This window comes from Saccopteryx bilineata, chromosome 1, assembly GCF_036850765.1.
Source record: "Saccopteryx bilineata isolate mSacBil1 chromosome 1, mSacBil1_pri_phased_curated, whole genome shotgun sequence".
Classification (NCBI taxonomy): domain Eukaryota; kingdom Metazoa; phylum Chordata; class Mammalia; order Chiroptera; family Emballonuridae; genus Saccopteryx; species Saccopteryx bilineata.
In genome coordinates this window covers 149,065,479-149,125,297 of record NC_089490.1, presented here as the reverse complement: position 1 = coordinate 149,125,297, position 59,819 = coordinate 149,065,479, and the positions used below count along the sequence as shown (strand labels likewise).

Below are 59,819 nucleotides of genomic sequence, written 5' to 3'. Positions count from 1 at the left end.
ATATATATGTGCCTTGACCAGGCAAGCCCAGGGTTTCGAACCGGCGACCTCAGTGTTCCAGGTCAACGCTTTATCCCACTGCGCCACCACAGGTCAGGCTATTCCTTCTTTTAATAGTCATTCCTGTGCATACTTACAGATATGTTTATCAGCATATACAAGCAAATATGTTTGTTTGTTTGTTTGTTGTTGCATACGCCTAAGGCCAGTCGCAGATGCAAGTCCCACACCTCAGGGATACGCACTGCTCTCAAGGACCGGCTCCTTCTCTCCCTGTATCAAGAGGTGCCCCAGAAACAACGTGGCTGTCAGAGCCCAACTCTGCACTCTTTTCGAGGTGGCAATGGACACCCCCGGATAAGCCCCAGGCCGACCACTGTCCTCTGGTGGGACACTGGGTCTGGGCGAGCATCACCGCAGGTTCCCTGGAGGAGTGACAGACTTTTTTTATTCTTTTTCCTGTAAACTGGATGGCAGAGGGCAGTAGGCCAAGGAGTTGCAGCCCTCTGAAAGCCAGTGAGAAAAACAGCGGGCGGGGAGCCTCAAGCTCACTGCCGAGGCCCACTGGGTTATGGTGACATAAAAGCAGGCCATTACCCCCGCCCTGGCCAGCCCTAGGCAACCCCCAACTATGTATTTTTTGTTCTTGCTGCTTTGTTGTCAACTGCCTCATTTAGATATAGTAATGGTGTGGGTTTGATTTTGTTTTTCATTTTCTAGAAGCTTTAATACTTTCATACTTTATTTTTTTTAATACTTTCATACTTTTTATAAACTTCTGGAGTTTTTTAATTGTCATTTTCCACTAGTCATGGATCATTGACTCATGGAATTGTAAACAACATTGCAAAACCTTGTGACTTACTCCAATATAAGTTTCATAATAGTTTTTTAAAAATTCAATGGCACAAAAAGGAGGTATGGGAGAAACTACAGGTTGTCCCCAACATCTATTACACTAACGAAATTGTATGATACCACACCTCGTCTCTGTTAATTTCTTCTGCAAATCAGTGTACAATTTTGTTTTGGTATAAATATACTAAAGTGTACTTACTCATTCTCCAGTCAGGGGACTTGTGGGCTTGGTTTTGCTTTTTTTTTTTTTTTTTTTTTTTTTTTTTTTTTTTTTTTTTGTATTTTTCTGAAGCTGGAAACGGGGAGAGACAGTCAGACAAACTCCCGCATGCGCCCAACCGGGTTCCACCCGGCATGCCCACCAGGGGCGATGCTCTGCCCACCAGGGGGTGATGCTCAGCCCCTCCGGGGCATTGCTCTGCCGCGACCAGAGCCACTCTAGCGCCTGGGGCAGAGGCCAAGGAGCCATCCCCAGCGCCCGGGTCATCTTTGCTCCAATGGAGCCTCGGCTGCGGGAGGAGAAGAGAGAGACAGAGAGGAAGGAGAGGGGGAGGGGTGGAGAAGCAGATGGGCACTTCTCCTGTGTGCCCTGGCTGGGAATCGAACCCGGGACTTCTGCACACCAGGCCGACACTCTACCGCTGAGCCAACCGGTCAGGGTGCTTTGTTTGTTTTTACCATTATAAATAGTGCTGCTCTGTGCATTTGTGGAAACTTCTCCTTGTACACTACTGCAAGAATCCTAGGAACGGAACTGCAGGGCCCTACACTGGATGGAGAGACTTTACAAGGCAAGACCAACTATTTTCCAGGGAGTTACACTAGACGCTCATAAAAGCAGCATAGGGAAGCTCCCTTGTATCACATCCTCTCAGACTCTTATACTTTCAGAACTCAATTTTTTTATTATTATTATTATTTTTTTCTGAAGCTGGAAACGGAGAGAGACAGTCAGACAGACTCCCGCATGCGCCCGACTGGGATCCACCCGGCACGCCCACCAGGGGCGAAGCTCTGCCCACCAGGGGGCGATGCTCTGCCCCTCTGGGGCGTCGCTCTGCCGACCAGAGCCACTCTAGCGCCTGGGGCAGAGGCCAAGGAGCCATCCCCAGCGCCTGGGCCATCTTTGCTCCAATGGAGCCTTGGCTGCGGGAGGGGAAGAGAGAGACAGAGAGGAAGGAGGGGGGGATGGAGAAGCAAATGGGCGCTTCTCCTATGTGCCCTGGCTGGGAATCGAACCCTAGTCCCCCGCACGCCAGGCCGACGCTCTACCGCTGAGCCAACCAGCCAGGGCCTCAGAACTCAAATTTTTGCCAATCACGTTTGTGTGAAATGGAATCTCATTGGGGTTGTGATTTGCATTTCCATGATTTCTACTGAAATTGAACATCTTTCAGATGTTGGAAACTTTTACCAATATCTTTCATTACTTAGTTTAGGTGATTTGCAGCTGAAGTCAACACGGCCAAGCTGCTGAGTACTTTTTTTTTTAATTTAGTGTTTTGTGTATATACACACACACACACACACATATTTTTATCTTTTCCACGTGAAACTAGAATACAAAATGGTGGGCTTTGGAGGTTGTAACTATATGCATCTTCATTGAACTGTGCTTTAATATTTTAGTCATTTTTCTTTCTGTGTGATATTTTCAAAGTTTAATATGCATAAAAAATTCAGAAAATGTAAAAGGCAAACAAAATCATTCCCTACGAACCAACGTTCCTAGTAACATTTTTTGTTAGATTCTTTTTTTTTTTTTTGTCTGAAGTTGGAAACGGGGAGGCAGTCAGACAGACTCCTGCATGCGCCTGACCGGGATTCACCTGGCACACCCACCAGGGGGCGATGCTCTGCCCATCTGGGGTGTTGCTCTGTTGCAACCAGAGCCATTCCAGTGCCTGAGGCAGAGGCCATACAGCCATCCTCAGCGCCCAGGCCAACTTTGCTCCAATGGAGCCTTGGCTGCGGGAGGGGAAGAGAGAGACAGAGAGGAAGGAAAGAGGGAGGGGTGGAGAAGCAGATGGGTGCTTCTCCTGTGTGCCCTGGCTGGGAATCGAACCCGGGATTCCTGCACGCCAGGCCTACGCTCTACCACTGAGCCAACTGGCCAGGGCCTTTTGTTAGATTCTTCTGTCTTTCCAGCATGTCTTCATGCAAACAGAAGCAAATACAAAGCTAAATATTTATATTTATCACCCCCCTTATTTTTGTGACAGAGACAGAGAGAGGGACAGACCAACAGGAAGGGAGAGAGATTAGAAACATCAATTTTTCATTGTGGCACCTTAGCTTCTCATGAATTGCTTTCTCATATGTGCCTTGACAGGGGGGGCTACAGCAGACAAAGTGACCCTTTGCTCACACCAGTGACCACGGGCTCAAGCTGGTGAGCCTTTCTCAAACCATATGAGCCTGTGCTCAAGCTGGCAACCTCGGGATTTAGAACCAGGGTCCTCTGCGCTCCAGTCCGACACCCTATCCCAATGGTAGTCAACCTGGTCCCTACCGCCCACTAGTGGGCATTCCAGCTTTCATGGTGGGCAGTAGCAAAGCAACCAAAGTATAAATAAAAATATAGATTTAAGTATAGTAAGTTGTTTTATAAAGATTTATTCTGCCAACAGCAAAAATCCAACATAAACTACTTGGTAAGTAATTATTATTATATGCTTTAACTTGCTATAACTCTGCTTTATAAGTTTTATGAAGTAACTTCCCTACTTTATAAATCACCATTACTGTGGAACCGGTGGGCGGTTAGAAAATTTTGCTACTAACAGAGATACAAAAGTGGGCAGTAGGTATAAAAAGGTTAAATACCTCTGCTGCGCCACCGCCTGGTCAGGCAATACTTATCCCTTTTGTACACAAAAGGTTTACACTGATAGAATGCACTTTGCGCCCTGGCCGGTTGGCTCAGTGGTAGAGCGTCGGCCTGGCGTGCAGAAGTCCCGGGTTCGATTCCTGGCCAGGGCACACAGGAGAAGTACCATCTGCTTCTCCACCCCTCCCCCTCTCCTTCCTCTCTGTCTTTCTCTTCCCCTCCCGCAGCTGAGGCTCCACTGGAGCAAAGGTGGCCCGGGCGGTGGGGATGGCTCCTCGGCCTCTGCCCCAGGCGCTAGAGTGGCTCTGGTTGCAACAAAGCGATGCCCCGGAGGGGCAGAGCATCGCTCCCTGGTGGGCAGAGCGTCACCCCTGGTGGGCATGCCGGGTGGATCCCGGTCGGGCGAATGCGGGAGTCTGTCTGTCTCTCCCCTTTTCCGGCTTCAGAAAAATACAGAAAAAAACAAAAGAATGCACTTTGCTTTTTTGTCTCTAATTTGGAGACCATTTTGTCAGTACATAGTCTCCTTGCTCTTAACAGGTGGCTCATATCCCAAAGTATGGATAGATCATCACTTGCTTAAATGATCTCCTGTTGATTCTTACTTGAATTATGAGTAATCTTTTGCTTCTAAAAACAAAGCTGTAATCAATAATCTTTTTTTAAAAGGATTTTATTTATTCATTCTAGAGATGGGGGAGAGAGGGAGAGAGAGAGAGAAAGAGAGAGAGAAGGGGGGAGGAGCAGGAATCAACTTCCATATGTGCCCTGACCAGGCAAGCCCAGGGTTTTGAACCAGCAACCTCAGTTTTTCAGCTTGATGCTTTATCCACTGCTCCACCAGAGGTCAGGCTGTAATCAATAATCTTGTATTTAATTTTACATGGCAACAAGTATATTTTTAAGAAAAATTTCCAGCAGCTGGATAACTGGGTCAAAGAGTATAATATTATAAGATCCTACACATGCTATCAGTTCTGATATTTGCATTTGCACCAGCTAGCAGTAGATGGAAATGCCTATTTCCCCACAGCCTCTCCAACACAATTTCACCTGCTTGCTTGGGAGAATAACTGTGACAACTCCTTGTCATTTTAAATGCGCATTTCTCTTATTCCCAGTGAGATTTCACACCTATTCTTCATTCCCACCTTCTTTTTTTCCCCATTGATTTTGAGAGAGAAGGGCACTCAAAGACAATGCTCTACCAGCCAGGGCTTCACTCCCACCTTCTTGAAATCTTGTCTTCCTATAGCTTTTCTGCCTTCATTCTCCTAATTTTGTAAGTTGTTTTTTGTACACACAATAATAATAATAATATGATGATGATTAACATTAACAGCCAACACTAATGGAGCAGGTGCCAGTGTGTGCCAGGTGTCTGGTAAGCTCTACACTGTCTTTGCATCATTTGACCCTCGCAATACAGTGAGGTAGGTATTATTTTCATCCCCATTTTATGAATGAAGAAAATGGGGCAGAGCGTTTTCCTGGCTTGCTATGGTCACATGCTAATAATCAAGAAACAGAATTGAAATCTACATTGGTGTGAGCCCTGTGAAGTCACCCTCTTTTTTCTTTTTTTCCTTTTTACAGAGACAGAGAGTCAGAGAGAGGGATAGATAGGGACAGACAGGAACGGAGAGAGATGAGAAGCCTCAATCATTAGTTTTTCGTTGCGACACCTTAGTTGTTCATTGATTGCTTTCTCATATGTGCCTTGACTGCAGGTCTTCAGCAGACCGAGTAACCCCTTGCTCGAGCCAGCGACCTTGGGTCCAAGCTAGTGAGCTTTTGCTCAAACCAGATGAGCCCATGCTCAAGCTGGTGACTTCCGGGTCTTGAACCTGGGTCTTCCACTTCCCAGTTCGATGCTCTATCCACTGCGCCAATGCCTGGTCAGGCTGAAGTCACTCTCTTATAAAACATATTTTCCTGAAGAAGGCAGTATTAGAGATTGCAGCACAGAGAATGGGTGGAAAGGTTACAGCCAGAAGAACCTGAGAGGGAGGACTCAGGCTCTGACAATCAGAAGCCAGGGGACTTCAGCTGAAGAATAAAGAGAGCAAGGAAAGATAGGAATTGGAAGGTGACTATAAAATAAATTTTATTTATTGATTTTTGTGAGAGTATCCACCTGGCAACCTGTGTATTACAGGACTATGCTCTAACCAACCCAGCTATCCAGAAGGTGAGTCAGAGAGAGGGATAGATAGGGACAGGCAAACAGGAACAAAGAGATGAGAAGCATCAATCATTAGTTTTTCATTGTGGCACCTTAGTTGTTCATTGATTGCTTTCTCATATGTGCCTTGACCCGCGGGGGCTACAGCAGACCGAGTAACCCCTTGCTCAAGCCAGCAACCTTGGGTCCAAGCTGGTGAGCCTTGCTCAAACCAGATAAGCCCGCGCTCAAGCTGGCGACCTCAGAGTCTCGAACCTGGGTCCTCGGCATCCCATCCAACGCTGTATCCAGTGCGCCACCGCCTGGTGAGGCCAGAAGGTGACTATTTTAAGTAGGGTGTTTAGGATCAGACTCACGAGGAGGTGACATTTCAGTTAAGGCCTAAACTGAGAGGATCTTACAATGAGAAAAAAGGCCCTGAGTGTTTGTGAGGAGGTCAGTGTGGCTGGAGGGAATGAGAGAAGGAGCTGAAAATGAGATGCGGTTAAATAGAGAGGTCCTGCAAATCCTCTAGTTTGTGATCAGTACTGGCTTTCTTCTGAGCTAGAGGAAAGGGTGGGGTGGTGGTGGAGCGAAGCGATGAAGTAGGGGGTGTAAGTGGTATACAGCCGAGGTTTTGGCGCCGCTCCATAGGGAGAGCTGGGGGGTGCCATAATGTCTCTAATTGAAGCGGCCTGGGAATGAGGTTTCAGCACTCAGGACAGCGCTCCGCGCGTTGCCTGGAGACTAGGGAAGCTGCAGTTCTGGGGGTGGAGCCTGCGAAGGCGTCCTATTAGAAGCGGCGCGCGTGGCCCTTATCGAAGCTGCAACTGCTTCTACAGAACAGCTGTGGTCAAAAGCAGCTCAGAATTACAATTTTCCTTGACGGTCGCCGTTATGTTTGCTGTAATTTATCTGCAACATTTCAGGAAGTTAAAAGAAAAAGCGGCGCGCTCTGCGCACCCTATGGGAACGTTGCGTGGGCGTGGCCTGCAAAAGGGTCCTATAAGTGTTTGCAATGGCACGATAATTCTGAGGGCGAAATCACTAGGCGATGCCTATGACGTGCTTGTATTAGGAGCGGGGCCTGTTGATTGGGCATGGAAGAGGCAGGCAACGTGCACCCAGCGGGTCTAGGAGCCTACTGGGAGGCTGTTTGCAAGTCGGCCTGGGTGGGTGGGTGGGTTTCCGCTCATCATCCCAGGTGCATAACCGGGCTCGGGGAGTTCCCCAAACTGGGTACTAGGTGGTTGTCTTTAGAACTAGTATTTGATATTCCTGGACCCAGGACAGGAGATGGACTTCTGTGTACAGACTGGGAAGTCCAGGAAACTCTGAAGGAGAGGAGGGCGATTTAAGCATCTCTAACGTTGACATAGGGGTACCGAGAGCTTGGAAGGTTTCTTTGGTTTTTCCATCTGGGGGTGAGGGGCACTCTTGTGATATTTTGACCTACTCTTTCCCTAGCCCAGCTGCCAAGAGACTAAGCTTAGGTATCAGCTTCTTGGGAGACATTGGTAAGGCCAGACAGAACTTGTGACCTCTGGGTAATGACCTTCGTGGCCAATCCCTATTAATTCCTGCTTATCTCCCCACAGCAGAGAGGAGGACCTGTTCACCTAGCGCCTCAACTTCCTGTATCTTAAGGCAAGGCAATGCCCATTGCTGGGCTAGTCTACTGGTCTGGTTGTGAGCTGTTCCATTACCAAATCCAGTGGGTTCTGCTGCCCAAATCCCCCTAAACAGCACATCTTGGACATTCCAGGACTCAAGCCTCTTTGCTGGTCTGTTGCCCTCACTCTCCCCTCTCCCATACACCTATTTTCTGCCCCACAGCCAAAAGGACTGTTCCTAAGTACAACTAGGCCTGGGTCTTCTTAGTTTAGAATCCTTCCATAGCTCCCAATTACCCTCAGGATCAAGGTTAGAATTCTTCTGGTTGGTTGTCAAGGCAATGGAGAGGGTGCCCCTCACTGACACAGAAAGGCTTCTCCCTTTTTGCAACCAAAAAGCTTTGTCCACCTGAGTTCAGCTCATTTAAGTCTAGCTGAATTCTGTGCTTGCTGTTCTCTGCATGGCGTACCCTTATCTCACCCTCCCCAACACACCCCTGGGCTTAGTTCAAGCATTCTCACTTGAAACACAGCCTTCTCTGACACTTCCTGCCCAGATGGGACAAGGCCCTCTTGGTGCCTGTAAGCTCCATGAAGGCAGGGATCAAAGTTCAAGTACCAAGTACAGAAGTGAGACATAAGTAACACCCAGTAAATACATGTTGAGTGAATGAGACAAGGAACACAGAAGTTTCCATTTATTATGGAATGAATCAGAAGGAGCATTGGGCCAAGAAGGCTTTCTGCAAAGGGCACAAATTGAGCATTGGGGCTCACACCTGGAGACTGAATCCTCTGGCTGACAGCCCAGCTGTAGAGGGACAGGCTGCACAAAAGTGGTCAATGGTCCAAAGGGGAGGATATACACTGCCAGGGTAGTTGGGCAGCTAGGTGGGAACTGCCATGTCAATTAGACCCCAGCCCAAAGGACACTAGAGCCCCAGTGACCGCCAAATCTATAGATGTGGAAATTCTGGATTTGTGTCCCATTACTGCTTAGAGGCCCAATTTGGTCCTAAATTGCCAACCCCCAACACTCCCATATCAGTCTAAATTCTGTCCCTTTCTCAGATGCCATCTTGACCCACCATGCCTGCATCCAGCTGCCCAGTCAGTGATTTATCTCCTTTCCTTCATTCCCTCCAAAGGCATTCTGAGCCCTCTGGGGTGTTGTGTCCAGTTCCAGGTCACTGACCCCCTGGCCTACCCACAAAACACCCTTAAAAAAAATTCACCCCCCCCCCCCGAGACAAAGTGAGAGTCAAAGAGAGGGATAGATAGGGAAAGACTAAAACGCAGAGAGATGAGAAGCATCAATCATCAGTTTTTCGTTGTGGCACTTAATTGTTCATTGATTGCTTTCTCATATGTGCCTTGACTGTGGGGCTACAGCAGACCGAGTAACCCCTTGCTCAAGCCAGCGACCTTGGGTACTAGCTGGTGAGCTTTTGCTCAAACCAGATGAGCTGGTGCTCAAGCTGGTGACCTAGGGGTCTCAAACCTGGGTCCTCCACATGCCAGTCTGACGCTCTATCCACTGTGCAACCGCCTAGTCAGGCCAAACACCCTATATCTTGACCAACTGCTGAGTAAACATGTGGACCTTCCTTCCTGCTCATGCTCTTGGTGATCTCAGCTGGTGACTACAAGATCCATGACACTGTCCTCCAGTAACATGGGCTAGAGCATCTGTGTTATAGGTGAGCTGTTGCCCTCTATGGCCCCAGCCAAGGTGGAGAAACAGCTCAGCAAGGTCTTTCTTCGGGCTGGCTTCCTGGGCTTGGAGGGGAATAGGCCTGGGAAGGCTTTGGTCAGCTTCAAATGGGTGATGCATCAGCAAGGCCTTTTCCATGGTCAAGGTGACAGCCACCTTTTCCTGAACATTTTTCTGGAGTAGGTTAAGAGTTGGGATACTGCAACCAGCCAGCTGCATCACCAGGCCACCAGCACCACTGAAGTCCAAGCAGCATTTGGGTGCCAAGGGACCTGTGCTCATGAGCTGTTCCCTCAGGACTGGTACTCACTGTGCTGCAAAGATGCTGCTAGCTCTGTGCTGTCCAGACCTCATCATGGTGATCCTGGCTGTGGCCAACAAACTCCCAGGGCCGTGCCAGCTGCCCAGTTGGTGAAACCTTCACCCAATCCAGTAGTGGGCTGAACAATATCTCCAAAAAGGTGTGTCCACATCCTAACTGCTGATGCCTATGAATATGATTGTATTTACCAAAAGGGTCTCTTTAGATATAATTAAGGATCTTGAAATGAGCTCATCTTGGATTAAGGTGGGCCCTAACTCCAATGATTCATTATCTTTTTAAGAAAAAAGAAAACTTGAGACATGGGTTTACATTCAGGAATTTGAATGTGGTTGTGGTCGTCGCTGTTTGGGAAACTGAAGGTGAGGAGACCTGTGTTGGTAAGGCAGGTCGAGTTTGAAGGCAAGTGGCAGTCAGAGCCACGGGGCTCCTCCCTGTGGATTTCTGAGTGACACAGACTCTGTCCACAGCCTGTATCCTGTTACCACAAAAACAAGGGTCCCACTGATCTCACATGGGTCTCTGTGTCCCAGACCCTGCCCATGTCTAGAAAAGGAACTGGGGTGAACACCCATTCCTCAGGTCTGTGTCCTCTCCACTCATGCACATACTTGAGGGATTCCAAGGCACTTCAGGCTGACCCTAATGTTCATACTGTGGGCCACCTGTCGGACAGACTTCACAGGGTCCCTCTCCCCAGGTTGGATCACTTGGTATCTGGGACTTCCTCTGCTGCAGCACAAAACAAAAAATTTCCAATGTTTTCATTTTTAGTGGAGAACACCTTTCTTTCACCTTTCCAAGAGAGCAAGTCTTGATCCTTTGAAGGCACACTAGAGTTTCTGCCTTGTATGAGCGATCCTGCATCAAGAATGGTTTGCACTTCTCCCAGTGGTTAACCAAGCATGGGAGGCCGAAGGGCCACCTGGGGCTTTGGCCATAAACAGTGTCTGGCCGGAGTGTAAAGAGGCAGTAAGTCAACTGCCTGCAGAGGGGCAATTCAGGCCTTGACTACCTGCAGGGTTCTTCCCAGACAGGCCACTCCCTGGAGCAGGGCCAGAGTTGAGAAGAGCTGCATGGGTGTTTCTCCACCAGACTGCTGATGCTTACGTGTAGAACGTTCTGCAGAATCCTTGGCTTCTACCCACTATGTGACAAATATTTCCCAAGCACTACAAAATTGTTTGGGATTGAAAAAGTACTCTAGAGCAATCTGCTGGAACAGGGCTGGGCCACTGTCAAGAACTCCACTAGTGCACTCTGTGGAATTCTGGGTAGAGGCAGCACCAGGAAAGCAGGCTGTGGCTGCAGCTGCCAGGGTGCCATGCCAACATAGATGGTTCCATGGCTGGAGTTTCTCACATCTTGGCATGCCTCAACCAGATTTCAATCTGATTTTTTAAAATTAGGTTCTATATACCAAACTTAATCCGTGGCAACTTCAAATTACACTTACACTACACCTAAAATTCATGGAGAATACATAGCATGCTGAATTGTGGGGGCAAACACAAACAACAGCATGGGCCACTAGGCAGCTATGCAAACACTAGGGCGGTGGAGTTCAATGGAACATGGACCACAAGGTTCCAGGAAACTGGTTGCTGGCCCTGGTCAACTCAGAATAAAAAAGTCTATAAGCCTGGAGCTGGGCCTTGGATCCTCTCTGGTGAACAGGGACCATCCTGCCACCTGTGCCCCACTTTCTGGTGCTGGAAATAGAGTAAGGAACCTGCCCACTGGACTGCTACAGGGTCAGACACCCAGGCCTACGGCGCAGTTTTCTTTCTTTTTCTTTATTTGTCTACATTCAGCTGAATTCAGATGTACTGCCTGAATGATCCAGACATACCAAAAAAAAAAAACCAAAAAACAAAAAAAACAACCCAACAAAAAAAATACCCTCCCCCCAAAAACGCCCACTCTTTCCCACTGGTTTTTAAAATAAAATCTTCACTTATAAAACTGAAACACTAAAGCATTATTAAAATACAGAAAGCTCGTTTAACTCACTTCACAAAAGCATTAACAGATGAGGTATCCCCTCTGTAACTATTTCAAGACAAATTTGAGTTAACACTAACACCAATTGTAAATAGACAGAGGGATACTGAACTGTAAGAACTCAGAAAACTCTACTCGGACAAAGTTGTAATGGCAACTAACAAACCACTGAAGACGTGGAGTCCCAAACACGGCTAAATATGGGTCACAGAACGGGTCACAAAGTGACCACCTGCACCTCACAACACAGCAACGTGGACGGGGTAGGGCAAGAGGACCCAGAGGGGCCGCAGACATGTTAACTGTGATGCATAAAACTGAATCTTACAACAAGGAGGGATAAGTGCAGAAGGTATAAATCTTCACCCTCAGGGCTTTATCTGTACTGGTAGTTCATGCTGTGATCTGCATTCCTGCCGTAGCCTCCCTGTGATGACTGGTAGGAGCTGGGAGGGCCGCTGTAATTCTGGCCAGAACCTGGGGAGTTGTAGTTCGACTGTGACGAGTAGCCTCCTGAGAGAAAGAGGGGGTGGGGATCAGCCCAGTCACAGAGGCAGCAGCAGAGGGAATTCTAATTAGAGCTGTCTAAGCACTACACTGTTTGCCTGGGTAGTGTCAGCATTTCTTCACAGAGGTGCCAACATTTAGAGTAAGGCAATTTCTGGATCTCTGGTTTCTAAAAAGCCGAGCTTGGAGATATGCCTAAGACACTGCTCGCACAAGGTACCACGTGCCCGTGTCTCCTGCTTTCTGTTCTTGCCCCACAGAAGCCAAGAGCCAGCTAACAACCACTGTGGCCCTGCCCAAGCTGCTATCTACCCATGCCAGACCATGTCCCCTCCTCAAAGCCTGTGTGGCTCTGCCCCCACCCCATTGCTGTGTCACCTGCTGCTACAGGCCCACCTTGTTTGCCTTGGTAGGAGGAGCCGCCCCCAGAACCTCCTCCGTAGCCCCCATGTGACCCGGGGTTGTAGGATGACCCGCCTGAACCGTAGCTGTTCCCGCCGCCGCTTCGGCCTCCGCTACCACTGTAGTCTGGGGGAAGAGAAGACAGTGTGGTTAAGGGGCCTTGTGCTACAGCTCTGGATGTGGGAGGCCTTTGGCCAGTGGACCTTACAAATTCCCCTGCCCAGACTGCTTAAATTTGGCACATCAGTCCCATCACAAAATGCCAAGGACTGGCTGGAGCCCTGCAAGATCACCCGCCCTGGGCTGGCCTGATCACCACATTCTGAAGCCAAGTTCCATCTGACCTCCCCATCTGCTCCTCCAACCTAAGCTTCCCATTTCAGAAGCTAGTGTTAGCCCAATTTCCAACTCCTGCTGCTGACTGTCCCATCACAGCCAATCACAGTCCTACTCTTTCCCAGTTGAGTCATTAGTACAATGCAGCCTACCAGTTCTATCAATGAGGTAGAGGGGAGGTAAAGTGGGGAGTAACTGAGGCTCTTTTAGGGGCTGAACGCAACCTAGTCTCCATTGGTCACCTTGCAGTAGCTGGCCCAGACTCAGACTCCACCCTTGTGTCTCAGCCTCAACCCATAGGAAGCCTTAGCCTGGGGCCTCTGCTTCCAGGTTTGTCCCAATGCCCACCCTGCAGGTAACACCTCCAACCTCCTTCCAGTCCCCTTTTCAGCCAGAGATGGGACAGTGCTGAACTTCTGGGGAAATGGATGCCAACTCACTGAATTTGCTCTCGTAGCTGTAGTCGGAGCTGCCCCCGCCCCCGGGAGAGCTGTAGGAGTTAGAGTAGGAGGAGTAGTTGCCTTGGCCATGACTATAGCCTTTCTGCTTGCCCTGCGGGGGGCCATAGTTGCTGTACTGGCTCTGGTTGTAGGACTGCTGCTGGCCTGGGTGGGACTGGTAGCCTGAGCCGTAGGAGGGCTTCTGCTGGCCCCCATGTGGCTGCTTCTTCCCGGCATGTTTCGGGGGCACTGGGGAGTTGTAGTTGTCACCTTGGTAGTAGGAGCCGTAGCCGGAGGAGCCACCACCGCCCCCGCCGCCGCCACTGCCAGCATTCCCAGAATGCCCTCCATTGCTGTAGAACTGACCTAAACAGGAAGGCATCTGGTCAGGTGGAGGCTCAGGGAAATGGGAGTGGGGGGAAGGGGTGGGAGGGAAGGTCGAAGTTGTGGGTCCTGAAGGCTGACCCACAAGCCCGCTCGCTGCCCAGGCAGGGGCAGAGTGAGAGGTTGAAGAGCAAGGAGCAGCGGCTCCAGTTCCTAAAGCAGTCTGGTCTGGCCAGACCCAGCCTTCAGCTCCACTCACCCATTAGCTGATGACAACAATGGATCTTTGCCAAGCAGCAGCACGGCAGCACGCCAAGAGCAGCTTTTGCAGAGGATGTCAATGTTACAATGAGATGGACTCCGAGTGCAGGATGACATTCACAACTAGCTGACTGCTACCCATATGTCCCCAACGATGACAGGAAAAGCAAAGCCCCAGAGAAGCAGCCAGCCCTCCCCCTGCTGTGCTGGGAAGAGGCTTGACAGTCACAGGCTTGTATGACCCTAGGAAATGATCTTTAACCAGGCCCGACACTGGTGTCATTCCTGGAAGACCAACTGGCCTGATCTTGTTCTTGGGAGAACCAGAAATGGAAGCTTAAGCCAAATAACCCGGGGCTCCTCCCTGATAGGATTTATGCAAACACATGACTTCAGGAGCAATTCCATGGCCTCCTGGGGAAAGAAGGCTAAGGCTGGGATCAGAAAATCCAGGTAGGCCCCAGAGGTCCCGTCCTTGTTCCCAGCACAGCTGCTGGGCTCAGGCAGGACCGAGCAGCAGGACTGACAAGCGTGTAGCAAGGCCGCCACATTCTCAGGCCCTAGAGTCGAGAATGTCACGGAGAGCCCCCACTTCTGGTCATTAGGTAAGGACCCCAGAACACTGGTTTCTCAAGATATTGCTCCCATCCCAAACTCAGGTGGACCCGTGGGAAATGTGTCAGCTAAGGTGAGGGGGTCAGCGGAGGACGGGTCCTATGGGTGCCTATCCATCCTAGCTGGGCAGTCTCAGGGCTCTTATAGGGCAGTGGAGCTCCTGGACTCCCAGAGCAGGTCGGTCTGTGCATGCCTTTGCTTGTTGGCTCTGCCTCTGTCCAGTTATGGGTAGGAGGGGGAAGGGAAGCTTCCATAGAGCCTGCCCCTTCCTTCCATATTTAGCATTGAGAGTCCCTCACCTTTTAGGTGAATTTAGTCCTCCTGAGCCTTCTACCCACTGAAGATGTATGCCCCATAGTGGTGTACCTTCAGTTGTTTGAACAGTAATTTGGATAAACTTATCACTAACATGGGTTTATTTTCTTCAAGTAGCAGCCTCCACCCCACCCTACACCAACCCCTCATCACAAAGCCAAGGACAAGGATGTGTCCCACAATGCAAAAGAACAAACACATGAGGAGGCCAGGACAAGAAGTCCTCCTCAGGATCCCTCTGAGTACTCTGCCACATCGGTGGATCCTCTGCCTGAATGAGCACCTGACTCCTTAGCCCTCCACAAACACAGGAATGAATGAAGACGCCAAGTAATTAGGGCTTGTTACTTTAACATGTATTGATTAAAAAATAATAATAAATGGGAAGGGTAGTTTTCAACGTCATTCAGGATAACTATTTCCTGGTATAAAAAGACATTATTCTCAAACAATAACTTTCTAAAAAAAGAAAAAATACACCATGCAATCAAAGTTTTAAAAAGTTTCACTGAATGTTTCAAACCTCTGGGAACAAATTATGCAGTAACCATTTTGACCAGTTTTTGCCTGAATAAATGCAAAATCTTGCAAGTCAACGCAGAGGCAGGATTTGCTGCAAAAGGAACTGCTGATCAGAGCCAACAAGACATGTTTCCAAGGAGTCCCACCAGGAAACAGGGGCCTGAGTGAAGAGCACAGTCACCTCTGTGCACCTCTGAAACAGAGAGGCACAACCTCAAGTGTGCCGCCGAAGGTGAGAAGGCAGAAGGTCCCAGGGCTTCTGAGATCCACCGCAGCTGCACTCAGCAGCGCGGCCCTGGTGAGACAAGCTCCTCACTGGAGAACTGAGTTGTATATTAAGCTCTTTCTGCTTATTTTTAAAGCCCCATTTAAAATATTTCTAGGATCCTATGCATTTGCAACTGCAATTAAGACTTGCAAAATTCTGCATTATCGCTCCCTTAAGCCTGTCTACTTCTTGCACTAAACGATGGAAGCACAGTTTTGATACCTTTGAGAGTTCACCTCTAGCTAAACCAGCCACAGAATGTTGCATCCCCGAACACAAACCCACCAGAGCATTTACAAGAGGCAGGAGAGGTTAACTTATTAGCACAATATACAATTTCCCAATGTTCCCAACATTTTACATGCTTGAAAAAAAAAATCGGTTGCTCTGGATTCGGATGTAGTAAAATGGTTTTCATCACTGTCAAAGGCATCAACCAGATTTGAGAATTTGTTAAAAGGTTAAAAATTCATACAAAACCTGCTGTAAATTAAGACAAAGGTAGATTAAAATGCATCATTATCTGTCTCTTAAATAAAGTAATGCTTTCCATAAAAAGCAAAGGTGGGCTTTTGCCTTGATGCTGACCAACGCTGGCTCTAGAATTCTGTGCAATTCTGCACAAAAAAATGCATTCTCTGAAAATTGTTTTCCACTTATTGTGAACTTCAACATGACCAAGTTCAAAGGCAAATCACGATAAAAACTGCCATTGTCTTAAATTCTGCAGGCTAAGATTCAGACAAGCTGCGGTGACAAGCCACGGTTGAGAAACCCAGTGAAGCACAGGGCACAGCACGGACACTTTAGGTTTGGAGTTCGAGAAAATTGGAGTAAAAAGTTGATTTTTTGTGCAATACTTTTAGATGCTCTAGGAAGACCCAAAATCATGATAGCCGTAGCAGTCTGTGAAAAAGTCACCTACAAAAGGGGGAGACAGAGCAGAGAAAAAAAATTAGAATTCTTTTGAAAAATGGCACAGAGCGCCACATATGAAATTCATGTTTTAGATTTCTCTGCTCCTGTAACCCCCCAATGAAGGCTCCTTCTCAAGACAAGAGCTGTGCACTGTCAGGAAAAGCATTTTCACAGGATTGGTGCTTCGGTTCACATGGCTTAAAGCAGAGAAATTTAAAATTTTGACTTTTAAAGAACTTTCAAGTCACACTAGTGTGGGTGTTAGCATTTACAGAGTAAATCACACTTTTGCAGGATGGGGAGGGTGGGGCATGATCTAATGACCAAGAATAGGTGTGGGCAACTCAAGTCTCAGGGAGGCTGCTGGCAGGCCACCCTGCTAACTCAGGCACAGGAGCTATACTGTAGCTTCCTCCCAAACTCAGACCAAGAGAAATAACACACTTACTGTAGCCGGCTGTCGCTGAGTTGCCACCGTACCCATAGCTGCCATATCCAGTACCTGGAAGGGAACGACAGTTACTGGAGCTGGAGCCAGGTATCCCATGAACCAACCTTGCCCAGCATCTCATTTCAACCCCAGGGAGCAAGACAGGCCCAAAGATTCTCACCAGCATTCATGTAACCTCCATGGTTGGCACCACCAAATCCTCTCCCTCTCCCTCGACCACGGATGTTCCCTCCTCTTCCCCGCCCTCGAAGGTTTGGGGGCGGAGGCACTTCGTTGTGCATGGGGCCCCCCATGCCAAAGCCAGGGTTATGTGGCTAGACAGGAAAGAACAAATTTACATTCGTCTCATGCTCAGATCACAGAAGAATTTGTGCCAAACTCAAGAGATCTCAGGGGCAGCCAGTTACCTTAGCAGCAAATTTCGGTCCCCCTCTGACAGGCACAGGCACTCTCTTTTTCTTGTTGGCTTCAAGTGCAAGGGGAGCATCAGGGAACAGCTTCTCCAGCGCAGCGAGGGCAGCATAGGCTTTTGCTACCTTTTTGTTTGAACCAGCACCTTGAAACTTTTGTCCATCTACCTCGACCTGGCAAGAATAAACATGCATATGGAATGATTCAAAGCCTCCCAATAGGTCAGGGGGACTTTCCAAACGTGCCAGGTCTCCACAGAAACAGCTCCAGGACCACTCACCTCCATGACAAAGCGCTTGTCATGGCTTCCACCAGTCTCTGAAATGAGCTCATACTTGAGGCCACGCCTCTTCTCATTAAGCTCCATGACAGGATTCTTGCCATGCTTGGTCAGGATCGGCCCCTGCTGTTTTACGTTCTCAGGGAAAACAGAAAAGAAAACCAATACACTCAGCTAGGGGCTGTTCAGCATGTGGAGGACAGCCACTCCTGTATCACGGCCCTCTGCTCTATGCAACCTGCTGTCCCACATCACCCTCACCTCTGAAGGTCATCTGTGAGCCTCTGGGCAATACGATGACCCCCACTGCATCCTCCTCCTCTGGGAAATAGCCTGTCCCGACAGAGGGCCCTCCCAGTGCAGCCCTAAGGACTGTGTCAACACCAGCAAAGCCTTCTCAGTAATGGCTCAAAGGTACATATCCAGCTCCCCCTACTGGGTCCCAGACTGGAAGGTGACTCCTTTGGAGGGAAATGACAAGGACCAGCAACTGGCCCAGCTCATAGGGCATAAGGATGCCTGTTCCATCCTGTTGGACACTCCAGTGTTCACCATGGGCTCACCTCAGCAGTGGGATCTGAGGTGAAGGTAGCACTGGGGGTCGAAGCAGCTTCTACCACAGGTGGAGGGGCCACCACGGCTGGTTTAGCCTCCGTCTCCTCAGCTGAGTCCTCCCCTTTACTAGAGTCTCTGCCTTCAGCTCCCGTAGGCAAGCCCATATCCTGTAACACCTGTGAAGCAGATCACAAGGCCCCCAGTGAGGGAGGAGGCTCAGCACGGGGGTACCCAGAATCAGAAGCTCCTAGTGTGACACCCAGCAATCTGGAGGGTGTTTTTTCCTTTAACACACCACACACCCAGCCATGTGTGGACAACCTCAGCCTGTCAGCTATTATTACAAGGGTATTCTTGCCATGTATGATTTGATATAAAAAAAATCTAACCATTTCAGTGTCCCCACAGCCTCCCTATGCCTCATGGTGTTTGCATCTAGGGTTTAAATAGAAAACAGCTCTGAAGCAACCTGAAATGAACAAAGTGCTTTTTCTGTCCAAAGGAAAAGCATAGGCTAAACAATACCACCAACCACCCTACCTTAACAGCCACATGCAGCTTGGCAGTCTTTTTAGATGGTCCGGAGGCCTCAAAGGAGCTGCCATCTACTTCCACAGACATGGTGAAGATGGGGGCATGGACCGGCCCCGCCTGGGAAACCAGTTTATACTGCAGCCCAGGCTTCAGCTGATTCAGCCTCATCAGGGCATTCATAGCCTGGGGAGGTTCTGCCTTCTCCTCTAGAGAAAAACCACCATCATCACTCTGGAACATCAGTTAATTCTGAACCGCGGAGGGTCACTCTTCTGATGGCCTTTTGCCACAGACACATGGATGGGGAAGCCGTACATTCCAAAGTCTTGCCTGTACTGCTCCCAGGTACATGCCATCCCTGAGGTCACCAGCTGGGACACATCCACCCCACCTATATTCTGTACACATGTTAAACTTAACCATTCTAAAAACAACATAAATATAATGTCTGAAAAAACTAAGGAGCTTCCCCACTTTGCAGTTAACCTTAACTGGAGGCAGATGGAGGACAAAAAAAGGCACAGGAACGAATGGCTGTACCTTTCTTCTGAATCTTCTTCTTCTTTTTGCTAGGAGACTTTTCCTCTCCATCCTCCTCCATTGGGCGTTTCATTGGTGTAATGGCGTAGGTCGTACTGGGGGGGATTTGAACTGAAAGAATAGATTAAGACAGTAAGAGTCTATTCTGGTGCGCTCTGGGGAGTCTACAAGGCCAATGCCCAGATTGAAGCCCTTGGCATACTTACCGGTATAGTCCACTGGGTTCTCATTCTTTGGTTTCTTGGGCATCTTAGAAGGCAAAGGATCCATACCAAGTACTTTATGCAGCTGGCCAAATGCAGCGAGTCGCAGAGCATGCTAGAAAAGGGGAAGAGGAATAGGAACCTGACTCAGCCACCCTGTGCTCCTGGGCCAACGTATGTGCACTTGCTAATGCCTTCTGGAAAGGGCAGGAGCTGAGGGGGTTGCTAATGATCTCCCCTATAACAGCAAGGGGTCCCCAAACAGCCAGGGGAGGCCCTGAATGCCAGGACTCAGCCTTGCTGTGGGGGAAGGCCAGCCTATGACCACCCGCCTTGAAAGGAATACAGGAGACCCCAACCTGGGGACTGGTTGCCACACGGAGCCACGTGGTAGGCCTGCAAGGGAAGGACCCCTGAACAGTCTACATAGCAAATACACCTCCCTGCTGAACCCAGTGTCTGAAAACAACACTCGAGCAGGCTGATGGGCAGGCTACAACCACACGTGGCGCCAGGGGAAAGAAGCAGCCCAGATTGGGGCGCCCTGTATCAGGCACAATCCCTTCGCCTTTAGTCCCCAACCTGAGCCTATGAATCCAGTGGCGACCCTGAGAATACCCAGTAATGAAACTAGAAGCCAGTGATTACAGACTGGGTAAGGGCTCACGGTGGCAATGGCGATGACTATACCTGCGCACTCTGTGTGATATCTTCCCGTTGCTGTCTGTCTAGATGCCCAATAGCATCAGTGGCTTCTTTTTCACAAGGGTCATAAATGCCAGAACCATCTGAAGGCAGGAAACAAGGAAGATATGCAGAGGATTATCTTTTAGCATCTCGGAAGAATTGTACTGACTGAGGGAACTAGATGCGTTACCCCCCCGCGCCCCATCCACACCCAGCTCTGGAAAACACGCCGAGCTCGGTGACCCACTCAGTATCTAGCCCATGAGAGAAATAATCCACATGTCTCAGAGCAAGGAGCTCACGTGGGAGTGGGTCACCACTGCCCTGGATCCGCCCTGAGTCACAGCTGCGGAGCCGGCACAGGGCTGGATATGATGGTGCCAAGAGGGTAGTCACATGCTTTAGCCCTAAGGGGGACATGGGGCTGCTGCTGCCTTAACCCAGTCAGGGGACCCGCCAGGAAGTGGCCTCAGGGCCTTGATCCCTATCCTTTCCCTGCAACTTGCAAAGCACAAGGCCCCAACCTGGCATCACGATGCCTGACGCCAGGCACTCCAGCACTCTCCGCAGGGCCTCGCCGGCACCCATGGGTCTGTTGGCTGTGCCGATGGACTTCTCACAGAGAAGCTCAAGGGGCTGAAAGGCAAGAGCAATAGTTAGCCAGTGTCCAGGAGAGGTTGGCCAATGCTGAGGAGCTGTCACTATGTATGTGTGGTGAGGGGGTAGCATGGAAAGCCACAGCTGTCCAATTTCACCCGTCAAGGCTAAGCCAAAGATAGAACCATGTGAGCCAGGCTTGGCCAACTTTCGTTAAAGGGTCAGACATTTCATCTTTTTGGCCACAGAGGTCAGGAATCCAAGTTGAAGGTATTATGTATATACTCATATTTAAAAGTACATAAACCATTCTTATCTATGTGCTATAGGAAAACAGGCAGCCAGCCAGAATTGGCCTGTAGGCCCATTTGCTGACTGCTGGTCAAGAGCAGCCACAAATACTTTGTCATGGAGCAAAGCATGTCACAGTTAAGCGCTGGCTAGCCCCCTCTCTAGGCTGAGCTGTGTACCGCCACGGGGGGTAGGGTTAGTGGAGGGGTCCTGGTCTCACTCTCACCTTCTACCTACCTAGGTTGTGGCACACAGTAGCTGCTCAAGAAGCAGCTATGATTGGGACATTATCAGCCACATTCCAAAGAGTCACTTGAACCCATTTACCAAAAAAATATTCCTGGTCTATGGAAGATCTCTGTACTCATAATCCTCATAATCCATAGGTGGCCAAAACTAGAAGGTGCCTTACCCATCCTCTTAGAGGGCCCCAGGTGGGCACACGGGTGCACAAGTCCCTCAGGACTCGGATGACAATAACACATGACTTCAGCCCATTGGCTCTGGCCTAGAGAAACAAAGCACAGGTTCTTTACACCAAGGCAGCTCTCCGAACACAAGGCAAACATGAACAACACAAGTCTCAGGGTGCTACTTTGTCCAGGGTAAAGGGTGAACATTCACAACCATCAAGTCTGTGGTTGGCAGTGATGCCACTGTGTGGCCAATAATAATATTACTCTTGGCACAAAGCAGCAGCAACCCACCTATTCAGTCACAAGCTTCCTGGGGGGAGGGGGGTTGAATTTGTTTATGCGGGCTGCGTTAGCAACTGCACACCTGCAGGTGCTAAACTTGCACAGCACTCTTCAACATTACCAAAACTTTACGGTGCAAGTAGCCAAGTTAAAACTTAGGAATTCTCTACCAAAAGACAAATAGAAGAACAAAATGCAAACCTGGAACCACTTGGCGTGTCGGAGGGACGCCAAGGCAGCAAGGCATTTCTGCCTATCCAGGACGTCCGGGGGATCGTTGACTGATAGCGTTTCTATTCATGGATGGAATAAGAAGACAAGGCACAGTTTGACCAAGGGGTTTCTGTCAGGTGGAAAGGGGATGTGGCAGTTTCCTAAAGGGCCGTGGAGGCTCCCAGAATCTCAAGTTATCTCTGCCCTGGACCAGGGAAGGAGAAGCCTGAGTGCGTTAACTCTGCCCAGAAAGGAAATTATAAAAATTGGAGGACTCTCCAAAAAAACAAAAATGAAAATCCAAGTGGAGTTATTCTACAAGAAATAATAGTATGGGAGGGGGCAGATAGGTGGAGCCTATCTTCTAACAGACTGTTACCTTATGTCCTCCCCATTATCTCTCAATAAATTAGCTGTACTAAAAATTTCAATAGGAAACCCCCCCCACACACAAAATATTTAAATGGTGGGGGGGGAGTGGAAATGAATTCCCTCTCTGCTTTCCACAACAGCCATCCCAAGGCATCTGCAGCAAAGGGAACCAACTCCACCCAGTCAGGACTGCCCGAGCCCCAGCCCTTGACAGAGAGAGTCCTGTTGGTCAAAGGTCCAGCGTCCCTAAATTGATATACTAGAAGGGCTTTGGTGGTTGGAACCAAATATCAGAACTAAAGATAATCAAAAAACAGCAACAGGGGTGCTGACTGTTAGCCTATGCTGCAGCAAAACCAGAGCGTTTGTCTTTTCTGCCATTTGTGTGTGTATCAGATTCAGATAAAGCCTGTTTCCCCTATTTTGCAATCTGAGACTTGTGATTAAAAAACATTCACACAAAAGAGAAACACAAAGAACCCTGGGCAGACTTTCAGGTGTGAAAGCATTATTAGTGTCTGAGCTTCTGTTCTGAAAAATCACACAACTGTTTAACCCTGTATCAGCTCTTTGTGTTTCAATCACCAAGCTGGAAAAACCAACCAATGGAAGGAAGACAAATGAAGACGCCCTTCGTTCTGCTGCATCACAAGCTGTTTGCATAACTCCAACTAACATTCACGCAGAAACCATCTGATTGTCTTCGCTACTTTAAAAAACCATACCATCACCAGGGACATACTCTTTCAAGGCCAGGAAGAGAATGGCTCAACAGAAAAACCAAGTGGAGCACTGATGACATCACTTAAGAATTAATATAAACCAAAACGGTGCGATCCTCTGAAAAGTGCTACTCACTTTTAGTGCAATTATTTGGTCAAACTCCCCAGTACCAAAACTGAATGGGAGATGTGATCTCAGACTAAAAGTGGGCAAAGCTACACCAATATTCTTTTACCAACAGTCTAAAACTGAATAGCACATTTGAATAGTGAGGGAACACCAAGTTTCCAAAATCCTGCTGGCATTCTCGGCCTCCCTACCTCCAGTTAATACTTTCTCCATTTCTTCTCTGACAACAGGGGATGTAAGGTGAATAGTCAGGGACAATGGAGGTTCTTTTGTGTTTTTTATCACTATCGCAGCATCATCGACAGACTGGAGTATTTCATACTTGTCTTCTGTAACAGCCTAAAAAAAGAGAATGCAACTTTTAAAACATTTTCTCAAGAGAATCAACACTTCTATTTAGCCCCACTAGTTACTGAGGCAGACATCAACCTTGTGGGGATGTGCTGGGACAGGTAGTCCCTTCCCCTTGAAGGTCAGCATCTCCCACTTGCTGGCAAGGTCTGTGGCTATTTTCAGGTACTTCATAGAGAGAGAAGTAATCTTCACAGGGAGCTTCATAATGCAACATGCAAGAGTATAGGGTCTAAGAAAAGACATTTTGTCATTTGGTAGTTGTGTGACTTTGGACAAATCACTTAATCTCATCATTTAATCTCATTAAGACTATGGTTTCTAATTTGTAATATGGATTTAATAACATGATCTACACAGCATTGCAGAAGCCTTCAAGTGGATGCTGCATAGAAACACAACACCCAGCACAGAGTGGGTATCTAGACACACTATTTCTACACCAGAAAGAGCAGCCGTCAGTGTGTGGCATAAAAATGGTATTCACTAAAATAGTTTGTGTCATATATGGTACATATTAAAGCATGTACTTGCTGCAAATAAAGTGTCTAAAAGGGCCCTGGCTGGTTGGCTCAGTGGTAGAGCGTCAGCCTGAAGTGCAGTCCAGGGTTCGATTCCCGGCCAGGGCACAGAGGAGAGGCACCCATCTGCTTCTCTACCCCTCCCCCTCTCCTTCCTCTCTGTCTCTGTCTTCCCCTCCCGCAGCCAAGGCTCCACTGGAGCAAAATTAGCCCGAGCACTGTGGATGGCTCCATGGCCTCTGCCTCAGGCACTAGAATGGCTCTGGTTGCAACAGAGCAATGCCCCAGATGGGCAGAGCATCGCCCCCTGGTGGGCATGCTGGGTGGATCCCGGTTTGGTGCATGTGGTAGTCTTTCTGACTGCCTCCCTGTTTCCAACTTCAGAAAAATACAAAAAAAAAAAAAAAAGTATCTAAAAAGATGGTCATGAATCTCACTTCTGCTTCCTTTTTATACCAGTTCATATGCCTCAATGAAGGAAATTTAAGCTTTTATTTTTATTTTATTTTTTTGCTTTTATGATTTTTGAAAGGGAAATAAAGTCAACAGCACATGTAGGAAAAACAACTTTGAAAGATCTAAATTGGGGTTTTTCCTACTGGCCTTCAGGTCAGATCATTCTGGAGTGGGGCTCTCCTGTGCACTGTAGGCTGATGAGCAGCAGTATCTCCAGCCTCTGCCCAATATATGCCACTAGCACCCTACTCTTCATGCTGTGACAACCACAACTGACCCCAGAAACTGCCATATGTCTCCTGGCACAGCAAGTTTGCCCCAGTCAAAAAACACCAATCTAGCCTGACCTGTGGTGGAGCAGTGGGATAGTGTCGACCTGGAATACTGAGGTCGCCTGGTCAAGGCACATATGGGAGTTGATGCTTCGTGCTCCTCCCCTTCTTTCTCTCTCTCCCCTTTCCTCCCCCCGTCTCTCTAAAAATGGAATAAAGTCTTAAAAAACAAACAAACTCCACCAATCAAGCCCAGACCAGTTAGCTCAGTTAATAGAGCATCATCTCAATATGCTAAGGTTGCATGTTTGATCCCCAGCCAGGGTATATAGAAAAATCAACCAATAAATGCACAACTAAGAGGAACAACAATTGATGTTTCTCTCTCCGCACCCCCACTTCCTCCCCTCTCAAATCAATAAATAAAATTTGCATTAAAAAACACTAAATTGATAAAAATCCTTTATTTATACTTTCTCTATAGACTAAAGATCAACTCTTTTTTAAAAAACTGCCCTTCTGCATGGCCTGTGGTGGGAGAGTAGATAGAGCATCAACTTGGAATGCTGAGGTTGCTGGTTTAAAGCTCTGGGGGCTTCCACGGTCGAGGCAGATACGACAAACACACAAGCAAAGAACAACTAAAGCAAAGCAAGTATGAGTTGATATTTCTCATCACCCCCAACTTTCTTCTCTTTCGGTAAAACCAATTAATAAAGAAAAGTCTTGGCCCTGGCTGTTTGGTCCAATGTTAGAGCATCAGCCCAGTGTGTGGATATTCTGGGTTCGATTCTCAGGGCACACAGGAGAAGCAACCATTTGCTTCTCTATCCTTCCCCCTCAATCCCATCCATGACTCCATTGGTTCAAATGCACTGGCCCCAGGGCTGAGGATGGCTCTGTGGAGACTCCGCCTCGGGCACTAAAAAAAGGAGCTCAGTTGCAAGCATTGCCCACATGGGCAGAGCATCGGCCCTAGACAGGGGTTACCAGGTGGGTCCTTGGTTGGGGTGCATGCGGGAGTCTATCTCCCCTCATCTCACTTGGAAAAGAAAAAGGAAATAAATCTTTTAAAAAACAAAACAAAACTGTCCTCTTAAAAACATTTTCATCAGTTTAATTTTCTTCAATTTATATGCCTTTTATAGACAGGGATAAAATTAACTTAAAATCATTTACTACTCAAACAGAAAAACACAGGGCTTCATCCTTTTTTTTTTTTTTTTTTTGGTGACAGAGACAGAGGGACAGATAGGGACAGACAGGAAGGGAGAAAGCATCCATTTTTTCTTATGGCATCTTAGTTGTCACTTTCTTATATGTGCTTTAACTAGGAAACTACAGCAGACCAAATGACCCCTTGCTCAAGCCAGCAACCTTAGGCTCAAGCTGGTGAGGTTTGCTCAAACCAGATGAGCCTGCACTCAAGCCAGTGACCTTGGGGTTTCGAACCTGGGTCCTCTGTGTTCCAGTCCTACACTCTATCCACTGTGCCACCGCCTGGTCAGGCAGGGCTTCACCTTAAATAGTTCCCCAGAATTACCTACTGTACTGCACTAGTTCAATATTTTTTAAATTGTTTTATTTTTTTATTAAAATTTTGAATTTATTGTGTTAACATGGATTCAAGTGTCCCACTCTTTAACACCCTCACACCCCATAGCTCAACATTTTTATTTTGACCTTTGTCCCAAATCCCAAATTGTCAGTCACATGCAACAGAATGCATGTGTACACAGAAAAATGAATGGTGTTTCTAAGGAATGAGAAATTTTTTTTGGTGACAAAGAGAGAGGGTCACATAGGGAAGACAGACAAGAAGGTAGAAAGATAAGAATCAATTCTTCATTGAGGTACCTTAGCTGTTCATTGATTGCTTTCTCATATGTGCATTAACTGGAGAGCTATAGCAGAGTGAGTGACCCCTTGCTCAAGACAGTGACCTTGGGCTCAAACCAGCAACCTTGGGCCTGAAGCCAGCGATGACAGGGTCATGTCTATGATCCCATGCTGCTCAGGCAGTGACACTGCGCTCAAGCCTGTGAGCCCATGCTCAAGCCAGCAACCTTAGCGTTTCGAACCTGGTTTCTCCTCGTCCCATTCCGATGCTCTATCTTACTGTACCACTGCCTCGTCAGGTAGGAATGAGATTTTTTACCTTTGTTTTTGGTCATCCTGTCACTAAATCCAGGATGATTTGTGTCCCAAGGAGACATCATATGGCACTCATGTGTGGAGGTTCTGAAACCCCAGAACTCACCAGTGAGGGGTGCTGGGGTCAGTTACTTTTCTCAAATACTTAGATGATATAGCCTTATCTAAGAGGAACACCGTGAAGAAGAAATTATACATGTAAAAAGCACATCTAGCTTAGGACCTGGTGTAGTAAATGTTCAAGAAATGCCCCAAGATATTATTTACATAACATAACAAATAAACTGGTTTTTAAAATAGTTTTTGCTGTCCAGGTTTGAATCAGGAGGAGAGTTAATTACACTAACTATTCACCCATCCACCCACCTATCCAATGGAGTGTGGATGTGAAGTTCATGCCTAGTGAAGCCCTAGAACAGCACAGTCTAGTGCATGGTAGGTACTGGGTCCTTCTTTGAAGCCAGGGTATCTGGGCACCACCCAGTATAGGTGGTCACACTCACAGCAAGCTGGATGGCCAGGTTGTCAGCCACCTTGTCCAGGAGAGCAGTTGTAGGCTTCTCCTTGCATAGCAGCACCAGCTCCAAGTCCAAGTCCCCCTTGAGTAGCAGACCCTTTGCCACGAGGCCAACACGCATCACACCCCGCAGAGTTCTGGTGATATGCTCTGTCTTCTGTTCCCTGAAGGGACAGATCAATGCAAGCCATTTGAGAGATTCAGTCTGGCCAGAATCCAGAAAGGTCAGAGTTTCTTCAGAAAAGGAAATGCTCAGCTCAACACTAATCAGTCACCCTAGAAAAAAAGAACCCCCCCTCCCACACAAAACCTCACACTTACCCAGCTCCTTCTTTGGTCTCGTCCTCTGGGGGTATGTCCAAGTTTTCAGACTCAGCATGCTCGCCACTGCCTTTCTCCTGCTCATCAATCCAGTCGGACACAGCTTTGAGAGCCCGCTCTGTGTGGGACACCATGTTCTGGACTGCCTCCAGTTCCTCTTGGGTTGGATAAACGGAAGAATGCTTTGCCATCACATGGCGATCATCATTCACAAAAATTCGCAACGGACGCTAGAAACATGAAAACACGAGTTAAACACGAGAAGACACCAAGCAACTCACCATTTAGCTTTTAATCTGCATAACTCATGATGATGCTTTATTCTTCATGTGAAAATAAGACTACAGTAGTCCCTCCTTATCTGCAGAGGATACATTCCAAGACCCCCAGTGGATGTCTGAAACGCAAATAGGACTGAACTCTCTATATACAGTGTTACCTTGAGATACAAACAGACCAACATACAATTTTTTTTTTTTTTTTAAAGATACGAGCTGCAACTCGGTCAGTATTTTTGTTCGACATCCAAGCGAAAATTCCAAGATACCAGTCATGATTCAGGAAGTTGCCGCTAGTTGGCACACGAGTCCAGTATCGGCAGTTTGATATATAAGCTGACTGACTTACGAGCTCGGTTACAGAACGAATTAAATTCTTATCTCAAGGTACCACTGTACTATTCTTTCTTCCTATGCATATATACCTATGTTAAAGTTTAAATTATAAACTAGATACAGTAGAAGATTAACAATAAAATAGAATTATAATATACTATATTCAAAATTATGTAAATGTGGTATTTCTCTCTCTAAGTATCTCATTGTACTGTACTCACCCTTTTCCGTCTTCTTGTGATGTGATGATGATACAATGCCTACGTGATGAGATGAAGTGAGGTGAATTTGAATCGTTTATTTCTGGTGTTTTCCATATTATATTTTTGGACTGCGGTTGACAACAGGTAATTGTAATTGCGGAAAGTAAAGCTGTGGATTAGGGGGACTACTGTACAGAAGTGGGCAAACGTAGGTTTACAGTTATAATAAAAATAATAAATAATAATACAAGAAAAACTTTCACATACAACTGTAAACCTACGTTTGCCCATCCATATATGAACACTCAGAAAATAACTAAACATAACAGTTGTTCTTTCCCTAGTTAGCAGGAAAAGGGGCACTTACTTTATACATTTCTGTATTACTTTGTTATACTACGTAGTATAATTCAAGAAGTCTAATGAAAAACTTTCTTACCATTTTTACTTCTTTTTCTGTAGTGTCTGGAAATCAAATTTTGCTTATCTTTTCAAACTGTGACAGATATCCTTGGTGTTATCAATACTTCAGCTATCTATAAGATCAGAAAATCTTTTTAGTTTAAAATATTTCATAGATGAATGAATGTTAGCAGCAAGACTGCATATTAAGAAGCCCCATTAACACAGCAGGATACATCTTTATTTCCAAGAAACCACCGCTAGGCCGAGGTATACACAACTAATTTAAAAGTTCCCTAAAAATGAAAATAGCTGGTTTCAGAAGACAAGTCTCATTTGAGGCCTACATTCAGATGACTTTTACTTTTTCTATAAAGTATGCCTAATTTTACAAATACAGAAAATAAAAATATTAAGAAGCCTCCAAAAAATGGCATAGGTAGAACTGTAGAGCAACATCTTGTTTGGAGAAGGAAAAGAGAGGAAAAAAAGCTCTGGTCCTTATGAGTAATGAATAGACACAAAAAGCAAGAGACACAACGCTCCAAAAGAATCCTATAAACTGAAAAAGCCAGAACCTTCTGAAGCATTAGGTAGATGTGACCATTGCACCACATGGACACATCTGTGAGTTAATCTTTGGAGAGGATGAGTGAACTAAAATTAAAATGTACAATAGCCCTAGCCACGTAGCTCAGTATGTTACAGCATCGTCCTGGTATACACCACGTTTACGTCTGTGGGTTTGATTCTCAGTCAGGGCACATACAAGAATCAATCAATGAATGCATAAATAAGTGCACCAACAAATCTAAATGTTTCTCCCCCATCTCTTCTCTCTCTTGCTAAAAATTAATATTTTTCTTTTCTTTAGTGAGAGACAGGAAGAGAGATAAGAGGCATCAACTAATAGTTGCCACGCCTTATTGTCCATTTACTGCTTTCTCAAAGGAGCTTCAGCCAAGCCAGTGACCCCTTACTCAAGCCCGTGACCATGGGGTCATGTCTCTGATCTCACACTCAAGCCAGCGGCCATGGAGTCATGTCTATGATCCCATGCTCAGGCTGGCAATCTTGGGGTTTCAATCTGGGACCTCAGTGTCCTAGGCCAATGCTCTATCCATTGCACCACCGCCTAATCAGAGCGAAAATTAATAAATTTTTAAAAAAAATTAAATTCCTGGCTAGTTGGCTCAGTGGACAGAGCACTGGCCTGGTATATGGACATCCTAGGTTCGATTCCCAGTCAGGGCACATAAAAGCGACCATCTGCTTTTCTCCTCCTCCTCTTCCCGTAGCCAGTGGCTCAACTGTTTTGAGCATCAGCCTCACGTGCTGAGGACAGCTTGGTTGATTCGAGCATTCACCCCAAAGGGGGGTTGCCAGGTGGATACCAGACTGGGGCGCACATGCTGGAGTCTGTCTCACTATCTCCTCTCCTCTCACTTAAAAAACAAACAGCCTGCCTGACCAGGTGGTGGCACAGTGGATAGAGCATTGAACTGGGATGCAGAAGACCCAGGTTCGAGACCCCGAGGTCACCAGCTTGGACCCAAGGTTGCTGGCTTGAGCAAAGGGTTACTTGGTCTGCTGTAGCTCCACGGTCAAGGCACATATGAGAAAGCAATCAATGAACAACTAAGGTGTTGCAACAAAAAACTGATGATTGATGCTTCTCATCTCTCTCCGTTCCTGTCTGTTTGTCCCTATCTATCCCTCTCTGTGTCTCTGTAAAAGAAAAAACCAAAAAAAACCCCAAAACCAAAAAAACCCATCAAAACAAACAGCCTGTCTGGTGGTAGTGCAGTTCATAAGAGTTTCAACCTGGGATGCTGAGGACTCAGGTTTGAAATCCCAAGGTTGGCCCTGGCCCATTTGCTCAGTGGTAGAGCATTGGCCCAGTGTATGGATATCTTTGGTTCGATTCCCAGTCAGGGCACAAAAGAGAACAGAGTATCTGCTTTTCTACCCCTTCCCCTCCTCCCAAAGTCATGGCTTGATTGGTTCAAGTGCACTGGTACCAGGTGCTGAAAATGGCTCCATGGAGCCTCTGCCTCAAGCACTAAAAATAAAAATAGCTCGGTTGCAATCATCAGCCCCAGATGAGGGTTGCTGGTGGATCCCAGTCGCGGCGCATGCAGGAGCCTGTCTATCTCCCCTCCTCTCAACTTGTAAAAGAAGGGAAGAAAAATAAAAGAAATCCCAAGGTCGCGAGCTTGAGCAATGGGTGACTGACTGACTCAGCTTGAGCACCCTGATCAAGGCACATAAGAGAAGCAATCAATAAACAACTAAAGTGATGCAACTATGAGTTAATGCTTCTTGTCTCTCTTTCTCACAAAAAAACACAACTGGCATCTTCAGGACAAACACAGCTATAATTACAATTTTTTACTCTAAATAACAAGCTAACTACAACCTACTCAATTCCCACTCTGTGTAAACATTTGGTCCACACTGAAATCTTCCAAATGAATAAACAACAACAAAAACCCATCAGCACAATATGGAACTGATGAAAACACCGACCTTACAAAATAGCTCTGTCAATCTAAGTAAGTAACCAGCCAGGGCACCAGGCCCATTCCATTTTTAGGAGAAAGAATGATATGACAAGCAAAAACTAGAATCCCCACAATGCTTCAGAACTACCTAACAATCAAATAAAAACCTTAAAAGGTTCCAAAGAACTTGAAAATCTGAAACAGGCAATGTCTCTACAGCCAGTAAAGAGAACAGGTGGAGTCACAGGCTTCATGGTAAGGGACAAATAGGGAAGGGAGAAGTGGAGGACCAGTCCCTGTGCTCAGCTGTGCTGTGGATGGCCTTTGATATGCTACTGGGTCACCACCAGGTGAGAACTTCTGCACAGACCTAGGCTTGAAACCCTGCTTACCCAGCCACTACCTGTATGTCCCTGAAGTTCCCTTGGAGCTTACTTTTATACCTGCAACATGGAAGCAGCCCCTCTCCTTCTGCAGTATTGTGAAAAGTGAGCAAGTCAACCTATGGAAAGCATAAAGCTGGATCTACATCGTTAGGCTGCTGTGGAGTCTTAGTGTTGAGTGTGAAATGCATCCTGTAAGTAAGGAATTACCACTATTCAGTTATGAATAAATGATACTGTGGTTCCGTTCAAAAATAATATCTTTATCTGTTACATACATATTTGAGAAAATTTTATGGTTGAAAGTACATGTCTGGTATTCTTAAATACTCTAGTGAGGGAGGGAATTGAGAAGGATGAAACAAAATTGCAAAATTGCAAAAATGTTGACAGGTGTTGAAGCTGGGGATGGATATACTGGGATTCATTTGTGCATGCTTGAAATTTTTGACTTATTTATTTATTTTATTTTACAGAGACACAGAGAGAGAGTCAAAGAAAGGGATAGATAGGGATAGACAGGAATGGAGAGAGATGAGAAGCATCAATCATCAGTTTTTCATTGCAATACCTTAGTTGTTCATTGATTGCTTTCTCATATGTGCCTTGACGGTGGGCCTTCAGCAGACTGAGTAACCCCTTGCTCAAGCTGGCAACCTCGGGGTCTCGAACCTGGGTCCTCTGTGTCCTAGTCCAATGCTCTATCCACTGCGCCACTGCCTGGTCAGGCTGAAACTTTTGATTTTTTTTTTTAATGCATAGTAAACTTAAGCAGTCTTACAAAAGTGTAGTCATGGCAGGTAATGTAAAAATAAAACTAAAGCTCAGAAAATAAATTCTAACCAACAAGGAGAAGGTCATCCGAAACCATAGCCTAGTGGTACTGACCCATGTTCAAGAGCCACCAGTCCTGAACATATCTATACTGGAACCTCATTAATTTGATAACAAAGACTAATTTATTTCTTTTTGGCTCACACTTGAGATACAAAAGGCACAGGAAGGAGAGAGGACAAGATAAGAAGCATCAACTCGTAGTTGAGGCACTTTAGCTGCTCACTGATTGCTTCTCATATATGCCTTGACCAGGGAGTGGGGGAGTGCACTCCAGCTAAGCCAGTAACCCTCTGCTCAAGCCACTGACCATGGGATCATGTTGATGATCCCTCTATCAAGTTGGTGACCCTGCACACAAGCTATACTAATCTCAGGGTTTCAAACCCAAGATCTCAGCCTCCCAGGTTAATGCTCTCGCTAATGTGCTACCACCAGTCAGGCACAAAAACAGGCACATTAAACTAATGTTTAAAAGTGGTACCTCGACACACGAGTAATTTAAATCACAAGCAATTTGAGAGACAAGCAGTCATCTTGTGGGATTTTTTGCTTTAAGTCAGGAGCAGGTATTTGAATCACGAGCTTCTGCCACCCTCCGCTAGATGGCAGAACATTTGGCCTGCCAAACGTTTTTTTTTAAATTATTTTTATTTATTTATTCATTTTAGAGGAGAGAGAGAGAAAGAGAGAGAGAGAGAGAAGGGGGAGGAGCAGGAAGCTTCAACTCCCATATGTGCCTTAACCGGGCAAGCCCAGGGTTTTCAACCGACGACCTCAGCATTCCAGGTCAACGCTTTATCCACTGCGCCACCACAGGTCAGGCATGCCAAACGTTCTGAAAGGGAGGAAGAAACAAACTTCCATGGAAAGGTTTTAGTTGAACCGGCCTCTAAGTGAAAGTGAGGAAAGTGTGGCAAAAAAACCACGTCAGTGAAAAAAATGATGATGACTAAGCAAAGTAAAAAAATTGCAATTAAGTTTAGTCATAAAGTTACCTATCATATGTAGTGTGTAAGGTGTAAGTTAAATTCTGCAATTAAATGTAGCATTAAGTGTGTAGGGAATATAGTTACGTTAAGCTAAAGCATAGCACAAGAAATGAAAACTTCCTCCACCAGTTTCCTCTCCCTCCGCTAGCATCTTTGACCTTGAAGGTAAATACACTTCATAAACCAGTTTATTTCTTTTTTTTTTTAAAGGCTTTTTTTAAATTTTTTTTATTATTTATTTATTTATTTATTTTTACAGAGGCAGAGATAGACAGGGACAGACAGACAGGAACGGAGAGAGATGAGAAGCATCAATCATCAGTTTCTCGTTACGCATTGCGACTTCTTAGTTGTTCATTGATTGCTTTCTCACATGTGCCTTGACCGCGGGCCTTCAGCAGACCGAGTAACCCCCTGCTGGAGCCAGCAACCTTGGGTCCAAGCTGGTGAGCTCTTTGCTCAAGCCATATGAGCCCGTGCTCAAGCTGGCCACCTCGGGGTCTCGAACCTGGGTCCTTCCGCATCCCAGTCCGACGCTCTATCCACTGCACCACCACCTGGTCAGGCAACCAGTTTATTTCTTTACATTATCTCTTATTGCGTGTGTATGTATGTATTTGTTATTTATAAAGTACATTTTCTTACTTAAAAGCATGTAAAACAAAAAATTTGTGTGGTCTTTGGGGGCCGGATTCATTGCATTCCTATTAATTTAAATGGGGAAATTCGATTTGACACACAAGCAAATTGAGTCATGAGCTCAGCCATGAAATGAATTAAACTCGTGTGTCAAGGTACCACTGTATTATTTATTGTGCCTGACCAGGCGGTGGTGCAGTAGATGGGAGCGTCAGACTGGGACACAGAGGACCCAAGTTCAAGGTCCCGAGGTCAGCAGGCTTGAGCGCAGGCTCATCTGGTTTGAGCAAGGCTCACCAGCTTGAGCCCAAGGTCGCTGTCTTGAGCAAGGGGTCACTCGGTGGGCTGTAGCTCCCTGGTCAGGGCACATGAGAAAGTAATTAATGAATAACTAATGTGTCGCAACAAAGAATTGATGCTTCTCTCTCTCTCCCTTCATGTCTGTCTGTCCCTTTCTATCCCTCTTTGTCTCTGTCACCAAGAAAAAAAACAGTATTATTTATTTCTCTGGCCAGTTTGCTCAGTGGCTAGATCATTTGCCCAGCATGCAGACATCCTAGGTTTGATTCCCAGTCAAGGCACACATAAGAAGTGACTATCGACTTCTCTTCCCCTCACGCAGCTGGTGGCTCAATTCGCGTGTTGTCCTCAGTTACTAAGGACAGCTCAGTTGATTTGAGCATCAGCCCCAGATGGGGGTTGCCAGGTGGATCCTGGCTGGGGTGCACGTAGGAGTGTTTCTCTATCTCCCCTCTCACTTAAAAAAGAAAGAAATAAAAGCATATTTATTCAGCACGTGTTCAATGTGCACTTTATCTGTGTCAGGCCATCAGCTAACTGTTGGACTAGTTCATGAACAGGGTGTGCAAGTCCCCTGTTCCTTTGGACCTGGTCAGCTAGCATACCTTGAAGGATAAAACTCCTTCCCTCTAATCTAAGCCCCACTCCATGCAAGTGCAAATGCTTCACTGTACACCTACCACCTAATCATCTCACTTCCCTCCTCCACCACAAATACCAAATGTAGAGACTTTAAAAACAGTACATCTTTAACCAAGGTTCTCAGTTAATTTTTATTCAGAGCTTTGTAGGATTTACATTGTCTTAAACTACTAAAAGGTGCTCCTAGAAGAAGTGGTTGATTCAGTACCTGATACAGGAATTGTACCAGGTGAGCCTGGATCACACTGCAGTGTCAAAAAGCAAGAAAGCGCTCAAGATTGATGCAGCCTTGACTAAAGAACAATGAGCTAACTTGTGAGGATTCTCACTGACTACATTTGGGGCAACTATCCAAAAATAAAAATTACACTTCCACCTATATGAAGTTCTAGAATAGGCAAAACTAATAAATCAGAAAAAATTCAGAGCAGCAGTGCCTTAGCTCCAGTAGGCTGCCTCACTCGATCCTCTGCTCTGAGAGGCAGACCCCAGAAAGGACCCCTGAGGAGATTCACTGGGCTCTGACGGGCTCTGACCACCAAGCTTGGCCCATCTGCAGTTCATTCAGCCTGGGGCCCTCTTCCCTTAGACCAGGCCTTGGTAATGATGCCTCTTTTTTTTTTTTTTTTTTTAAATTTAATTTAATTTTTTACAGAGACAGAGAGAGAGTCAGAGTGAGGGATAGACAGGGACAGACAGATAGGAATGGAGAGATGAGAAGCATCAATCATTAGTTGCGCATTGCGCACCCTTGGTTGTTCATTGATTGCTTTCTCATATGTGCCTTGACCATGGGCCTTCAGCAGACCAAGTAACCCCTTTCTTGAGCCAGTGACCTTGGGTCCAAGCTGGTGAGCTTTGTTCAAACCAGATGAGCCCGTGCTCAAGCTGGCGACCTCGGGGTCTCGAACCTGGGTCTTCCACATCCCAGTCTGACACTCTATCCACTGTGCCACCACCTGGTCAGGCTGATGCCTCTTGATTTAAGCTAACAAAGCTAGTGAAAGTACTAATTATCTAAACTGAAACAAACATTTAAAAACTGGAGCCTGATGGGTGGTGCTGCAGTGGATAGCGCCTACTGGGAACACTGAGGTCGCCAGTTCGAAACCCTAGGCTTGCCTGGTCAAGCCACATAAGCAACCAATGAAAAGCTACAGCAAAGTAACTACTTCTCATCCCCTTACCCTCCTCTCTGTAAAATCAAAATTAAATCTTTTTTTTTTTCTTCTTAAGTTGGAAATGGAGAGACAGTCAGACAGACTCCTGCATGCGCCCGATCGGGATCCACCCGATACGGGTGGGGCGATGCTCTGCCCATCTGGGGCGTTGCTCTGTTGTGACCACAGCCATTCTTGCGCCTGAGGCAGAGGTCATGGAGCCATCCTCAGCGCCCAGGCCAACTTTGCTCCAATGGAGCCTTGGCTGAGGGAGGGGAAGAGAGAGACAAGAGGCCCTGGCCGGTTGGCTCAGTGGTAGAGCGTTGGCCTGGCGTGCAGAAGTCCTGGGTTCGATTCCCGGCCAGGGCACACAGGAGAGGCGCCCATCTGCTTCTCCACCCCTCCCCCTCTCCTTCCTCTCTGTCTCTCTCTTCCCCTCCCACAGCGAGGCTCCACTGGAGCAAAGATGGCCCGGGCGCTGGGGATGGCTCCTTGGCCTCTGCCCCAGGCGCTAGAGTGGCTCTGGTCGCGACAGAGCGAAGTCCCGGAGGGGCAGAGCATCGCCCCCTGGTGGGCGTGCCGTGTGGATCCCAGTCGGGCACATGCGGGAGTCTGTCTGACTGTCTCTCCCCATTTCCAGCTTCAGAAAAATACAAAAAGAGAGAGACAGAGAGGAAGGAGAGGGGGAGGGATGGAGAAGCAGATGGGCGCTTCCCGTGTGCCCTGGCTGGGAATAGAACCCGGGACTCCCGCATGCCAGGCTGATGCTCTACCACTGAGCAAACCGACCAGGGCCTAAAATTAAATCTTTAAAAAAAACAGCTTGACCAGGTGATGGCGCAGTGGATAGTGTTGGACTGGGACGTGGAGGACCCACGTTCGAAACCCCGAGGTTGCTGGCTTGAGGGCGGATCACTTGGTCTGCTATAAGCCCTCCAGTCAAGGCATATATGAGAAAGCAATCAATGAACAACTAAGGGGCCGCAACAAAGAACTGATGCTTCTCATCTCTTTCTTCCTGTCTGTCTGTCCCTATCTGTCCTTCTCCCCCAAAATAAAGATGAATAAATTTTAATAGGCCTGACCTGTGGTGGCTCAGTGGATAAAGCATCGACCTATAATGCTGAGGTCACCAGTTCGAAATCCTGGGCTTGCCTGGTCAAGGCACGTATGGGAATTGATGCTTTCTGCTTCTCCTCTTTTCTCTCTCTCCCTCCTCAAAATAAATAAAATCTTTATGGCCCTGGCCAGTTGGTTTAGCGGTAGAGGGTTGGCCTACCATGTGGAAGTCCCAGGTTCAATTCCCAGTCAGGGCACACAGGAGAAGCGACCATCTGCTTCTCTACCCCTCCCTCTTCTCTCTCTTCTCCTCCCACAGCCAAAGTTCAAATGGTCTGAGCAATTTGGCCCTGGGCTCTAAGGATAGATAGCTCCCTTGCCTTGCCCCAGGTGCTGAAATAGCTCAGTTCCCTAGCAACAGAGCAGTGGGCCCCAAATGGGCAGAGCCATCACCGTGTAGGGGACTTGCCAGGTGGATCCTATCCTGGTCAGGGTGCATGCGTCAGTCTGTCTCTCTGCCTCCCTGCCTCTAAAATAAAATAAAATAAAATAAAATAAAATAAAATAAAATAAAAATAAACTGGAGTCAACATTCCTTTGCAGGACAACAAAACTGGCCTTGCTTGTCTCAATGTGAGCCCAGATCTGTCATCTAAACTAGCCTCTCAAAAGCCAGCTGCTCTGGTCTTGAATACCAGGGAATCTATCTCTTTAATGGACACAGGGGTATTCTATAAACAGAAACTTTTTCAAAATTTTTAGCAAGGAAAATAATTTGTTTTAGTGAGGAACAATGTTACCAAGAATCCCACACCACCACCTGCATGCAACACTCCACTGCTCCTACCAATCCAATTTTAAACAAAAGCAGTGAAAAGCAGCTCCTGAAACCTATGATTCAAACCTGGGCATAAGGGAGCTTGGATTTTTAACAGCCCAGCCTCTCGGAAAAAGAAACCCAAGGAGCCTGACCTGTGGTGGTGCAGTGAATAAAGCATTGACCTGGAATGCTGCGTGCGGTTGTTGGTTCGAAACCCTGGGCTTGCCCCGTTAAGGCACAAATGGGAGTTGATGATTCCTGCTCCTCCCCCTCTTCTCTCTCTCTCTCCTCTCTAAAATGAACAAATAAAATATTAAAAAACAGCCTGACCAGGTGGTGGCACAGTGGGTAAAGCATCGGACTGGGATACGGAAGACCCAGGTTCGAGACCACGAGGTCGGCAGCTTGAGTGCGGGTTCATCTGGTTTGAGCAAAAAGCTCACCAGCTTGAGCCCAAGGTAGCTGGCTAAAGCAAGGGGTTACTCAGTCTGCTGTAGGCCCACGGTCAAGGCACATATGAGAAAGCAATCAATGAACAACTAAGGTGTTGCAACGTGTAACGAAAAACTAATAATTGATGCTTCTCATCTCTCCGTTCCTGTCTGTCTGTCCCTGTCTATCCCTCTCTCTCTGTCTCTGTAAAAGGAAAAAAGAATAAATTGTTAAAAAAAAATTAAAAAACAAAAACAAACAAACCCAAGGAAGAAACATGAGCAGAGAGTGAAGGATCATGATTTTATACATGACCTCTGTATGGTTCTGGATATTTTAACACAATGAAATAAGTTTCCTTCTTTTGTTCTTGAAACCAACTCACCTAGGGCATGCAGTTACAGATGTTTAAACCATAAAACATTATGCTTGCAATGTGAACATCTTTTTTTCTTTTTTCTTCTCAATGAGAGGAGGGGAGATAGACTCCCACATGCACCCTGACCGGGATCCACCCAGCAATCCACCATCTGGGGGCCGATGCTTGAATCAATCAAGCCACTGGCTGCACAAGAGGAAGAGAGAGATGAGGGGGAGAGGGAAGGAAAGAGAAGCAGATGGTCACTTCTCATTTGTGCCCTGATTGGGGATAGAATCTGGGACGTCCACATGCCAGACCAACATTCTATCCACTGAGCCAACCAACCAGCCAGGGCCAACATCCTTTTTTCTTGCGGGGCAGGTAAACTGGGACAGACAGATAGGAAGGAAGAAAGATGAGAAGCATCAACTCATAGTTGTGGCACTTTAGTTGTATATTGATTGCTTTCTCATATGTGTCATGGCAGGGGGCTCCAGCCAAGCCAGCGACTTTGGGGTTTCAAACCTGAGTCCTAATGTTCCAGGCCAATGCTCTATTCACTGGGCCAACGCCTGGTTAGGCAACATCCATTTTTCTTATGAAAAGGTGGAGATGGTGTGTGTTAACCAGCTAAAAAGATATTTTCCTTGACAAAATAAAAGTTGACAAACACAGGTTATTGCTCAAAATGTTTCTGGAACTCGAACCGGTATGTGAGATGCAGGACCCCAGCCCTCTGATATTGTGGAGAGCCCACAAGTCTTAGAAAGAGAAGCCCCACCCAGATTTATATCCACCTAGGTTCTACAACCTGGCAGCTGTGGGACCCCCAGCAAATCACTTGCCTCAGAGTTGCAAATAGTAAGGATTAAAGATAACAATGTGAGAAATGTCTTCTATCTTAGGAAATCATCTACACCAGCTGTGGTGGTGGTGGGGGTGGGGTGAAGGGGGCAGGGCGGTGGTAAGGAAACCTCTCCATCCATCCCCATGGGAAAACCTTGGAGGATTTTTTTTTTTTTACCTTAGTACACAATTTAATTTCTTTTCCCCAGTGTTTTTTCCTAGTTAAGAAGAAAAAAGAGGCTGTGGCTGGTTAGCTCAGTGTTAGAGCATCATCAACCTGGTTCGATTCCTGGTCAGAGCACACAGAAGCACCGATCTTCTCCATCCCTTCTTGTTTCTCTTTCTCTACTCCTCCTGTGGCCACAGCTCAATTGGAGAAAGCTGGCCCCAGGCACTAAGATGAGCTCCTCTCCATTGCTCAGCAATGCAGCATTGCCCCCTAGTGGGCTTGCCAGGTGAATCCCAGCTGGGGAGCACGTGGGAGTCTGTCTCTGCCTTCCATTCTCTCACCGAATTAAAAAAAAACAAGATAAAAGAATGCCTCTCAAATAACACTAACACCCAGATGTGAATTATTTTACTGAGAACACATTTTTAAAAATGAAAACTTTATTTTCAGTAACTGTAGCTTCACCTGCAATTATAAGAAATAACAGGTTTTGTACCCTGTACCTAGTTTCCCCCAATAGTAACATTTTGCAAACTATAGTACAATATCATAACCATAATACCAATACCGAGTCAGATACAGACCTCCTGTACTGTCACATTCATTTTCCAACTGCCCCCCCATGCCTAACAACCACTAATCCAGTTACCACTTCTGTAATTTTGCATTCCAAGAGTTTTATATAAATGGAATTGTAGACTATGTAACCTTTCAGGATTAGTTTGTTTCACACAACCTAACTGCCTCAGGATAGAGGATTGTTCTGGCTAATGGATGTCCTGGGTTCAATTACCAATCAGAACACAGGGGAGAAGCAACCATCTGCTTCTCCTCTGCTCCCTCTCCCTCTCCTCTTCTTTTCATCTTCCCCTCCTGCAGCCAGTGGTTTGGTTCGAGCATGGCCCTGGGAGCTGAGGATAACTCCATTGGCCTCAGGCACTAAAAATAGCTCGATCCACAAGCATCAGCCACAGATGTGGTTGCAGGTGGATCTTGGTCAAGGTGTATGCCAGTGGTAGTCAACCTGGTCCTACCGCCCACTAGTGGGCATTCCAGCTTTCATGGTGGGCAGTAGCGGAGCAACCAAAGTATAAATAAAAATATTTAACTATATTAAGTTGTTTTATAAAGGTTTATTCTGCTGCCTGAGCAGGCGGTGGCACAGTAGATAGAACAGGTGTCCCCAAACTGCGGCCCCCTGATCAGGTCCATTTATCTGGCCCCCGCCGCACTTCTGGAAGGGGCACTTCTTTCATTGGTGGTCAGTGAGAAGAGCACTGTATGTGGCGGCCCTCCAACGGTCTGAGGGACAGTGAACTGGCCCGTGTAAAATGTTTGGGGACCCCTGGGGTAGAGCATCGGACTGGGATATGGAAGACCCAGGTTCGAGAACCTGAGGTCGCTAGCTTGAGTGCAGGCTCATCTGATTTGAGCAAAGCTCACCAGCTTGGACCCAAGTTCGCTGGCTTGAGCAAGGGGTTATTCAGTCAGTATGCTGAAGGCCCGTGGTCAAGGCACATATGAGAAAGCAATCAATGAACAACTAAGGTGTCACAACAAAAAACTGATGATTGATGCTTCTCATCTCTCTCTGTTCCTGTCTGTCTGTCCCTATCTATCCCTCTCTCTGACTCACTCTGTCTCTGTAAATAAAATAAAATAAAATAAAAGATTTATTCTGCCAAACTTAGTGAAAATCTGACATAAAGTACTTGGTAAGTAATCATTATATTATGCTTTAACTTGCTGTAACTCTGCTGCATAAATTTTATAAAGTAAAGTTACTTCCCTACTTTATAAATCACCATTACTGTGGAACTGGTGGGCAGTTAGAAAATTTTACTACTAACAGAGATACAAAAGTGGGCAGTAGGTATAAAAAGGTTGACTACCCTCGGTATATGAGGTAGTCTGCTCCGCTATCTCCCCTCCTCACACCTAAAAAAGGTTCATCCAATTGTGTATGTATCAAAAACTGGTTATTTTTTATTGCCAAGTAGTATTTTGGATATACCCTGGTTTGTATAACCACTTACCAGCTAAAAGACCTCTGGGTGGTTTTCAGTTCTTGTCTACTACAAAACAAAGCTAAAAAACACTTGTTTTAGTTTTTGTGTGAACATATACGTTCATTTCTTGGAGTTAATACGGAAAAGTCAAATTGCTGGGTCATATGATATTTGCTTGTTAGTTCTGTGAAAAACTGCTACTGCTTTTCCAGAGCTGAAGCCCTACATTTTAAAAAAGCTCAAGAGCCTGACCTGTGGTGGCGCAGTGGATAAAGCATCAACCTGGAAATGCTGAGGTTGCCGGTTCAAAACCCTGGGCTTGCCTGGTCAAGGCACATATGTGAGTTGATGCTTCTTGCTCTTCCCCCTTCTCTCTCTCTCCCCCCTTTCTATAATGAATAAATAAAATCTTAAAAAAAAAAAAAAAAAAAAAGCTCAAGTAACTTCACCAAAATTGACTCAGTTAACCTTTCCTCCACTCCTGTCAATTCACACATCTTCTCTGTGAAGCTGTGGTCACTGGTGACCTCTCACTGTCCAGCCTACAAGTCTCCCTGTTTACTAGGCAGCTGTTTTCCCCTCCTGAAGCATTATGCACAGGTCATCCACAGGACAAATCTTTATTAGGTGCCACTATGAGCCACAGGGCTGGGCATTCCCATACTGTTGACATTTAGACTTGTTTTTGTTTGTTTCATATAAATGCAAAGAATTACCAACCTGAAAAAAATCTATATGTATCATTGAGAAGGAAACTCAACTTTGAAAATTTTATTTTTAAAGTACATACAAACTCAGATAAGAATAAGGAGTTAAAAGACAAGCAGCAGAGCCCTGACTGGGTTGCTCAGTAAACACAGTATTGTCCTGGTACACCAAGGTCACAGGATTGATCCATGATCAGGGCACATACAAGAAGCTAAGCAATCGCCTAAGGATGCAGAGGACCCAGGTTCAAAACCCCAAGGTCATCAGCTTGAGCATGGGATCATAAACATGATCCCATGACCACCAGCTTGAGCCCAAAGGTCACTGGCTTGAGCAAGGGGTCACTCGCTCTGGTGTAGCGCCCCTGCTCCCGTCACGGCACATATGAGAAAGCAATCAATGAACCATTAAGGAGATGCAATGAAGAACTGATGCTTCTCATTTCTCTCCTTTCATGTCCATCTGTCCCTCAAAATTTTTTTTTTTGAATAAACTAAAAGGTGAGTGAATCTGCTCACGCATATTTTTCTTCTTTTTTTTTAGCGAGAAAGAGCGACAGAGAGGGACAGACAGAAAGGGAAAGTGATGAGAAGCATCAACTTGTTGCGGCACTTTAGTAGTTCACTTATTGTTTTCTCCTATGTGCCTTGCCCGGGGTGCTCCAGCCAAGCCAGTGTGTGTATCTTGCTCAAGCCAGAGACTTTGTGCTCAAACCAGCACCCATAAGGTTTAAAACCTGGGTCCTTCAGCATCCCAGCTGACGCTCTATCCAATGTGCCACTGATTGGTCAAGAACGCATATTTTTATATAATAATAATATGCAACCTCCCAAAAGTTAAAAAATAATCATAATAATATGGAGTCAATTTACATATTCTAATAAAGGAAACACACTCAGCTTTTAACTAAATGATCCTTGGTACATGGCCCACAAAAAAAAACTCATTTTCCTGTTAAAAATGGTGACTACATTTTTAATTTCATTATATGGACACTCAATGAGAAGAGAAAAAGTTTCTATTGGATATCTCTTTCTTAAGACATCTGAAAAACAGCAAATATTAAAAGTTTGTCTGGGAAAAAAGTCTCAATTTTCAATTGCAATTTTTAACGGGATCACCTATAAATTGCTGTATGGAAAAATCTCACAAAGATTTAACAGGGCATAAATATGGCAAGGAGTAATTTTTAAAAATCAGTAGAGTTGCAAGGCTCCTCTATCACATATCTGCCCACCAAGCTTCCACAACTATTTCTTTTTCTTTTTCTTTTTTTTTACAGAGACAGAAAGTCAGAGAGAGGGATATACAGGGAAAGACAGGATCGGAGAGATAAGAAGCATCAATCATTAGTTTTTCATTGCGCATTGTGACACCTTAGTTGTTTATTGACTGCTCTCTCATATGTGTCCTGACCGCGGGTCTTCAGCAGACCGAATAACTCCTTGCTTGAGCCAGGGACCTTGGGTCCAAGCTGGTGAGCTTTTGCTCAAACCAGATGAGCTCGCGCTCAAGCTGGAGAGCTTGGGGTCTCGAACTTGGGTCTTCAGCATCCCAGTCCGACGCTCTATCCACTGCGCCACTGCCTGGTCAGGCCACAACTATTTCTATAATGCCGCTAGCACCAAGAAAAGTCAGCACCAACTTACCCTAACAAAAAGAGTGAAGCCTGACCTGTGGTGGCGCAGTGGATAAAGCGTTGACCTGAAATGCTGAGGTTGTCGGTTCAAAACCCTGCGCTTGAGCCTGACCTGTGGTGGCTCAGTGGATAAAGCGTCAACCTGGAAACACTGAGGTTGCCAGTTCAAATCCCTGGTTTGCCTGGTCAAGGCACATATGGGAGTTGATGCTTCCTGCTCCTCCCCCTTCTCTCTCTCTCTCTCTCTCTCATCTCCCCCCTCCTCTCTAAAATGAATGAATAAATAAAAAAAATTTAAAAAAACAAAAAAAAAACAACCCTGCGCTTGCCCGGTCAAGGCACATATGGGAGTTGATGCTTCCTGCTCCTCCCTCTTCTCCCCTCCACTCCCTCTCCCTCTTCTCTGAAAATTGAATAAAGTATTAAAAAAAAAAAAAAAAAAAAGGAAGAAGAGTAAAGCTAGTGGTTTCAGAAGAAATTAACAAATGCAGCAGGAAACTGAAGTCAACTTCATCCCTTCAGGGCCCAAACACACTTCACTAACAAATTGTGTGTGGACTCCTGTCAAACTACCATCAGCCTCAAAGTCCAAACCCTTCCCCTGAAAACAAAATAATCAAATCTACTGGATATCTCAGCTGGTCAGAGCACCATCCCAAAGCATAGAGGTTGCCAGTTTGATCCCAGTCAGGTGACATACAGAACAGATAGATGTTCCTGTCTCTCTCTCTCTCTCTCTTCCTTTCTCACTAAAATCAATAAATAAAAGTTAAAAATAAAAATACAGGTGCTGCTGTCAAGCCCTACTTTATGAAAAAAGAAAAATTAAATCTACTCTTGCCAGGACTTTGCTAAAATAAAAAGCACCCAATATAGAAAGCCCAAAGTTAACCCTAGCCGGTTGGCTCAGCGGTAGAGCGTCGGCCTGGCGTGCGGGGGACTCGGGTTCGATTCCCGGCCAGGGCACATAGGAGAAGCGCCCATTTGCTTCTCCACCCTCCCCTCCTTCCTCTCTGTCTCTCTCTTCCCCTCCCGCAGCCAAGGCTCCATTGGAGCAGAGATGGCCCGGGTGCTGGGGATGGCTCCTTGGCCTCTGCCCCAGGCGCTAGAGTGGCTCTGGTTGCGGCAGAGCTACGCCACCGGAGGGGCAGAGCGTTGTCCCTGGTGGGCGTACCGGGTGGATCCCGGTGAGGCGCATGCGGGAGTCTGTCTGTCTCTCCCCATTTCCAGCTTCAGAAAAATACAAAAAAAAAGAAAAAAAAAGAGAAAAAAAAGAAAGCCCAAAATTGCCTGACCAGGCAGTGGTGCAATGGGTAGAGCGTGGGACTGGGAGGCAGAGGACCCAGGTTCAAGATCCTGAGGTTGCCACCTTGAGCGCAGGCTCATCTGGTTTGAGCAAGGCTTGCCAGCATGAGCCCAAGGCCACTGGCTCGAGCAAGGGGTCACTCAGTCTGCTGTAGGCACCCCACCACATTAAGGCACATATGAGAAAGCAATCAATGAACAACTAAGGTGCCACAACGAAGAACTGATGCTTCTCATCTCTCTCCCTTCCCTACCTGTCCCCCTTTCTAACTCTCTGTCTCTGTCACAAAAAAATAAAAAAAGAAAGCCCAGCCTGACCAGGCAATGGCGCAGTGGATAGAGCGTCAGACTGGGATGCGGAAGACCCAGGTTCGAGACCCTGAGGTCGCCAGTTTGAGCGCGGGCTCATCTGGTTTGAGCAAGAGTTCACCAGCTTGGACCCAAGGTCGCTGGCTCAAGCAAGGGGTTACTCGGTCTGTTGAAGGCCCATGGTCAAGGCACATATGAGAAAGCAATCAATGAACAACTAAGGTGTCGCAATGCGCAACAAAAAACTAATGATTGATGCTTCTCATCTCTCCGTTCTGTCTGTCTGTCCTTGTCTATCCCTCACTCTGACTCTCTGTCTCTGTAAAGAAATAAAAATAAAAAAAATAAAAATAAAAAATAAATACCAAGCTTAAAAAAAAAAGAAGAAAAAAAAAAAGAAAGCCCAAAATCCTAATTTAAAGCATGATTTGAATTAAATGTCACCACTTTGTGGACTATATATGCAAATACCAGATGGTGACATTTGTACATCTTTCAAAACTGCACTAGGTTAATAAACTCACACTGACCGAACCTATCAGGAAGAGGTATAAACTCAAGTTTCTTGGAGAAAAGAATTAATTCCTCTGAGCTGTAAAAGATGAAATCATTAGAAATTGGAGAGGAACATGAGAGAAGTAATTAAGAGGGAAATGTCCAGGCCTAAAGAAAACCCTAAAGCCCTGGCCAGGTAGCTCAAGTGGTTAGAACGTTGTTCCAATATGCCAAGGTTGCAGCTCCATCCCCAGTTGGGGCACAAACAAGAATCAACCAATAAGCCTGGCCTGTAGTGGCACACTAAATACAGTGTCAACCTGGAATGCTGAGGTCATGGGTTTGTGACACCTTAGTTGTTCATTGATTGCTCTCTCATTTGTGCCTTGACCATGGGCCTTCAGCAGACCGACCGAGTAACCCCTTGCTTGAGGTTTGCCTTGCTCAAACCAGATGAGCCCGCACTCAAGCTGGCAACCTCGGATTTCGAACCTGGGTCCGCTGCATCCCAGTCCAACGCTCTATCCACTGAGCCACCGCCTGGTCAGGCTGAGGTCATGGGTTTGAAACCCTGGGCTTGCCCAGTCAAGGCACATAGGACAAGCAATCAATGAAATACTGTAAGTGAACACTATGAGTTGATACTTCTTGCTCCACCCCCCTTCCTCTCTCCGTAAGATCCAATAGTCTTTTTTAAATAAATAAACTTAAAAAGAAAAAAGAATGAGCCCTGGCCAGTTGGCTCCATGAGAGCCTCGGCCGGTATGTGGAAGTCCTGGGTTTGAGTCCTGATCAGGGCACACAGGAGAAGTGACCATATGCTTCTCTGCTCCCACCCCCATACACATGGCTCAAATGATTCAAGCAAGTAGGCCCCAGGCGCTGAGGATAGCTCATAGCCTCACCTCAGGCACTAAAGTAGGTTGGTTGCCTAGCAACAGAGCAGTAGACTTGGGCAACGCCATCAGCCCTACAGGGGTTGCCAGGTGGATCCTGGTCAGGGTGAATATGGGAGTCTGTTTCCCTGCCTCTCACTTAAAAAAAAGGGGGGGGGGTTTCAACTAATGAGACCCTTTCCAGGATGCTCAGTTGGTTAAGAGCATCTTCCGGACATGCCAAGGTTGTGGGTTCAATCCCCAGTCAGGGGACATACAATAATCAACCAATGACTGCATGAATAAGTGGAACAACAAATCAATGTTTCTCTCTCACTCTGTCTTTCTCCCTTCCTCTCTAGAAACCAATAAAAAAAGTCAACTAATGAATGCGTAAGTAAAACAACAAATCAACGCTTCTATCTCTAATTATTAAATCAAAAGAACAAAACCCCCTCAAAAATGAATAAACAAAAGAACAAAAACATTTCTAACTCCTACATCTTACTGAAGCCCAAAGAAAAGTAGCTTACAGACTCATAGAAGGCTCCTTCCTCACTAACAACTCCACCTGTCCCTACCTGGAGAACTTAACCAGCGAAGCATGAAAAAGAGCCCCATATATGTGTCATCAGAATATTAGTAGCCACTCTGGCCAATGTGGGGGTTTTTTGACAGGAAAACTTTTATTTTTATTAGAAACAGCCTTAGAATATGAGTCTCAAAAAATTTTTTTCTTACGTATACTAGGAGGAGCCAAAGGAATTTTTGCTTATAGACACTAAACAAGTTCAAATTAAAAACAAAAAACTGCCAACTATTAGATACCATCCCATTCCAGAAAATACGTGCTTTGCAGATCTGCCCAAGCTCCTGGAAGGTAGGGAGACTGATAAATTAAGTGTCCAGTGCTGGCAAGGTAAAGCCTGGCAGTTAATTACCAGCCTCCTGAATATGCTACAGACAACACTACCACCTGCACAATTCTATTCCCAAACCACAGGGACCAGAAGTTGCCCACATGGCCAAGAGGCAGCTCAGAAGCAAAGACCCCAGGACTAGGGATAGTAGCACCCATCAGTAGTACCCTACAGACTTTTCCCTCCTTTTCCAGCTGTGAATGAGCCTCTGGTTCCCATACTTCATTCACACCCTGTGCTTCTGCTGTCACTACATCCCACAAGACCACACACAAAGCATCACGTACAAAACAGCACTGTGAGCAATTCATGGAGTCTCCATCCACGGACACCTAAGGAAAAGAGAACCTCAAGTCCTAACTTCAGGTGGCACTTTATATTTCCCTGTGGACCCCAAATATGCTACCCTACCACTCTTTGTAAAAAGGACAGAATTCAAAGCCATCAGAAACACAGATTCACAATCTGAAATACTCGAGTTCAGAAAAGGGAAGCTTATCACAGAAACTGACGCTTCCCTGTTGATCAGCATGATCCCTAAGCAGAATCCAAACAACTCACATTTAATTTTGAAATTATTTTAAAGAGATGGCTTACTCTTCGCAAGTTTAGGCACTGGGCTAGTGGAGACCATGCTGACCATTGTACATCCCAAATAATTTATCCAGGCAGAGAATTAACCCGGAAAGAATATCAAGAACAACCCTAAGAATGTCGCTCTACTACTTGAGGAAATAAAAGTAGAAAAGGGTTAATTCATGATTAGGTCCCAAGCTCGCAGATTCGAGTGCGCTCAAACATCGCACCCGCTAACCATTTTGGGGAAAGATGCAAATCCTTAAACAATCTGTAAAAAACTCAACATAAATGAAACATCTGGCTTAAACAAGAGGAATCTTAAACGCTCCCCCCAAGTTTGGATCCTGATCTGGGGGAGACCTGGCTTACCAGGGATTTGGGAACCCCATGAACCCACAAAGGCCTCCACTGTAATCCGCGCATGGACAGGGTTCCGAAGAGGGGGTCCGCCTCTCCGCGCCATGTAAGGACAAAGAAGGCCACGTTTCCCGCCTCTGGAACCTGGGACCCTCCTGGAACTCGGGGCGGGAGTGGGACAAAGAGGCGGACGTGAGGGAGGTGAGGAGGAGGATAGCCCGTGCCGCGCGGATCGGGATGCTCAAGGCCAAAGGGGGGGTGTGTTCCCAGCACGTGCGCGCGCGCACGCAGGGCGCTGCAACAGACAAAAGCCCGACCCGGGGGAGACTGCGGCCCGAAGCCCGGAGTGCGCGCACCCCCTGCGCGAGGCGCTGCCGCCGAACGAGGGGCCGCGAGGGGGGAGGACGGATGCGCGCGCACCGGGCCTTACCGCCGACGCCGCCATTTTGTTTCTTCGGCACAATGGGGGACAGTAACGGCCAAGCGCGGGAGCAAGACTGACAAGGAAGGCATGAGCCAGGCACTGGGGCGAGGAAACCGAGCGGAGGCGGAAAGCGCGGGGCGCCTTCAGGCTTGTCACTGCGACTCCCCAGCCGGGCCCGCGCAGAGTGGGAGGACGAGCAGGGGGGAGGGGCACAGCCGGGAGCGGGCCCAGCCGCTGCCACATTGGAGCTTACCTTGTCGATGTCCCCTTCCCTGACCGCAGCCGCCGCCAACCTCCTGCCACAACTCGCTGGGGTCTCCCCCCAAAAGCCACGCTGTGCACACGGGGCTGCTGAGTCCAACTGCAATGGCGAGAAGAGGAGGAGGAGCCGGGGGCGAGCGGGCGAGCGGGCGGGCGCGCGCCGGGAGATGCGGAGCCACGTGACCGCTCGGAGCCCCGCCCCCTCACCGCCGCGTTGCCGCTTGACGCAGGCCCAGCTTGAGAGGGAGGGAGGGACAAAAAGAGAGGAGAAGGAGGAGGCAATGTCTAATCACGTGACAAGAGCGTATCTGCTGCGTGCTCGTCACGTGGTGTCGGAACGTTTCCCTTCCCTTTCGATGCCTCTGGTTAATCATGTGACAATGGCAATTTCAGAGTAAACCTTGGCCACATGACAAGGACTTTTCGCTTTCCCTTTGCTGTATTGGTCGGTCTGTATCATGTGACAACGCCAGTGCTCTTTTTCAATGGCGGTTTTGAGCCACCTTTCCATGTGACTCACAGCGAGGGGCGGATCCTCACTGAGGCTTGGAATTTACGCGCCTGCGCGGCTGCCATGTTTAAACCCGTCGCCTTGTGCACGTTGGCGGAAACACCTCTGAGAGTGTAGACTTTTAACGTCCTCGTAGTAGCGCGATCTCTGTCGAGAAGTGCGGCCTCGAAAGGTGGCTACCTCGCAGACCTTGCAGCCCACTCATCTCAGCAAGAGGCGGAGAAGACCCGAGGTGCATGTGTGAGATGGCGGTGCCCGGAGCTGCTCAAGTGCAGAGCCGAGCTGGTCGGATCTTTCAACACCTTTCATAGATGGAGAAAAAGGCCATGCGAGAAAAAGTCCTGACTTGAGGATTCACGGTGCGTTCACGGTAGAATCGGTGCTGTAGCTCAGACACTTGGCCACCAGCTTGGGTCTCACAAAGAAAGGCCCTGGAGACCGAGCACCTTTTCTTTACAAGCTTCGTGTCGGGAGAACCTTCCAGGCGCCTTGTGAGATCCTTGATACACAATATGTATCTAAACCAAGCTCCGCTCCCCTCTAATGTCAACACCGGGCAGGTGCTTGACAGGCGTCGTTGCTAGATAGGCTGACAGGTGCGTGGCTGTGGTTCAGGCGCTGCTGAAATCCAGAACGAGGAATTACTGAAAAGGTTTTTTTTTAAAGGAGATGAGGAGTCACTTAAGACTTAGAGCCTAATAGCGGGTCTTCCTTGCAAAAACGTAGGACGGTGCAGCTAATTTGTAAAGGATGCAAGATCCGGTATCTGTTCTAAGTTTGAGTCCCCCGGTGTAACCAAGGACTGAGCCTCGGTTTCTTATCTACAAAATGGTAATTTTTTAAAAATCAACAAAAAACTGCCCTGGATCCTGGGTAGCTTAGAGCATCATCGAGACAAGCAAAGGTTGCAGGTTTGATTTCCAGTCAGGACACATACAGGGACAAGTTGATATTTCTCTCTCTGTCTCTCTCGCTCTTAAAAACGACACAATTTTTTGTTTGGAACAAATGCCCCAAAATTATAGCTATTATTAGAAAGGTAAGGTGTAAAAATATGATTACATAAATGGGTGCATGTTGTACCTACTGCTTTTTCTATTTCACTTAGGATTTTGAACCAATAATTCAATCATGTGATAGAAAATCTCAAATGTGCAAAAGGGTGTAAAAGGACAAAGGATTCCCCTCCCAGACACCCTTCCCCTTGACAGCTAGTGTAAAGTTTTTAGTCTGTCTACAGAGATACTTTACTTCTAGCGATGCTTAATTGTGTTTTTATTGATATTTTTCACATACATGACAGACATTTGGCATCTTCTCCTCCCTCTCCGCCCCTCCTTAAAGATCTTTCTTAAATAGAGCTCGAAATTAAAGAAAAGTTTGGTAAAATTAGTGGCATGAGTATTCTGATGTCTAAGATTGTTCCAGGTCACTGACAAAAGCAATAACATTCTTTAACATGAACTGGCTTTAACACTAAAATTAGAGATCAGCAAAGCCTTGACACAGCGAATAAGCTCAGAAGCAGGGTAATTTGACTAACAGCACTACCAAGTGGTGGCACAGGGAAGGTTTCTAGTTTTCTGACTCCCAAGGCTAGACCAGCGATTTTCAAAAGGTGTGCCACAAGAATTAAATTCTGCCTGACCTGTGGTGGCACAGTATATAAAGCATTGACCTGGAACACTTATGTCACCGGTTTGAAACCCCAGACTTGCCTGGTCAAGGCACATATGAGAAGCAACTACTACTAGTTGATGCTTCCCACTTGTAGTACCCTCCCCGCCCCCTTTCATTCCCTCTTTCTCTGTCACTCTCCTCTCTAGAAATCAATAAAGAAAAGATTTTAAAAAAGGAAGTTCTTTCTACTGGTTCTACTGGCTTGGGCAGATGTAAGCCCATGGTATACAGCTTGATGTGTCTTTTTTTTTTTAAGACTTTATTCATTTTAGAGAGACAAAGGGAAAGGGGGGAGGAGCAGGAAGCATCAACTCTCATATGTGCCTTGACCAGGCAAGTCCAGAGTTTCAAACCTCAGCGTTCCAGGTCAACACTTTATCCACTGCACCACAACAGGTCTGGCATTGATGTGTCTTTCACACCTTACTCCAATCATTTAATCAATCACCGTCTCACCTAAGGGGCCTTTGCACTGGCTCTACTGTCTGCCTGAAGCACTTTTTCTGCCATATTCAGAGCTTCCCTCTTTCAAATCTCAGCTCTCACCTTCTCAGAGAGATCTTCCTACCTTGACTACTATTTCTTTCTTTCTTTTTTTTTTTTTACAAAGACAGAGAGAGAGTCAGAGATAGTGACACACAGACAGGAACGGAGAGAGATGAGAAGCATCAATTATCACTTTTTTATTGCAACACCTTAATTGTTCATTGACTGCTTTCTCATATGTGCCTTGACCTCGGGCCTTCAGCAGACCGAGTAACCACTTGCTTGAGCCAGCAACCTTGGGTCCAAGCTTGTGAGCTTTTAGCTCAAGCCAGATGAGCCTGCACTCAAGCTGGCAACCTCGGGGTCTCGATCCTGGGTCCTCTGCATCCCAGTCCGACACTATCCACTGTGCCACCGCCTGGTCAGGCTTGACTACTATTTCTTAAAGAGCACTGTCCAATTAATTCTGTTTTATTTTTCTTTAAAGTATCACCACCTATTAAATATTTAGTTTTGTCTCCCTTGTAAGATAGTAAACTGAGCCTGACCAGGCGGTGGCGCAATGAATGGAGTGTCAGACTGGGATGCAGAGGACCCAGGTTAAAAATCTCAAGGTCAGCGTGCGGAGGACCCGGGTTCAATTCCCGGCCAGGGAACACAGGAGAAGCGCCCATTTGCTTCTCCACCCCTCCGCCGCACTTTCCTCTCTGTCTCTCTCTTCCCCTCCCGCAGCCAAGGCTCCATTGGAGCAAAGATGGCCCGGGCGCTGGGGATGGCTCTGTGGCCTCTGCCTCAAGCGCTAGAGTGGCTCTGGTCGCAACATGGCGACGGCCAGGATGGGCAGAGCATCGCCCCCTGGTGGGTAGAGCGTCGCCCCTGGTGGGCGTGCTGGGTGGATCCCGGTCGGGCGCATGCGGGAATCTGTCTGACTGTCTCTCCTTGTTTCCAGCTTCAGAAAGATGAAAAAAAAAAAATCTCAAGGTCACCGGCTTGAGCATGGGATCATAGACATGGTTGCTGGCTTGAGCCCAAGGTTGCTGGCTTGAGAAAGGGGTCGCTCACTCTGCTGGAGCCCACCAGTCAAGGCACATATGAGAAAGCAATCAATGAACAACGAAGAATTATTGCTTATCCCTCCCTTCCTGCCTGTGTGTTCCTCTGTCTCTGTCTCTCTCGCTAAAAGTAAACTGAGACCAAGCAGCAAGGTTCTTTCTTGTTCACTCCTGTATATCTTTTTCATTGGGGGGGGGGGTGGCGGTGAGAAGAGGGTAGATAGCAGGACATACACCCTGACCAGATCTCTTGGCAACCCCCGTCAGGGAATTCCAGCTTTGCTGGAATCAACAAAGCTAACCTCAGCACCTGGGCTGATGCTCAAACCATTCGAGCCACTGACAGTGGGAGGGGAAGAGAGAGGGCAGGGGGAGAAGCAGATGGTCGCTTCTCCCATGTGCCCAGACCAGGAATCAACCCCAGGATGTCCATATGCCAGGCTAACGCTCTAGCCATTGAGCCAGTTTTTCAGGCCCACTCTTGTATATCTTGGTTGCTCTTGTATATCTACTATATAAAGTACCTGGCTTAGAGTGTTCTAAACAGTGAGTGAGTGAGTGCATGGGTCACCAACCACACCTGCCCCCCACTATGCCCAAGTCAGCCCAACTTCACAGATGGATTACCAATAGGGAACTCCCCACACTCTTTAATCTACTTTTTTAAAAAAATTAAAGTATAATATATACAATCATAAGTGTACAGCCCAGCATGTTCTATAGTATATATCTCTGTGAACACCACCCCAATCAAAATAAAGAACATTGTCACCACCCCAGAAATTCCCTACTGCTCTTAGCTAATCCCCAATCCTTTTTTTTTTTTTCTTTTTTTTTCTTTTTTTTTCTTTTTTTCTGAAGTTGGAAACGGGGAGGCAGTCAGACTCCCACATGCTCCCGTCTGGGATCCACCTGGCATGCCCACCAGGGGGTGATGATCTGCCCATCTGGGGCGTTGCTCTGTTGCAACCAGAGCCACTCTAGCGCCTGAGGCAGAGGCCATGGAGCCATCCTCAGCGCCCGGCCAACTTTGCTCCAATGGATCCTCAGCTGCAGGAGGGGAAGAGAAAGACAGAGAGGAAGGAGAGAGGGAGGGGTGGAGAAGCAGATGGGCGCTTCTCCTGTGTGCCCTGGTCGGGAATCGAACCCGGTACTCCACGCCAGGCCGACGCTCTACCACTGAGCCAACCGGCCAGAGCCCCAATCCTTTTCTTAAATTACCAGGATTAGCTTTATCTGTTCTAGAATGTTACAGATTTGGAAACATACAGCATTACCTTATGTATTTGTTAGTTGTCTGGGCCATTTTGAGTATTTGGCTAGCCTGTAACTGGTCAGCACAACTGTACCTGCATGCCTCCTTTTCAAAAGGGCAGTGATCCTGCCTGACCAGGTGGTAGTGCAGTGGATAGAGCTTTGGACTGGAACGCAGAGGACCCAGGTCGCCAGCTTGAGCACAGGCTCATCCAACTTGAGTGTGGGCTCACTAGCTTGAGTCCAAAGGCCACTGACGTGAAGCCCAAGGTCGCTGGCTTGAGCAAGGGGTCGCTTGGTCTGCTGTAGCCTCCCAGTCAAGGCACATATGAAAAAGCAATCAATGAACAACTAAGGTGCCGCAACGAAGAATTGATGTTTCTCATCTCCTTCCTGTCTATCTGTCCCTCTCTCTGACTCTCTCTCTGTCAAAAGTAAATAAATAAAGAAACAAACAAATAAATGGGCAGTAGGGCAGTGATCTCACTCCCCCTGGCTTGGTCTCATCCTGGATCATTCTGAATCAATACCTCTCAGAGTTGCAAATCACAGTAGTGAATGCTGGCCAATCCAAGAAGAAAAGACCTTGGGTAAATTCTGTAGGTAATTCACAGACAATCCAGGAGAGCAGGAGGAGCTGGCCTTGAAGGCCATGCATCCAGGAGCAGCTGCTGAGGACACAGTGGAGACACAATCACATGGCCCTACCCTCTTGGAGCTGAACTAGAGGGAGGGGCAGGCAATAAAATAAGCAAAGTATGTAATATACCATAGTGGCAAGAGCAATGGACAAAAATAAGGGGAGGGGGGAGTGGCTGGGGCAAGTACAATATTAAGTCAGTGCACAGGAAAGTCCTACGGGATGCTGAGGGATGAAAGGTAAGCAGATTTCCAGGAGAAAAGCCATCAGGCAGAGGAAACAGCCAGTACAGAGTCCCAGAGCTTGACTGTGCTTATAGAAGCAGTAAGGAGTCTCAAGGGGCTGGAGTGGGGCAAGCGAGGAAGGAGGGGAGGAAGGGACATTCAGAAAAAGGCAGATGGTTCCTATAGGACCCTGTGGACCCACATGCAGACAGTGGCTTTCTCCCTAGGCACACTGAAAACTATGGGAGGATTTGGGGCAGTGAAGGGATAGGATCCATCCTATCCCTTCATTCCTCCCTTGTGCACACCTTCAAGTCCCTGCTTCTCTCTGTCACCCCAGCTAAATCCAATTCTCTGTTTGCACCTCTCACCTTGGGAGTTGGGGGGAAAAAAGAAGGAATCCCCCCCAACAACTCCCCTGATGTTCCTTGTTTGTGTGGTGCTCCATCTTGCAACTAGATGATTTCTCATACTTCCACAGCTTCCAACATCTCCCTGTGCTCCACACTCAGCTGATGGCTTTTCTTTTTTCTTTTTTTTCTTTTTTTTGGTGAGAAAACAGTCACTCGTGTCCATGTTCTTTTTTTAAATTGATTTTATTTTTCTATTTTTTAAATTATTTTTTACAGAGAGAGAGAGACAGAGAGACAGATAAGGACAGACAGGAAGGGAAAGAAATGAGAAGCATCAGTTCTTCGTTGCAGCACCTTAGTTGTTCAGTGATTGCTTTCTCATATGTGCCTTGATTGGGGGGCTACAGCAGAGTAAGTGACCCTTTGCTCAAGCCAGTGACCTTGGGCTCAAACCAGTAACCTTGGGCTTCAAGCCAGCTACCTTTGGGCTTCAAGCCAGTGACCTTTGGGCTTAAGACATGACCATGGGGTCATGTTTATGATCCCACACTCAAGCCAGTGACCCTGCACTCAAGCTGGCGACCTCGGGGTTTTGAACCTGGGTCCTCTGGGTCCCAGTCGATGCTCTATCTGCTGCGCCATTTTCTGCTCAGGCTAAAATTGATTTTAGAGAGAGAAGGGAGAGAGAGATACATTGATTTGTTGTTCTACAACAAAGTTATGCATAATAACAAAGTTTATTGCATAAATTATGATTTATGCATTTACTGTTGACTGCTGTGTATGCTGTGACTGGGAATTGAACCCATAACCTTGACGTTTTAGGACGATGCTCTAAGCAAGCAACTCAGCCGGGGTTTTGTATCCATATTCTGCCATCATAACCATGAACATTTGTGCCACGTTCCCTGCCTTCCACTTAGCCCCTGATGCCCCCCTCTGTTTTACCCCTGCAGCTACATTTTCTCCTCCTCTGCTCAGGGCTTAGACATCACCTCTGTGTACACTTATTCCCCAGCTGACCTCAATCAACACTATGACTTGAAAGACCATCAAAACACTGACTATTCCCGGCCCTGGCCGGTTGGCTCAGCGGTAGAGCGTCGGCCTGGTGTGCGGGGGACCTGGGTTCAATTCCCGGCCAGGGCACATAGGAGAGGCACCCATCTGCTTCTCCACCCCCTCCCCTCCTTCCTCTTTGTCTCTCTCTTCCCCTCCCGCAGCCAAGGCTCCATTGGAGCAAAGATGGCCCGGGCACTGGGGATGGCTCCTTGGCCTCTGCCCCAGGCGCTGGAGTGGCTCTGGTCTTAGCAGGGCGATGCCCCGGAGGGGCAAAGCATTGCCCCCTGGTGGGCGTGCCGGGTGGATCCCGGTCGGGCGCATGCGGGAGTCTGTCTGTCTCTCCCCGTTTCCAGCTTCAGAAAAAAAACAACAACAAACACTGACTATTCCCAATTGCATGCCTCCAGCCTGGAACGCTCATCAGAAGTCCTGTCACACATCTATATGACAGCTTTCCTTGGAAATGTTGCATTCAGTGAGTCCAATCTCAACCTACTTGTACAGGACACTGTCCTGCCCAGATCTCTTAGGATCTGCTTTATTTATTTGCAGCATTGCCAGGGTTTTGTGTGCTTTTGCATGACAACCTGCACCTGCAATTCTCGAGTGCACTACCCTGGGCTCTGGACCATCTTGCTCATGCACCTCCGCTACATATTCAGAGAATCAGAAGTGTCCGGGAGCTTAAACGTTTCCCTGGGGCCACCTTTAGTCAAGTTCATACCAGTTCAGGACAACTCGGAAATATAATTTATCCTCCATCGCTCCCTGCAGGCAACAGGTGCCCTTTGCAGGATTCTGCCTGAGCTTGTTCCCTAAGAGCTCTGTTTACTTTTGTTTCTTTGGCTCCTCATTTTCTTTCATATTCTCCATATAATCAATCAGGTCAGCTCCATCTTCAAATTATACCCCAAACTGGAAGCTTTTCATCATCTTCACCAAGATTATCTGAGTCCAGTCCACCATCAGTGTGCACCCGGAATAGTGCAGTAGCTTCCTAAGTGCCTCAGTGCTTGTTTTGAGTCATAGTCTTTCACACAGTAGCCAGAGAGCTTGGAACATACATAACAGACCGGGAACTGAAATGCTGCTGTATACTGATAGCAATTCTAACACTGTGCTAAGCCCTTTATATTCAGTTCTGAGCCCGTATACAGAGTGCCTGCTGTGTACCAGGCTCTACCCTGCCCTGGGCTAAGATGGTAAAGAAGAGGCCAGACCTGGGTCCCCTATGAGCTGACATCCTGGGTGAGAAGGCTGACAGTAAGTGAAAACACAAATAATTTCTGATTGTGACAAGTGCCATAAAGAAAATAAACAAGGTGATGTGGTTATCACCATGAGGCCAACTTTAGATGAGCAGGGAAGTTTTCATGGAGATGATTCCTAAGCTGAAAGTGAAAGGATGAGTAGCTAGCCATGCAAAGAGCCATGTGGACAGCATTTCAGGCAGAAGCCCTGGGGCCAGAGCAGCTGGATGAACTAGTAAGGGGGAGGTGATGGGGCAGATGGAACAGGGTCTTGGGGGCTGCAGTGAGGACTTTGGCTTGCACCGAGTAAAGTGAGAGCCATGGAGGGTTCTTGAGCAGAGAAGGGGCATGAACTAAGTTGTTCACAGGTCTGCTTCTACACCTGTGGGGGGAAGAGTGGAGGCAGGAGGCAAAATGGCAGGAACTAGGGACCAGGGTGAGGGTCTGCACTGGTCTAGGTTAGTGATAATAGGGGCTGGGAGCTGAAGATATGAGGAGAAATGGGCAGTTAGCTTAGGAAATATTTTGGAGGCAGGGCTAACAGGAGCTTGGATAGGGAAAATATAAACTCTGAAGGCTGGAGGTGAACAAGGGAACCCAGAGAACATCAGTACAGGTTTGTGGGTATGTACTTTGGGGTCAAGGAGACCTGGATTCAAATGCTTTCTTGGCCCCTTTCCTGCTGGTTGGACAACATAGACATGTCACTCAATCTCTCTGCCTTAATTAAATAATGGGGAGAGCGATAGAAGGTACAGCATGCAGATAGGAAGTACTAAAAAAGAGTGGCTATTTAAGAAAATATTCGAGGGAAGGAGATATAGAAAGGAGAAAGGTTAAAATGGTGGGCAGCCTAACCTGTGGTGGCGCACTGGATAAAGCATATCGACCTGGAACACTGAGGTCGCCGGTTCAAAACCCTGGGCTTGCCTGGTCAAGGCACATATGGGAGTTGATGCTTCCTGCTCCTCTCTCCTCTCTATGAATTAAATAGTCTTAAAAAAAAATTTTTTTAAATGGTGGGGCACAAAGAAAACTAGATAGAAGGTGACAGAAGACAATCTGACTTTGGGTGATGGGTATGCAACATAATTGAACGACAAGATAACCTGGACATGTTACCTTTGAATATATGTATCCTGATTTATTGATGTCACCCCATTAAAAAAATAAAATTATAAAAAAAAATGGTGGGGCACTTGGCTCAGAGGTGACTGTGACAGCTGGCACCAGGGGTCAGCAGCGAGCCTCCAGGCAGCCAGACGGTGCAACTTCGTAGGTCCCAAACAGCAAACCTGTGGCACCTTAGGTGCCTGGGCCAGGGACAAAAAGCAGGCTTGGGACCATGTGTCCATACCATGTGACCAAGGAGGGGAG

The 59,819-nt window shown here is 47.0% G+C and overlaps 1 protein-coding gene, 1 long non-coding RNA gene and 1 other non-coding gene across 7 annotated transcripts; 2 read left to right on the top strand and 1 right to left on the bottom strand.

Moving 5' to 3' along the window:
* The first annotated feature begins 6,659 nt into the window (after window positions 1-6,659).
* LOC136321153 (small nucleolar RNA SNORA16B/SNORA16A family) lies at window positions 6,660-6,793 on the top strand. Its single transcript, XR_010728444.1, has one exon. It is a non-coding gene; the product is annotated as a small nucleolar RNA SNORA16B/SNORA16A family (small nucleolar RNA).
* Window positions 6,794-11,637: 4,844 nt separating this feature from the next.
* ILF3 (interleukin enhancer binding factor 3) lies at window positions 11,638-50,116 on the bottom strand. Of its 5 annotated transcripts, none has more exons than XM_066273425.1 (20): window positions 49,923-50,116; window positions 28,946-29,042; window positions 27,690-27,919; window positions 27,355-27,532; window positions 23,289-23,436; window positions 21,862-21,953; window positions 21,375-21,470; window positions 20,599-20,710; window positions 20,078-20,175; window positions 19,391-19,502; window positions 19,185-19,295; window positions 18,651-18,850; window positions 18,119-18,286; window positions 17,556-17,693; window positions 17,272-17,448; window positions 17,025-17,178; window positions 16,862-16,915; window positions 13,191-13,556; window positions 12,409-12,540; window positions 11,638-12,018 (listed from the first exon to the last, which is right to left on the bottom strand). In XM_066273425.1, exons 2-20 carry the CDS (start codon window positions 28,946-28,948, stop codon window positions 11,882-11,884), a joined length of 2,706 nt encoding a protein of 901 aa, XP_066129522.1. In that variant the 5' UTR covers window positions 28,949-29,042; window positions 49,923-50,116; the 3' UTR covers window positions 11,638-11,881. The 5 variants fall into 5 exon arrangements, with proteins under 5 accessions (XP_066129522.1, XP_066129540.1, XP_066129531.1 ...); XM_066273443.1 differs by having other exon boundaries at window positions 17,556-17,681; XM_066273434.1 differs by lacking the exon at window positions 49,923-50,116 and adding an exon at window positions 49,258-49,364.
* Window positions 50,117-50,279: 163 nt separating this feature from the next.
* Window positions 50,280-53,815, top strand: LOC136320178 (uncharacterized). The gene is made up of 2 exons (XR_010728271.1): window positions 50,280-50,800; window positions 53,557-53,815. It is a non-coding gene; the product is annotated as an uncharacterized lncRNA (long non-coding RNA).
* The last annotated feature ends 6,004 nt before the right edge of the window (window positions 53,816-59,819 follow it).

Coding starts and splice junctions, on each gene's coding strand:
- ILF3 (XM_066273425.1), bottom strand. Junction 27,533..27,689: donor GAGACCAAAGAAGGAGCTGG/GTAAGTGTGAGG, acceptor CTGTCCCTTCAG/GGAACAGAAGACAGAGCATA. Junction 21,471..21,861: donor GACACGCCAAGTGGTTCCAG/GTTTGCATTTTG, acceptor TTGTTTCTCTAG/GCCAGAGCCAATGGGCTGAA.